At 37.5% G+C, this 72,089-nt stretch overlaps 3 protein-coding genes across 7 annotated transcripts; 2 read left to right on the top strand and 1 right to left on the bottom strand.

Annotated features, from left to right (window-relative positions):
• On the top strand, positions 12,262–15,070 carry LOC109847291 (GDSL esterase/lipase At5g33370-like; the record flags this gene model as incomplete). Its single annotated transcript, XM_020416528.1, has 5 exons — positions 12,262–12,571; positions 12,946–13,073; positions 13,160–13,402; positions 13,986–14,238; positions 14,515–15,070. Coding segments are annotated over 5 exons (1,167 nt in total), but the record flags the coding sequence as incomplete, so codon positions are not given.
• On the bottom strand, positions 15,476–24,375 carry LOC109847288 (bifunctional TH2 protein, mitochondrial-like). Its single transcript, XM_020416526.1, has 7 exons — positions 24,254–24,375; positions 20,712–20,820; positions 18,618–18,908; positions 18,080–18,482; positions 17,714–17,980; positions 15,896–16,485; positions 15,476–15,810 (listed from the first exon to the last, which is right to left on the bottom strand). The coding sequence occupies exons 1-6, from the start codon at positions 24,373–24,375 to the stop codon at positions 16,088–16,090; spliced, it is 1,590 nt and encodes a 529-aa protein (XP_020272115.1). The 3' UTR covers positions 15,476–15,810; positions 15,896–16,087.
• LOC109848022 lies at positions 41,442–62,942 on the top strand. Of its 5 annotated transcripts, none has more exons than XM_020417283.1 (8): positions 52,070–52,557; positions 55,906–56,195; positions 56,283–56,379; positions 56,596–56,651; positions 56,961–57,036; positions 57,136–57,172; positions 60,384–60,498; positions 62,597–62,942. In XM_020417283.1, the coding sequence occupies exons 5-8, from the start codon at positions 56,974–56,976 to the stop codon at positions 62,808–62,810; spliced, it is 429 nt and encodes a 142-aa protein (XP_020272872.1). In that variant the 5' UTR covers positions 52,070–52,557; positions 55,906–56,195; positions 56,283–56,379; positions 56,596–56,651; positions 56,961–56,973; the 3' UTR covers positions 62,811–62,942. The 5 variants fall into 5 exon arrangements, with proteins under 5 accessions (XP_020272871.1, XP_020272872.1, XP_020272868.1 ...); XM_020417281.1 differs by lacking the exon at positions 52,070–52,557 and adding exons at positions 54,761–55,259; positions 55,374–55,547 and having other exon boundaries at positions 56,283–56,651; XM_020417282.1 differs by lacking the exon at positions 52,070–52,557 and adding an exon at positions 41,442–41,738 and having other exon boundaries at positions 56,283–56,651.

Here is a 72,089-nt window from a genome sequence, read left to right as displayed (position 1 = left end):
ATCTTGACCCTAAGATTAGTTTATTTTGATGATAACAAATATTATATATTGTGTGTATTATGTGCTAACATTTATTTTGTAGTATCAGAGCTATATCAACAATTATATTCAAAGAGATACTCAAGACATAGATGAGTTCAAGGCAAAATGAAGTAAAAAAGAAGATATACTTTATTGTTAAAATATAATTTTACATTTTCTTTGCTTAGAAATTTGTACAAGCCTTGATCACTCACACACATATACATACATAGTGTTAGAATACACTAACATATGCTTAGTGTGTTGGTTAACAATAGAAATCTACTATGTTAGCCATTAGAGTTTATAGATATTGAGTGAGTCTTAAAATATTTTATTTATACCCCTTAGCAATTAGACTCGAGGTAGGCGCTGTGGCTTTGAGCTATTTCTAAGGACTCCTGTAGGCGGGCGACCTCCCATTGAAGCTTGACGAGCACTGCATGCTCCTACTCTAGCTGACTCTTTGCATGCATCATCGCTTGCTTCTTGGCTTCGACCTGTATCTACAGGATCAGATGTTATTGTAGATGGGTGAGTGTCGCCAGAGAAAACGGACAGAAAATATATCTCAAGTTCTCAAAAGGAATTTCAAAGAGCAATAACCGCCTTTTTCCTAGTCCTAGCCTTATATATAGACAAAATAATCTGCAGCTACTGGAATCTGAACGGCTGGATTAGAATTTGGCCAATGATCAAGATTAACTCTTGGAATCTGAAGCGGCATCTCCTAGGTTAAGGCACAACCCACCAACCTCGAACAACCCGCAATCTGGCATGCAAAGCGGGGTTGCAACAGTCAAAAAGAATGTTTGGTGACATCAGACACGTTAAATCTGAAGAGACTTTCAGTTCCCCCATTTAATGCACATCTGCTTCCGTCCAAAGCAGTTCTCATTTCACTCGGACCCGGCCCAGTCCGACTTCAAACAAAAGGGGCCAATTGTTATGGTGTTTTTAGTCGTCAAATGATGGCCCCTTGACAACAACAGGCAAATATCCCCCGTTGCACACCATTCAGTTAACTCAACACTAGGGACGACCAGAGTTCCGACCTAGCTGGCTCCCCGAGTCAACATCTCGCTAGGTCAACTCGAATGATGGTACTTGTTGGTCCTCTATCAAAGACGACTCGCTACAAGTCCACTCAATTAGCTAATTAGCTAGCATCTTGATGGGTCGACTCGAAATGTGGTACTTCTCGACACCCCTTGATACAAACCAAAAGGCGACTCTGATCTTAAACCCCTTGCTGACACTGCGTCGACATTACATTAAATGCTTTACAGGCACCATCATTTCTCCATTCGTAGCACTATTTATGACATATTGGACCATACCGGCTTCGTACGCCGCCTATCACATCTCATTAATACCGAAGTGACCGTGTCCATTCTGTGACCACTCCACGGCCAACACATGTAAAGTCGACGTTGACTCAGCCACCAGCTCAGACTCGACCAAAAAAATACTAAAATACCCCTACTGCATGACTATAAGAGGAAAAACTATTCCTAATACGAAGGTTAAACAATTTTTCTGCATATTTCCTCCATTCTATAGCACTTAAAAACTAAGACAGTTCATCTTTTCCAAAATTAAGTATCTTACTAACTTGATCGTCGGAGGAACAATAGGAGAAACAAACCCCGCCCTCTTACGAGTTGCTATTTGTGTAGTGAAGAACATCTCAACTCAAAACCAGATATTCGGAGAAGTTAGCGGTCCCTAATCAACTCAGTTCATATCAGTTTATTTGTGTGATTTAGACCATCCATAGTTCTCCATGCATAACTCCTTATATTTTTTACGCTGTAAATATTATTAACATTAGAGATTAATGTTTGTACAATATAATCAAGTAATGTTAGGCTATTATATTATAATTTTTTATTAGTTTTATTTGATTTAGTCTTTTATCAATTAGTGCTAGATATGTATTTTTGCTGCTCTAACTTATTAGTAAAACTATATGCGGTTACTTTAATCTATACATTGATGTTAATTTTTAATCTATCAAAATATTTTTCAAATTATTATACCTTAACTGGATGCTCTTAATCTATTGTTATTACTTTTTTTAATTAGCATCTACTTAGACTACTTTTAGATACTAAAAAAAGATAGTAAACCTTAAATTAGAAGTTAAATTTATATTTTAATGAAAGAATATCTAACATTACTCTTTTTTTTTGCCAAGTTTTGAAAATTTAATTGCTTTTTTGTAATTTTTAAACTTCCAATGGTGTGTTTTGCAAGCTTTGAAACTTTAAGGTGTTTTTTTTAATTTAAAATTTCAAGTTGTATGATTGTAATTTTTATGCTTTATGTGTTGGTGTTAAATTTTCAAATGCCACGAATATTTGTTACAACTTCAAAATTTTGAGAGTTTTTTTTTTGTAATTATTGAAACGTTGGGCTTTTTTTATAGAATTTAAATCTTTAGCAGTCTACTAGTAATTTTCAAATTTGATGTGTATTGGTTATAAATTTTAAAATTTCAGGGTTTTTGGTAATTTTTAACTTTTGAGAGAGTTTTTTGTAATTTTTGTAACTTTGCGTTATTTTTTTTTTCAAATTTCTAAAATTTTAACTGCCTGATAGTAATTCCTTGTAAGTCATCTATGTTTTTTCAAATTTTGAAAATTTAGGATTTTTTGTAATTTAAACTTTTGATGGTGTTTCTACAAATTTTAAAACATCGGGGTGGTAATACAAATTTCAAATTCTTAGGGCGATGCTATTAATTTCTAAATTTCATATTTATTGTAAAATTTTAAATTTTATGTTTGTCATTTTAAGTTTTGAGAAGTCAATGTGTTTTGCATAATTTTAAACTTTGAGGGTGTTCTGTGCAATTTTTAAAACATTTTGGTTTGTTTTGTAATACTTCATGTATTATGATATGTTAGCTACGTACGATTTGTTTACCTTAATAAAATAATACCATGAAACTGTTTAATGTATTTTATTAATCATTTTTTTAAAATTGTTGAGCTATAGGTAGTTCACATGTGTTTAGCATAGGATATAAATAGATTTAGGATAGGTTAAGATTTTTTTTAAATGTTGAGCTGTAGGTAGTCCACATGGGATCAATATAAGATATAATTAGGATTATGATAGATAAAGATTTAAATAAAATATTCAAAATAGTGAAGAAAATATTCACCATGAAAAACTTTTCCCAACTCGTACTTTTAATGGGAGTATGAAGTATGATTAAATATTTATAGTTGGGTGTAAATGTAACTAAATTGCCTTAAGGGATTTTGTAACTACTATATAATTATTAAATCAAGAGAAAAATATCAAATAGTATAAAAATTATATGATACTTTTGTGATGATAACTGAAAGTTCATGGTAGTTATGTGACAATAACGTGAATTTCATGATGTTACGTGAAAGGCTGAAAGTTTTGCGGAAAAATAAAATACGCGAAATTTAATTAGTGAATAGTTCTCAAAGTATCCGGGGTTTTAAAATCAATTTACCAATTTTATGATTTGTTTTCACTGGTAAAAATATTAATGATATTTTTTAATTAAACTCATAGTTGTTTTGTTTTGTGAAATTTATCCTAATTTATGTTATCCATTAAGTAGGGAGCTCGATGCGTAAGGGGGAGGTCCAATTTAGATCAAACAAGTTATATTGCTCCATAATCTAACCCCTTTTATTCAATATTTGTGCTCCATAACTTGGACAATGTTATAAAAGCACGTATAGAGTTAAATCCACGAATGAACAAAGCTTTTGGATCCAACATTTATTTTCACGAGCAAACCATTTGCGATTAAGCTATAATTTCGGTTGTTATAGGATTAACAGATGTTACCAAAATTGTGAGGTCTCTAATTGACTTCTAAGTAGTGATGATGTGACATAGTTGTAGCCTACCAATTCAATGGCTTGAAAATTAAGTTGGAGGCATTTAACTTTGAGTGCCTTAGTACTTACTAGCCTTAATATTGTGGTGGCTAGTCCATTATAATTTCATTGAGGAAACATAGTAGACTTTCAAATATGATAATAACAATAATAAAATCTATGATGATTATGTTTTTCATAGATTATATATATATATATATATCCTTTTTATTTTATCAATATATTTCATCTTAATGCTTGGTGAGGCTCTATAACAATGAGATGGTGCCTTTTCAGTATAAATTCAAATTATTTCTCATTTTTGGGCTACTCTATGCCTATGGACACATCAACCAAATTCATGCTAGAAAGTTAATTTGATGAATAACAAGTCAGCATCACGTCCCATGAGATGGCCATAGATCCATACAGCTCAAAAGCCAAAAAATATTATATATGCACCAAAGTTCATTGCTCTAGCTGTAGTAGTTGCATGTTTATTAATGCAACATCATAGACTATAAAGACTAGCTAAAATTTCATGCTTTTAGTTAATAGCCTCAGAGAAGTGCTGCGGTAGTTGGAAAATAAGTTGGCAGTGGTTGCAATTGATTAGATAAAAGTTATGGTTAGCTACGGGTTTTAACTTGGTCTCATGATTTGTTACTGCTTTATTTCAATAAACCGAGTCACCGTCTGCGATGGAGAGGATTTGATTTCTGTTAATTCGTCCCAACTGTAGGTACACGTGAAATTTTTTTTTTTACAATAACAGTGGATATAATCCTCACCATTTCATTAATAAGGTTTCAATGAAACATCATCATCTACGAAAATAAAATATCTCCAAGTTTTTACGAAAGTTATCGACAAGAAAACAATAGTTGTTGATGTGGGAGATTTTGGATACAAATATTCTCAACCTGAATAAAGCATAGATCGATATCCCCCCCCAAAAAAAGATTAATTGACAACAAACCCCTCAGTGTCACCCAAAATTGCAAAGAAATCTCTTGTAGTCTATTTGTCACAAATAAGCCTCCTATATTTCTACTTGTTGTGAATAGACCCCTTGTAATATTTGCCTAAATGTTATACATCCCCGTAGTGTAATTTTTCGACTCCTTTGAAAGTCAAAAAAAATATCAAATAACATTATTAGTTATTTTAAGAGTAAAAATAGATTTACTCGGTGGGTCTATTCACAACAAACAAGTAGAACTACAACGAGACTATTCACAACAAATAGAACTAGAAAGAATATTTTTGCAATTGAGTAATACTATGGAATGTCTATTTGTAATTAACCCAAAAAAGTCAAAATAGCCTGCGCCTAAATGAACAAAACAAAAATATTCAAGCCAATAGGCCCCAATTTTTTTTTTTAAAAAAGTAAAACACTCATCCTCTTGTGAAAACGGCGAAGGAATTGAAAAAAAAAACGTGAAGAATAAGCAAGACATGCTCCACCACACCCTAGTGGTGTCTGCCACACCATGGTGTGGTAGAATCTGTCTTGTTTTTCAGGGGTGTGGTGTGTGCCACACCAGTGTGTGACAGACACCAGTGTGTGACAGACTCGTTTTTAGAATCCAAATCTGTTTGAGATTGTGTTTTGTTATAAATAGAACCACGTTTTTGTGGAGAAGAATTGGAAAAAGCAGATTTTTGGTCATAAGTCGACTCATGCACAGGCATAAGTCGAGCATGACCAAGAAATGATCTGACATCTTTGACAGTTTTGGGAGGAGGGAGATTGGAAATGAGATCTACATTACTTTGTCCACTTCAATTCCCCTATTGGAAACTATATGTCCTAAGACAATGCCTTGTTTGACCATGAAATGACATTTCTCCCAATTGAGAGTCAGATTTTTCTCCCTACACCGTTCTAGGACCAGTTTAAGATGATGCATGTTTTGGTATAAATACCAATACGATTTGAGGGTTTTGTGAGGAGAGTTTTGGGGTTTTGGAGCACAGAAAAAGAGAGATCTTTCTGAGCTATTTGTTAGGGTTATTGGTTGAGAGATTGAGAGATTTGTTGGTGAGATTAGTTGGTTCGTTTGAGCGATTTGTAATCTCAATTTGTACTCTCCTTCTCTATTAGTGAAAACCCACCCCCTTCTTGCCCCGTGGACGTAGGCAATTTGCCGAACCACGTAAAACCTTGGTGTTTGTGTTTTGTTTGGTCTTTCTCTCGGCGTTCGTTGGTTTGGTTTCTCAAAGCATCAGTCACAACAAGTGGTATCAGAGCACGGGCAACGCTTGGGCTATTTGGAGGAGTAGATCGCTTTGGAAGTTCATCTAGGGCTTCGTTTGGTGATAAAGGTGGGATCTTTTTTTGTAAAAATCTCGTCTTTTTCAGTTTGGATCTATTTCTCGTTTGTTTCCGCATTGGTTTGGTGGTGCCTTGAGGATTATGGCCGAGAAAGAAGGAGTTGTGGGCAGTACTTCCGGCGTGAAGACCGTCCAAAGCTTGAATATCCACTCAATGAAGATTGATGTGGAAAAGTTCAATGGCACAAACAATTTTGGACTTTGGCGATGCGAAGTCATGGATGCGCTCAACGCGCAAAATTTGGAAGATACGTTGGAGTTGGACGGGAAACCGGACAACATTGATGAGAAGGTTTGGAAAAAGATGAATCGAACGGCGTGTGGTGTGATTAGGTCTTGTCTCACTCAAGATCTAAAGTATGATGTGATCAATGAGACTTCTGCAAAGAAGATTTGGGAGATCCTTGAGAGCAAGTATTTGACCAAGAGTGTGGAGAATCGCTTGCATTTGAAGAGGAGGCTTTACCGCTTCCAGTTGAAGAAAGGAACCTCCATTGGTGATCACATGAACCACTACACGAAGCTTCTTGCGGATTTGGCGAATGTGGATGTTAAGATTGAAGATGAGGACAAGGCGTTGTTGCTATTGAGTTCCTTGCCTGACGAGGAATATGAGACCTTCGTTCTTACTCTTATTAATGGGAAGGCATCTCTTTCGTATAGTGAGGTCACCGCTGCACTTGTGAATTATCAGCTTCGAAAGAAGGATAAGGAGACTTCGTTTGAGCCGGTAGCGGGGGCGTTGGTCGCAAGAGCAAAGGGTCCAAACCGTAGTGGGAGGTCGCAGTCTAGAGGGGCACATCTTGGAGTTCGTAAGAATCAATGTGCCTTTTGCAAAGAAGATGGACATTGGAAAGCCGATTGCCCAAAGTTAGTTGATCGAGCCGGGAAGAATAAGGGAAAAGCTATTCAAGCTTCAGAGGCGAATGTTGTCAAGGCTAGTGGCAACGATTCAGATTCGGATTCTTCGGGCTACTCGTTATCTGCACTGCCGTCAGTTTGTGTTGCCTACTCTACAGAGTGGATATTGGATTCGGGTGCTACATACCACATTTGCCCTAGGAGGGATTGGTTCTCCAGCTTTCAGGAGTTGGAAAGAGGGGATTTCGTGCTCATGGGGAATGATCACAAATGCTCTATTGGTGGTATTGGTACTGTTCGGATCAGGATGAGTGACGGGGTGATTCGGGAGTTGGTTGGAGTGAGGTTCGTTCCTCAGTTGAAGAAGAACATCATTTCACTTGGAGCTTTGGAGGCAGCTGGCTATAGGGTGACCTTGGCGGATGCACGCTTGAAGGTTACATTTGGGTCCATGATTGTGATGAAGGGCGTCAGAAGAAGAAATTTGTATTATTTGCACGGAAGCACGGTGATTGATAGGGAAATGACGACTTCATCAGATTCGGCTAGACTGTGGCATTGTTTGGTGCTGGGGTATATGATTGGTAATACCGTGCATTGGTTGTTGAGGAGTGCTATGACCTGCAGATTGAAGTCCTGTGAGCACATTAGGATGAGCGAGACCGTGGTGGAGTTTGGCACTTCTATCCATCGAGCGAGGGGTCTTTTTGGAGGTGTTCAGTCAGGCATTTGGGGGCCTTCCAAGGAGGCATCATTGGGAGGTAATCGTATCTTGGTTTCCACAGTTGGTGATTGTTCTAGGCATTATTGGGTCGCGACCAGTTCCCGTTGGTGTAAAGTCCTAGAAGTCAACAACAATTGGAAGAAGTGTATTGGCAGAAAGGTAACTCATTGTTTCAGCTTTGGTAGGGGTCCTTTCTTGCGTTGGTGCCGAGCTCACGGCAATAGGAGACACTTCATTGGTGTGGAGACTTTGGGGCGACGAGATGAGATGACAGTTTCGATGGGTCGTTCCTTTCTGGAGGAGGATCGGCGTTTGATGTCGAGCATTGGCATTGGTGTGCGGGCTTCGACATATTTGGGTCATCTTATGCATAGGTCGCCGACTGCTGCTTTAGGAGTTATTAGATCTGGTGGAGCTGCTTCAGATTTTGGGTCGCGTCGGATATTTGGATACCCAGCATTTGGTCACATCGTGGATGTGAGATTGGATCCGATTGCGCGTTTGGGGTTCGGAGGCTCAGTTGATTATCGTTTGGGAGCTTCTGATTTTGTTCTGAGCAGGTATGTCACTTTTGACTCTCGGCAGGTGGAGAGTGTTGATCAGGTCATTTGGATATCGCAGCAGGTGGAGAGTGATGCTACTCCACGTTGGGTGGAGATTACTCCACATACTCCAGATCATACTGCGTCATTTGGGATTCCAGCTAAGGTGACACAGGTTGGAGATCATTTGGTTTTGGATGCAGATGATGGATTGGTTTTGGATTCAGTTGCAGCTGGTAGATATAGTTTGGATATGGCCATTGGTTTACCTCAGGTGGAGGTGTTTGATTTGTCTCAATTTGGGGTCATTGGGAATACTATCAGTTGCAGATCGTTTGGTGATATTGGAGAAGAGTTGCAGACTTTTCTATTTGATTGAGGGCCTTTGGAGGCCGTTTGGGTGAACTACGTGAAGGCTTGATTCCTTGGGCAAAGGATACGTAGGCAGTCATTTTGATGCAGCCGATTTGGTGAGCGACATCGACATTTGGGGTGAGTGTTCGCACTCTCATTTGGGTCTCAGCATGTGAGGCATTTGTTTGGTTGGTGTCGGCTCAGTTTTGGGAAAACTTCGCCGAGGTGGAGAATTGTGGAGAAGAATTGGAAAAAGCAGATTTTTGGTCATAAGTCGACTCATGCACAGGCATAAGTCGACTTATGGTAAGTCGACTTATGTTGGTGCATGAGTCGACTTACGTTCTGCTCTGGATTGTTGGTTTTTTGCTCTGCCAAGTCGACTTATCAGGTCTGATAAGTCGACTTATGATCTCTTCTCCAGTTGCTGTTTTTCGCTCTGCCAAGTCGACTTATGCAGACTGATAAGTCGACTTATGACGGGTTTTTTGGAAAGTTCAGGTTCCTATTTGCAGTCTGTTTGGGTTTCTGTTTTGGTATAAATACCAATACGATTTGAGGGTTTTGAGAGGAGAGTTTTGGGGTTTTGGAGCACAGAAAAAGAGAGATCTTTCTGAGCTATTTGTTAGGGTTATTGGTTGAGAGATTGAGAGATTTGTTGGTGAGATTAGTTGGTTCGTTTGAGCGATTTGTAATCTCAATTTGTACTCTCCTTCTCTATTAGTGAAAACCCACCCCCTTCTTGCCCCGTGGACGTAGGCAATTTGCCGAACCACGTAAAACCTTGGTGTTTGTGTTTTGTTTGGTCTTTCTCTCGGCGTTCGTTGGTTTGGTTTCTCAAAGCATCAGTCACAACAGTTTTTTAGGGTTTCTTAAGGAGAGAATTAACAGTCTTTTGAGCACTTTGAGAGTGAGATATTGTGAGGGAGTTGAGAGCTTTGGTTAGAATTATATTTGAGTGATTTTGTGAGTTATAACCCGTTGTATTTCTCCTCCATATAGTGAAATCTCCTCATCCTCTCCCCGTGAACGTAGGCAATTGTTGAACCACGTAAATATCTGTGTTGGTTTGATTTATGTGGTATTTTAGTGAATTGCACTCGTATTTGGTTTGGTTTTCTTCTCTTATCGCTCACCGACTCGTTTGGTTGTCGAGCACGCTTCCGCACGGCACACAACACCTCGTATCCGTATATATTTTCTATGTCCCCATGATCATCATCGGAGATAATGTCAGAGTGTAGGAGCTACACATAATTTCTATAGAATTTTCAGTATCCTCTATAGTAGCGTCATTTTGAGCTCGGTACCCCTCAAGTTTTATAGTTGCATGTAGATCCCAAGAGAGTTCTTCATTAAAAAAAAGGCACTCAGGGGATTAAGTGCAACAAGTAAACTAAGCATGTAGTTGTTAGTCTAAGTGAGGTAGACCCAAAGCTGGAATCAAAAGAAGAAGGAAACAATTAAATCGTTGGTCGGTCGACCGAAGGAGGATATCCGGTCGACCGCGAACCCTATAGAAAACTGAGGAGAAGATGTCACTCTGGCCGGTCGACCGAAGCTTGATGTCGGTCGACCGAGAGCGGTCATCCGGTCGACCGAGAGCGGTCATCCGGTCGACCGAAGGTAATGGATCGGTCGACCGAAGGTGATGGATCGGTCGACCGAAAAGGTGCACAAGACCCTGTAGAAAATTGGCGCTCTCTCCGGTCGACCGAACACTTTGTCCGGTCGACCGAACACATTGTCCGATCGACCGAAATCGGGTTTTTCAGGTTTCCTGTTTTGTTTGGGATTCTGTTTCCACCCAGACTTCTATATATACTCCTATATGTTTTAGGGTTCTATAAGACACGAAAAATAAAGGCTTTTGACAGCTCTTTGAGATCAAATTTCTTAGAGTGAGAGAGGCCTATTGTGAGCATTGTAATCTTCTTCAATTAATCAAAGAATTGTGTGGTGTGGCTCCTGAGGACGTAGGCACGTTGCCGAACCTCGTTAAATCTGATGTGTTCTTTCTTGTTTACTTTTCTGTAAGTTTTATCTTTTATTTGTGGTGATTTTTCCTACTTTACTACTCCCAACACAGGGTCCGGAAGGGCACAGATTCGATTTGATTGTTTCGAATCCCCAACAGTAGTAAGTCCAAATTAAACGGTAGAAACTAAAAGGGGTCCGTCCACAATTTGCCTCTGGGCTACTGGAAGAATATACTTTACCTGCAAGTCTGTACTTGTGATCTCACTGCAGAGACCCTGCAGAAAAGTAAGCGAAACAAACAAGAGAAACTTGCAGATATTATTCAGACTGCACAGAGAAGGATCATTCATTTAGTAGCCTCAAAAGTGAGTTCAGAGTGATACTATTTGAGGAGGTGGTTCATTGAATCATTAATTGCATGCTCACTGCATTAAATAGAGGCCCGAATTGGATGGTCAGTGAATTAGTAGCTCCAAGATTCAAATAACCATGCTGCTCTTTCTCTCCATTATGTTAATTAAAATCCCTTACAAGTTCACGAGAAAGATTATTAGGGTATATTTTAACAAAAAAAAAGTAAGAATAATTACAATTTACAAGGTACATGGTCTTAGTTATATTTAAAAAGAATCATAATCGTTGTTGGTAACAGTGGCATATGTCGCTACGGTAGTAATTAAAAAAAAAATCTACAAGAGTGACTAGTTTTCATATTTTGGAAAAAGAAAATAAAAAATCGCATCATTGGTGACAGTATCAAGTGCACTATTGTGTCTGGACCCAAGTGCATAGATGTACTAATAACATAAAATACATCATTATCAACTTAATCGTTACTGTACTCAAAAGCAACTCCAAATACATTACCAGAATTGCGCTACACTTTCAAATACACTAAATAAATTGATTCTTCTCTTCTTCGAAGGAAATTAATGAATTTTAAATATATAGAAATCCTGTCAACATGTGTAAATGTTTAAAACAATAAAAGGCAAAATGAAAAGGTAAAAGCAATTGAATTACGGGGACCATGCTAATTTGGTATTTGTACAAAGAGTTTTCCTAAAAGACAAAATAAGAAAAGAGAAATACGATAAATTATACATTCACGTAAACAACTAAAGGATTTGCCCTAGGGGAAGTGGTGTCACGCGACAACATAGTAAAGCAACAAGGAAAAAACCATTTCCTTAATTATAACCCTCTATTATTTCTCGGTTATAATTTATCGAGAGTAAAATGTGAGCATTAACACGATTTATAAAAAAAATGCGGTACGACTTGTATTAAGAATGAATCACAATTCCTCCCCAAGCTAGGTAACAGTCAGATAATAACGGGAAGGGTGAAAGAGAGGTAGAAGTTAGATGCATCTATTTCCTCTAGAACCTCTCCCTCATTGAAATATTTCACATGTTATCAACTTCAATCTCAACCTAAAAAATCAGTACGAGTGACACACGAGAGAAAATTGCATTAAATTTGAGGCCCACGCCTTCAAAGATTCAATCACAACCTCAATATCAAAACCCAACCACATCCTTTAATTTACTCACAATGACCACTATATAAAGGATCACAATTTCTACTACTGCACACAACTTCCCTTCCATCATCATCATCAGCAGCAGCGATGGCCAACACTTCTAGTATCATCTCCATATTCTCCGTTGTGTCTCTGGTGATCCTAAGCAACATATCGACCACTTCGGCTGCACGCGCGTTCTTCGTGTTCGGCGATTCTCTCGTCGACAACGGAAACAACAATTATCTGGCCACCACGGCTCGTGCTGACTCGCCTCCTTATGGGATCGATTATCCGACGCATCGCCCAACTGGGCGGTTCTCCAACGGGCTCAACATCCCCGACGTCATCAGTTGAGTTACTACAGGGACTCAAGCCACTTAATTAGTCCGACCTTAATTTGTGTTGTTGTTCAGATGGGAGTTATATCTTTTTTTGCTATCTGTATCTCATGTCATTTCACTGCAGCTTCATTGCGTTGCACAGAGATCTCTCTCTCTCTCTTTTTGAGATCAAATACAACTCCGTTGAGTAGTCTAGGGGTGTAACTTTTTTTATAAAAAAAACCGAAGAAGTTTGGCCCATTTCCGATAACCCCCCAAGGAAATTGGAAATGTCACTCAGGCACCCAAAACTTTTGCACCCTTATGAATTTATTTTCGGATAAACCCCAACATTTGGGAATGACGCCGTTAATTAACCTTTTGAGTTTTGAACGATGGTCAGGTGAACACCTCGGCTCGGAGCCCACGTTGCCGTACCTGAGCCCCGACCTCCGCGGGCAAAAGCTGCTGGTCGGCGCCAATTTCGCCTCGGCAGGGATCGGAATCCTAAACGACACCGGCATCCAATTCGTAAACCCATTCTTTCATCCCAACTTCGTACGTACGTAGAGCTTTGTTTAGCTACTGATAAGCTGACGCGCGCTGCATGAATGCAGATAAACATCATCAGGATATCACAGCAGCTCGAGAACTTCAGGCAGTATCAGCAGAGGCTGAGTTCTTTGGTCGGAGAAGCGCAGGCGAAGCGTTTGGTGAACAAGGCTCTGGTGTTGATTACTCTCGGCGGCAATGACTTCGTCAACAACTATTACCTGGTTCCGTACTCTGCACGATCCCGTCAGTTCTCGTTGCCGGACTACGTCACCTACATCATATCCGAGTACAAGAAGATTCTCGCGGTATGTTTCTCTCACGAACTGACTAAACTAGATAGAGATCGCTCAGTGGGATGCAGCCACATCCGCTGTGAATACCGACGCAGAGAGCGATGCTTGCAATTGTTTGGCTCAGTGGGATGCAGCCACATCCGCTGTGAATACCGACGCAGAGAGCGATGCTTGCAATTGTTTGGTTCGGTTTTTTTTTGGATTTCCTCGTATATAATGTACACTCCCAAATCCATTAGGCTGTTTAAATAATAACTCTCTCATCATGAATATATATGAATATTTGGGGGTACAGTTTACAAGTATGAAGATTTGGGCGTCAAATTAAAAAAATTGGGCATAGTTTATAGGGAGCATACTGCGGTTTGTAGCGGGAGGGGTTTGTTTTTATCAGTGTTTTTTCAAGCTTCTATTGAGGATTAGTTAGTTCCAAATTAATCTGCAATATTATTAGCCCAATCTTAAAGAATCAGTGAGTTACGCAACCGCGCAGGTCATCCGCATGTACTTTTGCCACCACAATCACGACGTACTGCATTTTTGTTAGTTTAACGAAACAAATAGCCGCAACTGATCCAAAACGTTTGAATTGCAGAGGCTGTACGAGCTCGGAGCTCGCCAGGTTCTGGTGACCGGAACCGGGCCGATGGGTTGCGTGCCGGCTTCGCTGGCTGAAAAGAGCCGCGATGGGAGCTGTGATCCGGAACTACAAAGAGCTGGGGACCTGTTCAATCCTGCGCTGATTCAGATCATAAACGAACTCAATTCACAGTTTGGGTCCACAGTTTTTACCGCGGCGAACGCTAGGAAATCACATATGGACTTCATAGCAAACCCCCAAGCATACGGTAACAACTCTCATTAGCGCGTGCGCTTCTTGATTTGATCGATATTCTACCTATCCTTGCTAGTTTTTTATTCTCATGAAAAATCACGTGAAAACGTTTTTTTTTTTTTTTTTGGGTAATTAAATGTCTAACGCTGACCTGACCATCACATGATCCCACAGGAGTCTAGAAACCAGCGGAAAAGCAGTATCGCCGTAATAAGTAGCTAGCTAAACCCGCAACACCGCTAATAAAACAGTTTATGAGATGTAAACAGTACTTGTAACTTTGTTGCAGGCTTTGTGACATCAAAGGTGGCATGTTGCGGACAAGGACCATACAATGGGCTTGGACTGTGCACCGTGGCATCTAACCTTTGTCCCAACAGAGACTTGTATGCGTTTTGGGATGCATACCATCCTTCGCAGAAGGCGAACCGTATGATTGTGAGCCAGTTCATGACAGGTTCCAATGAGTACATGAACCCTGTTAACATCTCAACTCTCTTGGCCATGAGCGAAAGCACTTGATGGTCGGAGCTAGCTCGAACTTTGGCTTCAAAGATGATTATATGGTGTGTGTGTGTGTGTTTTTTAATCCGTCACGTTGTTGTTGTTGTTGTTTTTCCAAATGTTCAGTTGGGTCTTTTGTGCGCCCTGAAGGATTTGATATATGTAGTTCGCCGGTCGCTGGATGGTTTCGGCGTCGAGAGGGGATGCATCAAAGTGATGTTCGTTGATAAATAGTCAGATTGTTATTCTACGGGTTGAAAGTGTCTAATAAATGTGGAATTATACCCCAGAAAGATTTCTGTATTGCCGCTGTGATGAACTTGGTGTCTAATTTTGTCTCATATGGTTGGGTGATACATAAAACAAAGTGTTCATGGTAAAATTAATTTCAACTCCCACTACATGAATCGTACGCTTCTCTTCCCGTCAGTTCTACTAAAGGCTAACACATTCAACAAGGAAGTGACTACCATATTGTTCTAATTATTTCTGACACGTGTTATTTGACCTATATTATTGCTACACGTGTTTTTTTAAAAGAAGGGAAAAAAAAATTTGTCACAGATCAGAAAAATTTGTCACAGATCAGACAAATTATTTCTGAACAAAATGCACAAGGTTTAACGAACAATAAATTTCTCCTAACATTAGGAAGCACATCGAAATAAAGGACAATAGCCTGGGCACTTAGCACAAGAATCAACAAGAAAAATTTGTCACAGATCAGAGGGAAAAAGAAAAACAAATTCATCTCAAGAACTCAAGCTCATGACAGAATATGTATAGTAGTCACATTTACAATTGAGCATTTTTAATGATCAGGTTTGCTACTGAAGAAACAATCAAATTGAGCTACCGCATTGAGACTCTCAAGTCCAATTTATAACATCTTTACGAGTCCCCTCAGCTAGAAACTTATACATTTTCCACATTCTCTAATCCTTTCATACAATTGATTACATGACAAATTGCTCACGGGAATGCCTAGTTATGTTCAAGGGAAAAGGAAGTATAGACCAATACATGCATGAGATCAAAGCTACTGATAGTTTCTGCTCGTTGCCTACGATGTCATCAAATCCTGCAGATAATGTAAACATCAACTATTGTAAAACACGGCAAATCAGAACTGGACATAAAAGCACATTATAGTTAGTCGAAGATACCTGAACTCAGCTGGAAGACTACATATCTTTTCACTTCAAAGCAAATAGGAGGATGACACTAAGCGGCAGTTGAATTGTGGCTTCTTTTAAAATGAGCCAAAGATTAGTACCTATACCTTCTGGTATACAAGAATGCCTAATATCTTGCAAGTAAAAAACAAGGGAAGAATACTGAATGACTAAAAGAATTTTTTATGCTCCCAAAACAAAAGCCTGTATCTCTGACCAGTTTGAAGCCATATAGAGAGTGCCAGATAAACCTCTCCATCTGGAGCCTTCCCTCTGCTTAGCTACAACACCAGGGAAGAGTGGAACAAAAGTAACACCGAACTGCCTCCCAACTCTCCTTAAGCTTCCGCTTGATCCCACAACAATACCGACGTCAGCTTTTAATAGACAGAGCAAGTCGCCAACTGAGTCCCCGATGTAGACAGATAAATGTTTGTCCCCGCTGTTCTGATTCAAGACGTTAGTAAAAGCTTCGACCTTGTCGAGCGGTGACTGCATCTTTATGTCGATCTCTCCTGTTGAAATGGACCCCTCGAAGTTGAATTCGTTCGAGTGTATGGAAAGTTCATTGAGACAGCCCACTGGAGAAATAAGTAATACAACACGGTTATATACAAGAATGGCAACAAAAATAAATATGTACCGATAAGAATACCATAACCAATTAGATAAATGAAGTTGCTTTCACATGACACGACAAAAAAGTGTGATTCTCTTAATGGCATTTTTTTTCTTTTTGATAGCTGGAGGAAAGAAACAGGGAAGGTTTCCTAGGCATTCAATGTCATAAAATATGTTAAGTCAACAAGGCCACAGTTGCATTATGGTCAGGTCAAGATGTTGTATGAACTTCTGAAGGCAGCATCTAAAGTTTGCTAAATATACTACAACGCGAAAAAATCATGCAGCACCTTGTAGGCGCTAGTGACAGTTCTGTATAGGATCGGACATCACTTTATAAAGTCTTTACTTTTTAAAGTTTAACAAGCAACTAAATCAGGTGGACTACAATCTATTACTAAGCTTAGAACCTATTTAAGTAGCGGACTTTTCGTCGGCCTCCCACGGTCAACTCAACATTGAAAAGGTTGAAAGAGAGTTCAACCAATATTTTTAAAGACTTTGTTAAAAATTTGTGGCTGCGGGAGATAAGTGATGGTGTTCAGCTGTTCAAATACAGGAGGTGAATACGAGAAAGTGGCTATTAGTCTTACCTCATTTATGAGTTCCTTTTTCCCCCTCATTTTCAATCACCTATTGGAGAAAACTAGATTCTATGCATAGTGGCTTTTTCGGCCTATATGTTTAAGTTAAGAAAACCTTAAATCGACTGTAGTCGCTATCTAGGTACAGTTTATAACTAGGTTGATTTCAATTGTTTCCTAATCAGGGTAGTCAAAACTCTGACATCAGAACACATACATAAAACTCGCCATGCGCAATAAAAGGAAGAAAGCTTTAAAAATACTTACAAAAGACAGGCCTAATCTGCATGTAAAACAATACGTTGCCGAGAAACAATAATTTTCTTTATATAATTAACAAATTTTAGAAGCGCAGTTTGTAACTACATTTACAAAATGATCTTTCACTTATTAATAAATAAATTACTTAATCACCGTATAAATTTTGCTTTCTGATGGAAGATACCAAAGTAACAGATAAGTTCATGGTTTCTCTTTTCCTTTGTTGTTTTGCGCAAGCTTATTACTTTAGACGATCAAAGGACAAAAATAAGCAGCACAAGGCTATTAAGCCTATTTTATAAACAAGTAACACAATCGTGGTTGTAAAAGTACAAAATCTTACCTGATGAGAAGGCAGACCTTATAAGATCTGCACACCAACAATATGAGAGAATATGAAGATTGACTGTCAGTGTTTCCTTCTTTACAATCTTCTGAAAAAAATCTTTACACCCATCATGGAGCTTCAAATGTTCCCCTGCCCTTTTTATGTCATCTAAGTTTACCCCTCTTAGCATTCCTGAGTCAACAACCCTCGTATTCGCACGTTTTTCGAAGTTGGCAAGCTGCTCAAGACTTTTATATAGATGTTCATAATCAAATTCCTTATATAAGCAAGCTGCCTTCCCAAAGAAATCCTTTGCATCAATAAATTATCTACCAAATTCTGACAACTAACGATGTAGCATAAAAGATAAAATGTGGTTACCTTCTTCTTTTGGAAGTAAGCCCTCAATGCAAGCTTCATACTCCTCAGTATACTTACTTGAGAGTGCATCCCAAGAGCTTCTCATATCTGAAGAAATCTTTTTTGCATCAGTAACACCCTGGTCAACCTTAGCTCCAGTTAGAATTGCAATCTCTGCTAAAATCGCGGAAGAATCGACTATGGTACATGTCAAGTCAAAATCAGAAAATATGGAAAGGTGTTCTATCGGATCATTTAGTTTTGTCAACGGAACTACAGATTGTTGAGCAATTGGCTGAGCAGAAAAGAATTCGGTCTCAAGTTTCATAGCCTGAAGGTAGAGTTTTTCTATCAAGGAAAGCTCCTCTCCGGTCAGTGGAACACTCAATTTGTCTAGCAATTCCTCTATTTGGACAGCTTCTGCCTGTAACCATCCAGATTTGAGAAGAAAAGGGCATAGTATTAGCAAACACAACAATACACTCACATAAATTGTTCTATAAGTGATGCTCCTGTACGAGGAAAAAATATGGAGAAATTGCCTAACATATCAACAAACCTCAAAACTTTTGGATGAATAATACTCGATCCATTTCTTGTAGGGATGATCACTTCCATCATGAGAAAGAAACATTTGAAGCTCTTTGCCCAAGTGAGCATAGAGCCTCATGCAAGGGGTCATAGCGCCTATTGTATAAGCAGCAATTTTGGTCTTCTCAAAAGGAGTGGCAATCTGTCCAGGGCCTTTACCTCCATCAACTTTTCCTTTAGCTGTTGCAAGCACAAACTCTGTATACTTAAGTGTTGCGGGATTGGGAGTTATCTCTTTGTTTGGATCAACACCCCATTCCTGCATAATTGATTTCTTAAAAGAACTTTACAGAAACTATCTATTGTTGCTCGAAAATTTTGCAACTGTTTCTAAAGTACCCATGATTAACGTCAAAAATTGCAAGAATAAGAAGGTACTGGCTAAACATAAGTACCCTTGGTTTCAAAGAATCCAGTAAGTTCAGGCAATCCCTACAGTTAAGTCCACCCACCAAAAGAACAAGATCATGAATCATACAACAAATCTAAACGAAAGTAACTCAAGAAGACAGAACATGTACACACATGACACCGACAGAGAGAGACACTAACATCTGAAGTGCAAAAGAAAGTCATTTACTGACTCTTAATGGATGTGGAATAAAACATTCTCAACTGTGTTTGTTCAAGGCTCATGATGGTTTCACAAGACCTACCGCTACAATGTGGTAAAGGTTTCTACTTGAGAGGTTCAAAAATAGAAAGTTGTTAATTGCAGTGCACAGTTGTCGCTGACACATTTTGGGAGAAGAGTTATCATTAGCAACACTGAATACACATGGGATTCGGGACTCCTGGCATTTTTTTCTTTAATGATAAAGTGCACATTGTGCACATGTCAACACAATATAACAAAATACTCTTTGCTAAACCGATCAATTTTTAATGTAAAGTGCAGACTTCAACACAATATAACCAAATACCCCTGACTACACCGACCGATTTTTGTTGTGACCTCTAACCCATAGCTTCTCAGGTTCTAAAACCAATAGAAAGAGTTTATGCTAAGCACTGTCATGAGATATAGAACAGCTTCTTCAACATTGCTAAGCACTGTCATGAGATATAAGAACAGCTTTAGACCTTCAACATTAATGACAGGTATCTCAGCATCATCCTAGTTCTTGGTATAAGTACGGGGTGCTAGCAGATTTACATCCATGACTGTTTCTTATTTTCACATAATAAAGACCGTGGTGCTAGCAGATTTACATCTATGACTATTTCTTATTTCACATAATAAAGGCTGTACATCATACATGTAACAAAAATTGTTATTCTTACAAGTGCAGAAGGAAATCAAATTATGGTAAGTCAATACTCAATACTGAACCATACACTGAGCAATTAGACGATTACAATAACCAGGTACTATTAAAAACTAGTGATATTAGAAGCTTGAACGCAATGATAGCTTTCCAACATAAAACATGAAATGTAAATTTCATGATTCAAACAAAATCTAGAATAAAGGCAGCAATATATTATTTATTCGTTTGCAAAATACATGTATTGAATATACTGAGTCACTGACTTTTCCTTTGCATGTAAATGAACCTGAAAATCTAAAAGTGCAACAGAACAATTGTGATTAATTTCAAAAATCCTATGAATATCCTTTTGATAAATAAACATGATAACATTGTCACAGACAAAATGTTCGACAAAATATAAATATGACAATCCAATTTTTTCATACAGAAAATGATTCTAAATAATAGTATGATAGATATCATATAGCTAGAGTTAATCATGCAAATGGCTTGTAGAAACCTAGTGTTCTATAACAAACGGGTAGCTATTTTCATGTTAACAACAAGAAACCTTTTTCATACTAAAAGTCATTAACCTCTAAAGACCATATGTTAATTCAAGTCATTAAGAAAACGGTCATGCTGCATCATATAGAAGCTTCTCCTAATATTTACAGTTTTGCATTCTTTAGTGCACCTATCAGCAATATAAGCATACACAGCACAATACCCAAGATCCTTAAAATGCAGATACGAAATAAATGCTACAGAACTGAACTGCCTCTATATTGTATAAAGTTAAAACATACTTTCATAACTGAATCATGCAGTTTTAGCTCCTCCAGGGTAGCTTTTCTCAGATCAAGAATCGCCGTCTTTTCATCATCATCATCAGCATACTCAGCTGCCATCTCATATCTGGAGTTTAAGAAAAATGGAAGGAGAAAAACATCACTAGATAGAAAGAATAAATATGTAGCAAAATCTTTCATTGCGTGACTAGTTTTAAATACTTGAGAACAAAGATCCAACAAGGGATGGATGACAAAACAACATCAACCTTACCACAATCAGTATATAGATATTAGGTGTGAGATCTTTTTAAATGATGTATGAAGTAATTAGCTGATATAAAGAGGCACAACATCTCTATGATCTATCTTGTATATAATTTTGAAGGTAAGTAGATATTTAAAATACCCTAAAAAGCTGTTATGTATGGACATGTATCATAGAAAATTAAAAACTAGAAAACATATTCCTCTAGGTATACACCATCAAGAACCTGAATTTTTTTTCTATACATAAAGCAAGAAGACAGTGTATCCCTCAAAACAAAACTAGTAAATGACTGGTTTTATCTTACATATGACCAGGCACTCGAAGGCTAAAAAATAAAAGTAAAAAGTGATTACGATGCTTTCCGGGATCCCAAAGGTGTAATCAACTGAAGAACAAGTCTGAATAATAGGAACTGCATCACAAAGTAAAATTTACAAATCAATCAGAACTACAAGAGAATAGTTGCTGGCTGTGTTGTTTACTTATTGTTGCTCTTTGTTGTTGATGCTACTGCTGCTGCTGCTGCTGCTTCTTAGTGATAATCTACTCCAACTGTTTCTTCCTAATGACATATCAAATATCTACTCCTACTTCCACTCTATTTTTTGAAGTGTCCACAGTTTATATGTTGAATGTTTATCTGTATATCAATAAGTTCTTAAAAAGACTAGTATGTAACACGTGCTTTGCACGTGATGCGTATTAAGTAATGATATGAGACTAAAACATTCGAAGGCCATCTAACATTGCATTCGCCATGACTTTTTTTTAGAACAACAAAGAGAACTCAAACAGAGCCCCCAGCCACCCACTCGCCATGAATTTATTAACATTTATATTAGTTTTTCTCTCCACGGATTTGCATACTTGAATAACTAATGGATTGATGTTTTTCTGTAAATTGGAGGTGAAATTGGTCGCAGATCTCTTCGTTTCCTCCAAAGAAAATCAATACAATTTTCTCTCAATTATCGCCTGTGAAATCTCATTGACTGCGAGGTATCCTGGTTAACATAATCAGGGTCTGACTCCACTGTCAAAATTCTCACTTCCTTTACTTTTTTTCTTTTGATTATTTTAGTGCTTCCTTTTGTGCATTTGAGCATCCATATATAGCATAGTTTTATGCAACTCTTGAGAACCAGGTGGAATGTTTATGGAAGAAGATTAGTCATGAAATAATTAAAGAAGAAAATTTGCTTAGTCAGTAAGAGAATATACTTTTATGCTTTAATTATGGGTTCATTTTCTCATTAAAATTTATATTAAATGTATCATTAGTAGGTTTAGAAGGGGAGATGTCATAAATTACTTTATTAGCTAGGATTTAATTATTATATTGCAATAATTTTGTCAATGAAAAAAATTAAGACACATCCAAACTAAACTAAAAACCCAAAAGCACAGCAAAACAATTTGGATTAACCTGCTCCTTATCAGACTACAAAAGATTATGTAAAAATTATGGTGGGTCTTCGAGCAATACCACAAAATCATTAATTTCCTTAGCTCTTCGGACCAACACATGAGCCTTTATATTCCCCATTTGATAAACTACCTGAAAATCCCATTCCTCTAGTCATGTGTAACATCGCTAAATATCATCCACAGAGTGTCCAAAAATCAAGTGTTGCTTCACACATTACGGATATCTCTAATTACCGCATCCGCATCTTCTTTAAAAATTACCTTCCCACATCCATTTTCAAGAGCAAATGTAATAGCTTCTCACACCGCTTAGAATTCCGCATGCTTAGAGTTACCTTGTATCCAAATACTATGATAAATATATTGCAATAGTTAGTAATATATATTATGCTAATTTATATGCTATTTCTAGACTACACCAAGACGTTAACATATTAGTACACGAATTTTTTATACATCAGATGCACATATCAATATATTATTGTATTAGATTAGATGTTAGATGTTTAATTAAATATTAAATTATCTTAAATTATGATATTATTATCTTATATATATAAATTATATATTTATTGTATAATATATGATATTATTATCTTATATATTAAAATTGTATATTTATTGTATAATATCTAATATCTAAAGTGAAATATTTATCTTATTTAACATAAGACTAATATGGTTAAAATTTATAATATATCAATTCTTATGTTTAGTGCAAGACTAATTAGTGTAATAAACAGAACGAATTGAATAAAATTTATCATTAAAATTTACAATATATATTTAGTTTTTAGTATTAGTTCTCATGTTTATTGCAAGAATAATTATAGTGTAATAAATAGAATGAATTGAATAAATTTCAAGGCATTATTGTGAATTATCAAATTTTGGAAGGGTAAAAGAGACATTCAAAAGTTTTAACACCACAATCCTATTTTATAAGTAGTATAGATAAATAAACTATCTCGAAAATGCTTAAAACATATTTGCCCCATTTCAGTAAGGTGTCGAGCTCACCTAGCACCATCGATGCCTTAAGACACATTCTACCTCACTAACAAACTTTTTACCTCGCTAACAAGATGCTCAATTAACACTTTGCTAGCTCATGCCCTCAACCATAGCTACAACTACATCAAGAACTGAAATATGACACTTAAGACCATTAGGAACCATCACAGTATATTTTCTAAAAGAAATGCTATCTGTAGAGCATCCATCCAAATAAACTACTCATGAATAACTAGATGAGTACAGCGCAAGATCCCAACTAATACGAGATCAGTTCATGATCCTGAATCCTAGCTGCTCACTTGCACAACCAGCCACAAAAGAACACTGAAAATAAATGTAAAGACAATCAAGAATGCTATAATTAATAAAATATTCTAACAAGCTCGAATCCATAGTAAGTGCATAGTTACAGTGCAAACTACCGAAAGCTCAACCCATATTTCTAATGTTAGCTACAATTTCACTAAGAAGTCAAGACTCATCTAAATACCATCAAGAACCATCTAAGAATATTTCCCTTGCTAAAATTTCATTAAGTCGAATCTGACTCATTTAAATACCATCAAGAACACTCTCAGAATATTTATTAAGAGAAATCATCCTCCCAAATAACAATCTACTTATTAGTAACAAGATAATTACAATTCAAGATCCAGATTAACACTGATCCTAAACCCCAGCCGCAATTTCATCAAGAACTCAAAATTTAGCTGTAAAACCACAAAATAACATCAAAATAACTATCAGGAACAATGTAAGAGACAAAATATAGAGATAAATGACCAATGAGCTAAGCAGCATCGGAATCAACACAAATAACAAAATAAAGATCGGGATCACTCACGCGCTAGCGAAAGCCCTGAGAAAATGCACGTCCTGCGCAATGTACTGCCGGAAAACCTCGACCTCCAGTCTCCCGGCAGCCAAGCAAACGACGAACGGCCGTGTACCGTGGCAACACCGCATCTCTCTGCGACCGGATCCAAACCTCCTCGCCGCGATCCTCCTTCTACGCCGCCGTACCCACCACCGCCATCGATCCGTAACGCCAGAGCCTCGATCTCGGCTTCAAGCACGGATCGATTCGCCAAAGACCTCGACTCATTCAAGAAGCTGGAATCGAGATCGGAGAGTAAAGGGATGGTAATAATCTAGGTTTTAGGGCTCGGGATGAGAGAGAGACCTGAGAACTAGATCGCATAAATTCGAAATTCCAGGTTTTTTATGGTAGGACGAGTGCATGTGAGGGGGGGGGGGGGCGAAGAGGTTCGCATTTATACCGCGAGCCGGCGCCGTCGCTCTTTTCCCGTTGACGGTGAGGGATTTGTTTGTGCGAGATAGAAGAAAGGCGTCCTTATTGGGCCGGTGTCCGGCTGATAGTCGGTCTGGGGTGTGTCAGGTGTGCTCTTTGGCGCGGATAAAACAAAATGTTCCGCGGAAGTGCTTACTGCTTGTACGAAAGATCAGACAGCCGTCCATTCCTAAGGTCCTTGCCACATTGATGAAATCGGACGATATCTCGAATATTCGAAGTATACGTTCGAGTTTATTCTTTATAGACCTGTTTACTTTTCTAAGAGAAATTTTTATGCTCAACTTAAGGTGATCATCCACTCCTAATTTATATCCATTGATGATACTCTTAGCGGATCGCATACATGACAGGCTTAATATATAATATATAATATATATATATATATATATATATTAATATATATATACTATAATATATATTATACTATATAAGACAAATGGAGTGAGCTGCAGCTTCACTCGCTCCGTAGTTGAGTGTATAGCATGTCGCCCACTTACTATCACATCGCTGTTGGGCTCACATGTCGATTAACTTGCAAGCTCACTGGGAGAGGTGCAGCTGCTAGCCTTAACCTCCTATTTTCATATATATATAATCACTAATATATATATATATATCATTAACTATTATACTAAGTGCAAATAAGTTTCGTGGACAAATGACTCTTGTCCACTTTAAGTTGACATAAGTTCACCTCCTTTTCTAACGTATTTTTAATTCTATGTAAAGTTTTATCCTTTCTGATCCGGATTATTTCGGAATAAGGTGAACTTTACTAAGCTATCTTGTATTGCTCAGCACAGGGGGTTAGTCATCTAGAACTTAAAACTAGAACTGGGATAATTTGTGGGATAAATTTTTAAGGTGTTAGTCAAATAGAACTAGAAAATGGGATATTTTTTTATAGTGTTAGTCAAGTAGAACTTTTGTAGAACTAGAACTGTATTATTTTTTTGGTGCGTTAGTCAAGTAGAATTCTACTAGAATTAGAATTGGGATAATTGGTCATAATTATCCCACAAATTATACTACCTATATATATAACCATAAGTTCTCCTCTCTCAAATTATCCCACACATTGGAAAGAATACAATTGGGAAAAAAAAAGTGAAACGCCGCCTCCCTCCCTCTTGGTTAGTTTTTCTGCCTAGAAAATTTCTCTGCCATGAAGTCAATCATCCGTTCATTTTTCTGTCTTTACTTTGTTTTTTTGATGATTAGATCTTTTATTATTATCTTCAAGATGTATTACTTTATTGATAGCTTTTGACGTTAAATTACTTTATTATTGTTTGTTTGATCTAAGTTTTCTCTCCACAACAATGGTTTAGGTTAAGAATATAGTGTTGGTGGGTTAATGCTAAAGTTATGCGGGCTATTTATGTTTTTTTATAAGTTAGAAAGCAACTTTGTGATCACATTGATGATTAGATGTTGAATGGTTAATGGTGATATCTATTATTATTAAATCGGCTCAGTAAATTGATTGGGATATTTATAGTTCATCTATCGATCATCTGTTTAGCGGCCATGGATGATTCCTGTGTACATTTCATTTATTTGCTGATTTGGTTTCAGCGAACATGATGAGATTGGTCCAAAGGGTTAATGGCTGAAAAATGCTTATTTTTCTTTTTTTATGATGTTATGAGATTTGAACTTCGATATTTATGATCCTCCACTAGAAGCTCCACGAAATGTTGCTAATGCAGACGATGACTCCAATAAAGAAGACGAGTTACAGACTTAACAAGCAGCTGTAGGAGCTTGGAGAAATTCTATGACAGATGCCATGTGGGATGATAGAAGCCATGTGGGATGATGGAAGTCGAGTCACTCTAGGGATTTAGATTTTTATTTATTTGTAAATTTTTTTATTATTTGAGATGAATAGTGATGCTTTATTGCATTATATTTTATAGTTATTACTAGAATTTGCTTATCAATATTATATTATTTTTAATATACAATTATAACAATAGTAATTTATACCCTCCATTACCCCCACCAAATTATCCTACCAAATTATACAACTTCATAATATTATCCATCATTATCCCACCAAATTATCCTACCAAATTATCCCACATTACCAATTATCCATCATTGTTCCACTAAATTATCCCAGTGTCAAAAAATTATCTCACTTTACCAATTATCTCAGTTCTACTTAAAAAGTTCTAGGTGACTAACCCCCCTAAGAAAATATCACACAAGTATCAGAGCGTTATTTAGAGAAATAGGATGCACAGTGTTAGTATTTCCTTGTCTCTTTTAATAGTTCGGAACATATCACTTGTATGCAATGTGTTTTGATAGAATATGTATTGCGTTTTTTATGGTTTTATACAAAATTTTTGTACTGTCCTCTATGAGAGAGAAATACCGCAGACATTTAATTACCATAAAGCATAAACTTAAAAATAAAAAAATTTGCTTGTGAATTATTATGAACTTTTATTTATGTTTTGCAAAACTCGTGATTGTTTGGTAGAATTATAAAATCATTGTGAATTTTCATGTCACCACTAATAAATATAGTATATTTTAGTTTTACGTAAAATCTTTAGCGGTTAACGGCTGTCTCGATCAATTTGCATTTTTAAAATACACATGGTCACGAATGGGACTAAACTAGATTATCAAACTTCGTTTAACAAGAGGTGCACCGTGCATGTGTACAAAATGATTAAAGTACGTGCATCTCTTCTCAGTTTAGGATAATATAAGTATCAATGGACCCCACTCGAAGGACTAATTGTCCTTGTTAAAAGGATAATTCATAGATAATAGGTGGAGTACTTGAGTTATTATTTAGCAGTTGAAAATGACAAATAATCTGGAGCCCATTGTTAACTTTTCTTGCCCACTAGCGAGAATCCATTATTATTTAAGGATAGTATTTGAAGAAATTTTTAGAAAAGACCAAATCTAAACTTCTTTAAAAATCGACCCACTCTGGTTTTTATTATAAAAATCAACACAGTTTCTGGTCACGTCAGTATCATGGCTAGAAAGTGGGTCGATTTAAAAAAAATCGGCTTTCTACTTAGTCGGGGTTGACGACCCTGACTAAATAGAATTGTCCATCCCCACTTGGTAGATTAGGACACCTAAACAAGTCGGGGTCGTGAAACCCGACTAATTTGGTCGGGTTCCCAACCCCGACCATTTAGATTGAGTTCCTGTCCCACATAAAATGGTCAAGGTTCGCAACCCCGACCATTTGGCAGCGCATGCGGTTGCCCAAGTCTAAATGGTCGGGGTTCCCAACCCCAACCATTTAGCAGAGTCTCCCTAGCCCCGAAGATGGGGAAGCGGCTAAGTGACCAAATAGTTTAGGGTTAGGCTTTGGATGAGAGAGAGAGAGAGACGAGACAGGAATCACACATATTCGCAAATTCTAGGGTTTTTTGTGGTTAGGAGAGAGCAGTGAGAGGGGGAAGGGGGTATTTATAGGAGCCAGCGCCGACGCCCTTTTTCCCGTGAGTGGTGGAATAAGATTTGTCGGAGATAGAGAAAGCAGGTCGGTATTAGGCCGGGTCGGCCGATAGGTGGGTGGGTGGGCAGGTGTTGCTTTTGGGTGCGGTAAAATGCTCCGTGGGAGCTGTTTTTGATTGTAGGAAGTAGATCACCCGTCCATTCTTAAGAATCCTTGCACATCAATGAAATCGGACGATATCTCGCAATATTCAAGCATACGTTTCGATTTATTCTTTATAGACCTTGTAACTTTTCTAATGCATTCTTGATTCTACGCAAAGTTTTATCCTTTCTGATATGGATTATTTCAGAATAAGGTAAACTTTACTAAGCTAACGTGTATTACTCAGTACAGATTCTAAGAAAATATCACACATGTATCAGAGCGTTCTGAGTATTTTAGAGAAATTGGATGTGCAGTGCCGATATTTCATCGTCACTTTTAATAGTTTGGAACATATCACTTATATACAATGTGTTCTAGTAGAATATGTATCATGTTTTTTATGGTTTTATTCAAAATTTCCGTACTGTCCTTTATGAGAGAGAAATACTGCAGACATTTAACTAGCATAAAGCGTAAACTTAAAATATAAAAAATGAATTGCTTGTGAATTATTATGAACTTTCATTTATGTTTTGCAAAACTCGTGATTGTTGGGTCAAATTATAAAAACATTGTGAATTTTCATGTCACGACTAATAAATATAGTATATCTTAGTTTTACGTAAAATCTCTAGTGGTTAACGGCTGTCTTGATCAATTAGTTTTTTTAAAATACACATGGTTACGAATGGGACTAAGCTAGATTATCAAAGTTCGACTAAGGGTCTGTTTGGTACATTTCTAGAAAAAAAGGAAAACAGAAATATAGAAAGGAAACCATTTCTTGACATTTCATTGGGGTTTCCCAGATTTGATTTTTTTTTGTTTGTTTCACAGTGAAATCAATGGATTGAAAACAAAGTTTCTTTTTCTACATGTTTGTTTCAACACTATGAAATCAAGAAATCATTTCCCCTTTTTATATTTTTTCCAACTTCCAATATTTGTATGCACAAGAGAGAGACTGAGAAACCTTGTATAACAACACCGTGGTGAGCTTACCGCTCCCAAAGGACCACCAATCTCCCAACTGTAATATATTACCAACGGGCAGAAATTCAAAGAACGGCACAGTGAAAAATAGTTATTAATCAGTCACAGTAACCATGGGTGCTCCTATATAGTAGTGATGCCTGATGAATGCCCCTTTGCAACAAAGACACTTGCTACTCCAACCTGAGCCTCCTCAAATTGCTGCATCATTTACAAATAAATTCCCAAAGGACCTCCTTCACTTGCTGAGCTAAGCCATAGCTGCATCCCAAAGATCTCAGAACAAATCTCCCGAGATAACTTGCTTTTGTAATATACCAACACCATTGAAGCTGTGCAAAATTAGTTCGAACAAGGGCAAATACTTTTAGGGTTGTGCCAAATACCCAAATAGATCATGTAAATTCTTTAGGTGGGCCGAAGATGAGCATGAAATCAAAAAGGGTGAAGCCAAAAAAGATGAAGTCTCTCTTCAATCAGTTTCAGAATTAAAAGAGCTGGAAACAAACCATTTGCGAAGAGAATTAAAGCATGCAATTCAACAAGTTGATTACTTGAAGAAATGTGTTGTTGTCTTATGGGTATTTAGTATTTTCTTTGTTTTTGTAAACATTGTAATCTGCATTTTAAAAATATAATGCATAATTCTCTTCAAAAGTCTGGTTTGAAAATATAATGCAATTCAACAAGTTTGGTTTTTGTAAACATTGCTACTCCAATACTTCACAATCAACTAAATGTCAGTACATCCAAGCAACCCCATATAGCACATACCCCTAGTCATTGAGACGTAAAATCGAAAAACTCAAAGTCTTGTGAAGTACCAAAGAAACAATAGGCAAATATCTGAAAACATATGGAAGCCAATAATTATTATCCCATTTTGTTGATGCATGAAAATATTTTCTCAAACACTCAGTAGTGCAAGCATGATAATGTAGTTGTAAGAAGGATAAGCAAATGTGCTCAGGTATACGTCTACTTCATCATATATTCATCACCAGCAAATGATTGCCTGACAATGTTGGCTGCATACCACATATTAATAATTCTCAGCTCAACAATTGCCAATTCGAACTGCCACGCCAAATCATTGCATGTAATATTTACTGGCTTAGAATATCAGAAAAAAGACATTCATCACTGCACAAATAAGGCTGGCTTTTTCCCCACAAACCCAATAGCAGCAGCTTATATTGGTTAAGAATATCACAGGGGTATTTAATGGTTTAGCACGGCTCGCTTTTGGTTTTGGGCCAACAAACCAGAAATGTAGAATAATGGGGCTGGTCAAACCAGAAATAAACAGAACCAATCATGTGAAACGGAAGTGTTCTGAAACCTATATCCTATGTACCACTCAAAATAGTTTTCAAAGCCTCCTTTGCCTCATTATTTTGGGCAAACAAACCAGTAGACATATCATGAATTCAATTGACCCAGCATGGTAAATGAATTGAAATAATACCAAGGGGTACAAGCTTTTTTTTGAACAAAGTGAGTCAAATGAAAACACATAAAACAAAGCCAGAAATAAAATAAAGAGACACTGGAAGGTTAGAACACAGTGGGCAAACAATACATTAAGCAAACCAAGAATTCAGCAAACAAAACATGCCACCCAAGTGTGTGATAACACAATGATATAAAAGATAGAGAGATAAGAGAGGCAAATCAACATTCAAGAAAGATGTGAGATATAACCAAGAAGTATTTATTGGTTTAGAGTGGGCAAACAAACCAGTAAGCAGGTCAAGAATTCAGCTTGTAGAGCATGCTAACCAAGTGGGAGATAACATAATGATATAAATCTGTTTTAGAGCAAGGTGAGCCAAATCACGAATCTATAAAAAGGTGTTAGAAAACAAACAAGTAGTATTTGGTTTAGATTGGGTAAAGAAACCAGTAAGCAGACCAAAAATGCAGCAAGCACAACATGCCAAACAAGTGTGAGAAAAGCACATTGATATAAAACTGGTTTAGAGCAAAGTGAGCCCACTCAGCATTCTACAAAAAAGTGAACAAAAACCAGGGAGTGTATATAAGTTAGAGTGGGCAAACTAGTGTAAGCAGTTCATGAATTCAGTAATCAAAACATGTTAAACAAACTGATAAGTTAAAACATAGTCAGCTAAAACTGGTGCATGAAGCAGTGAGGCAAATGAGCATGTTAAACATAGAAAGATAAAACCCATAGCTATTGATTAGTTTAGAACAAAGTGGTCAAACAAACCAGAAAGCAACACATGTAGCTAATCAAGCACATCATCTTCAAGAAAGTGAGATAAAACAAACCAGGAAGCAGCACATGTAGCTAATCAATCTGGTTTGGAACAAAGGGTGACAAAACTGCACAAATAACAAACAGTGAGATAAAGGAAAGGAGAATATATTGTGCTCAGATATGGACCTACTTCATCATATATTCATCACCAGCAAATGATTGCAGCACAATGTTGGCTACATTCCTGATATTATTTATTCTTAGCTTAACAATTGGAGGTTAGGACTGCCTCGCCAAATCATTGCTTGAAATAATTACTAGTTTAGAATATCAGAAACATGACATTCATCACTGCACAAATGGGGCTGCTTGTTCTTCCCCAAAACCCAAAACTAGCAATCAGTCACAATGTTAGTTCAAATAAGTTCACAAATAACAAACCAATAATCATTCATGGAATTCAAAAAGTGTGACTACGTGTCAAACCAGGGAGTTTTAGCGATCAAAGAGACACCTAAATCATGGCATGGAATCCAATGTTCACCTGAAATTAGCCAAATGAGTCGTGTGCTCTAAATAATTATATAGACATACCAGATATAGAAGTTTAAACAATATAATAGCCTCATGTTTTTTGGTGTGCAAAATAAATATGACACAGCCAGCTCCAGACTGTTCCTGTAAGGTAACAAGACAGTAAGAAATCAGCAAGGTTGATATAATATTTCAGTGCAACCATAAAAGCACCCGTGTAAATGTCTACCTTCATCCCCATTCTAGCTTCCCCCACCTTGCATCTTCATGAAATTGTCCAATAAAGCCCTTTGACCAAAGTCACTCTTACCTATAAAATGTCTGGCTTTGGTTTTATTTTCAAATATGGTATCATAAAATAGCTCCAGGACTTCTATTGGGTAAGTTTTTTTGTGCCTGAAGATAGATTTGGACAATTTCTTAGTCCAGTGCAGATTAACAAGATTAAGAGATAAGGAAAAGTGTTTAACTTCATCCACCATTTGAAGCATGATGTCACGACCAAAGTCTGCCTTTCATGCATCCTTTCGCCGAAGGAATTTTCTTTTGATTGTCCTGGTTGGATGCTTTACCGTTGTTGGTTTGATATTAATTATCTTCATCTAATAAGTTAACCGTGAAATGGGACTTTTGATTCAAAGGCATGCTAACATCCTCATTGTCATCTCCAAGGTTGATAGGCTCATGACCACCAAATTTCTCCATAGAGGCCTTGACAAAGTTACCTCTTACTTGATCATCCCCACAAATGATAGCTAGGTTCTCATAATATTTCAGAGGCTTATTGATGTAATCTTTAAGCGTACTATTATTTTTATCCTACATGCATCAATAACATCATTAGTATAACGTATAGGATAATAAGTCATTCAAACAATCAACAATTTGAAGAGATGCAAGCTTCATTTACCTCATTCCAAAACTCTCGGGATCCAACATGATAGTTCATGTTTCATCATCCCAACCTGCACAACTGATATTACGATCAACCTGCATGTCTTGAAACCAAGAACGTAATGTTTTCATATGGTTAATAACACTTTTCGTAACAAATGAAGTACCAAATTGCTTGTTTACTTCAGCGGCTACTATTACAAATGCATGTTGTTTAAAGTTTTTGTCCGGCTTAAGACCAGACTTAGTTAAATTTACAAGAAAAGGTATGAGCACGTCATCATGAGCAGAGGTCCACCATCTGGTTGGGGCCACATTTGCAGCTTCAGGCTCTAGTGGTATTTTTCATTTCTTATGGACAAGAGCTTTGCCTTTCTTGGTGTACTAGCTGAAGTGGCTACTACTTCATCCCTTACTAATCGTTTATTGCTACCTGAATCGGAAATAGTACCTATAATACTAGTTGGAGAATGAAAGTGCCCGGTGGAATTGGAGCCTTGAAAAGATTGTGGCAAAGATGGTGGACTACTGAGCATGTGCATATAAGATGAAATGGGGTGAGACATAGGGAAAAAGTTACCGTCGGTATGCGAGACATTTGAAAAAACTGACAGTGATTGCACAAAGGGTGAGAATGGCTGGAATATAGGGTTGAAAGTGTGATTGAACCCACTGTTTGTCGGAAACGTAGGAGAGGGTGGTCGGCCCCTAGATGTTGGGGAGTGAGTAGTAGTCCTCACGTTGGCCAAATCATTCCCTTCGGAGGATGCATTATCAGTCATTTCCTATATTCCAACAAGTCATATGTAAGTAAAAAAATAGGACAAAGTGGGTATTGTAAAATGACAGCAATGGAATAGATTAACAAATGTTGTACATGACAGTAAAGCATCATACAATGGCTGAAAACAAATGTAATAGATGACATTAAAGCGTTTTGCAAGATAGCTATCACAGACCATACCCTCAAGTGGTTGATTTATTACCCTTTTCATTATTGAAAAGCAATGTAATACCAAGAACATTATAAAATTAGAAATTTTTGACAAACAGAATGTAGCAAGTATATGCAATAGTGGAGATTGATGCCCCCAAGAAGAAAAAACTCACACAAATAGATATAACCAACACATGTTAATGTAGCAACAAGAACTAAGTCACAAATAAGTAGGAAAAGTCACACAGGCACTTCATAGTGAACAACATCAATGTATTAAGTTGTAATAACAACAAACATAACAAACTACTAAAAAATAAAGGTAATAGTATTAAATCACAAGGCAGACTCAGTCGTGCCACCATGCCGGAATTTACTATAATAGTCAATCCACATGTCCAATGCGATTTGATCTCTGCGAGATCTCCACTCATCCATTGAGGCACCTTGTTCTCTTACTATTTAGGACCACGTGAAATCCATAACGTTGGTTTCTTCATTAATTGCCTCTTTAGCACCATCCTCTTCAATGTCGATAGTCTCATTGGGTAAGTCATCGTCTAGGTCCATTGTTGCAATGTAGTTATGGAGAACCATGCATGCCAAGACAATGTCGACTTGGGCGGGGAAGAGATAGTGGGGTTTTGCTGTGAGAATCTTGAAACGATTCTTCAATATACCAAAGGTAGCTTCAATCCTTGACCTCAAAGAGGAATGTCTAAGATTGAATAACTTCCTCTTATTTTGAGGTGTTCTCTACGTGAATTCCTTTAGATGATAACGAACACCACGATACGGGGATATAAAACTCGGCTAGGTTGTGTATTCCGCATCGCACAAGTAATATTTACCTACATAATGCAAAGCAGTTTAATAAGATATGACCATGTAATTATTAGTGCAGAATATTAGACAAAGGAGTAATTACTTTTGAGTTTACGAGATTGTTACCAATGTACACTCATAAGCCATATGGTCGTGGTCTAGATAGAGCATCTTGGAGGATTCTATAGTCGTTAGTCGACCCCTCCTACCCAGCTAATACGTAGGTAAACAGTTTGTTTGGTGTGCAAGCTGTAAGAATATTTTGTGTGACACCTTTACGCCCACTGAAACGCGCAACAAGTGTAGCAGGTAGCATAGCATCCACATGTGTCCCATCTATCATACCTATGCAATCCTATAGAGTAAAATTTACTATGTTAATGTAATTATAGATTTGTTAAGAGAATTATTTGCGCTAGTTGGTAGAGTGGTTGATATACCTTGAAAAAATGGGTAAAATGTTAGATTGCTTAGGATCTCTTGAGGTACTTCATTCGGTGCTTATTTCATATATCGGTCTTGTATGCACGAAATTGCTTGCAATACTCTGTTGAAGTATCTACTAACTGTCTCCCCTAATCTTATAAATTGCGTTCTCATCATACGATTTTTGGATTTATGGCCCAATATATTCAACGTTATAGCAAGCTGCTCCTCTATTGTTATATGTCTTGAGTCCTTTAAGAGATGTTTTTTTCCTTATTATCTTTGCTAGTTTAATAAAAGCACCTGAGCGCATTCTAACAAAGTTTTGACAGCTATCACTATAACCGTGATATATATGACTCATCAACTCTTACCTAGTTTTTTCATGCCTTAGTCTTTCTTCACTTGGTCCAGATCGTATTGATCTACAGCGACACTTTATTCTCCTCAAAAATATGATTACTAGAATCATGACAGAAAATGTAGCCCCAACACACATTCTTATAACGATCTCTTCATCATCGTAATCACCATCCATCTACGATTTTTGCTTATTAGTTAAAACTATACATTAAAAAACAAAACAGATACGTATTAAACCCATACAAGAAATACTTATTGTAGGGCCGTGGACTTGTTAATACCCATTAAAGTTAACAAAACAAGCAATCTAGGATTGGCAACTGCCATTGTACCTAGCTACATAATAAGCAGCTGATATGTATTACATAAACAAAATTAGCAGCTGAGCAATGAGTAAATAATGTGCTTCACATATTTTTACATGGAACAAAGTATATATTTTAAAATGCCAATGAAATTTAGGAATCTGTTTTGGTGTTAGGAATCTATTTTAGTGTTAGGCAACAGATAATTTTTCTATGCAACCCATTTAAACTCAGCTGGAACTATCCATCAAATAAATTTATTGTTACAATGCATTAAATTCCAAGCCATAAAAAATGACAACAACTTAACTAAAGAATGGAAATCTGCTGTCGAACAAATTTGATTACACAACAGAGATGGAAAATAACTTGCTAATATGGGAAATATATGCGCGTCTGTTGGGGTTGGGAAATAAGAGCACAAAAAGACAAGGTGCATGTTCTCAAAAAGGACTCTAAAACATCAAAAAGCACGACATTTAGAAAAATGCAAATCTATTCTCATAGCTTTGAACCCCCAAATTTCAGATAATTTTTTTTAAAAAATAAATAGATCACAAATGCATGAAGCAGTTCTTATGAACGCATAAAAATCACAAATCTCTTGCTGATATATATCCTTAAAAACTCCAAAACTCAGATCAATCGTGATTTAGAAATGGGGACATTTATAAAATAAATCATGAATCTGGTTAATTTATTGCCTGCTGCAGTTGCTAAGAATGCATAAAACCCCAAACCTCAAATTAATAGTCGAAGTTAGATACTCAAAATCAGATGCATGCTGAAAATTTATAACTAAATTACTTTTTCAACAAGGGATAACTAAGCAAAATCAAGATTGAACCTCTAGCGGATTGTGGTGAGGGAAACCCCGATAATAGTAAAAAATCAGGCTTGAAAGGGTGCAGATCTGCCTACACCACAAACAAGTAGAAGAGGAGAAAAATCATAGATCCCCCTAAAAACTAGGACTTTTTGCTAGATCTAGAGAAGCAACCCCGACAAAAACGCCTAAAGTTCGTCGAGGCATTCTATGCGCAGGACATCATCAACCGTAAGTTTTGTCAGGTAAAAAAAATGACAAAACAAAGGATCAGAGCAATGGCCAAACAAAGGCAAGAGTCGGAAGGGGAAAGGAGGAAGTGGCGGTGAATGGAACCCTAAAGATGGAAACCCCTTTTCACGCTTGCCACCTCGATCAGCGAACCCTTCAAATTTTTTAATCAGCGACGTAACATATCCGCCCGTTATCTACGTCTATTCTTAAATTATGTGAGGGATTCTACTTCTTGGGAATATATTTTAACAGTTGATGGTGTTGCATATAAGTCCTATAAGGAACCTGCACAAAAACGAGGATTACTAGAATTTGATGATAGTATTTCTGATTGTTTAGTTGAGGTCATGGCTTTCCAAATACCTTATGCACTACGAAGATCATATGCCAAATGAGTATTCATTATGACCCTTTTTATAACACTATAACGTTTATTTATGTCATCAATTAACAAAAGTCATATATCTTTTCTGAGGACAAGCATAAATTGCTGATTAAAGGTTATTCAATCAAACCTAATATATATTATCTATAACATCGTTCAAATATACATCACATACAAAAAAAATTATCAATGCAATATAAACTCAAGGGCTACCTACAAAGGTCAAAGTGGTTACACGTGTATCGCACGTGCACCATACTAGTAACCTAAAAATTGGGTTACATAATAATAACTTCAATGATTTGATGGACTAATTTTTAAGGGACTAATACAAAAAATATTTTAATCAATCAATTATTTTTAATAAATTAATTAGTTTTATAATTTGGTATAAATCAATTGGTTAATATTTACGCGTGCAATGCATATTATATTTACAATGCTTATGCCATTTAAGCTTCTTTTTTACTCTTTACTAGTCAACTAATTCTAATTAGATCAATTTTATATTAACTAGCTCTGAATGGAGAGAGAATTAATTAGTAAGTTTAATTTTGACTTAATTGCTTTAGTTAGTATTTAATTATAATAACAATAAACGTGTTAATATTGAAAAGCATTTGAGGTCAAACTGACTAATAAAAGTTTTTCCAAACTTTCACTCTTAGGGCTGTTTAGTCGCTCCATTTTTTATGGAAAACGAAGGAAAACTAAAAAACCGATGTCCACATAATCTTTTCTCACATAAATTTCTTTTTCTTTATTTGATTCACTTATTGAAACCAAGAAGCACCAAGAAAAGAGATATGTGGCAATTTCTCATTGATGTGACCCCTAAGTAAGCATACCCATTTTGTGAGTTTTGGGGAGGAAATTGGAGGAAACCATACTTTGATGATTTCCACCCATATTTTTCTTTTCTTTTGTTTCCAAAAAAACAACCGAACATACCCTTAAAGGGAATATGATATAAATTATGGCTTATTTGGAAGCTCAAATTTCATTTCAAATTCCATAATTGGGCGAAATTCACTGTTTGGATAACAAAAAATTAAAATTTTGGAATTGGCCTAATTTCTCTCCCGAACAAAACTCTACGCTAGGCCTAGAATCTTAACACCTTATTTGAATGGAGGTTAATGGATAGAATTTAAAGTGAAATTTCAATTTCACCTTGTTTGATAGTTTTTTTTTGAGGGGTTAGAGGATGGAATGAAAGGTTAAATTTTCTTTCATTGTCCACCCCTCCAATTTGGGATAGAGGATGAAATAGAAACCAATATAAAATTTTACAATATGATAAGACAATTATATCCTTATGATATCAAAATCAATGGCTAAAATATGCTCTCATCCAATATATAAGGGCATTTATGTAATTTTATACATATTCACTCCACTATCTGAAAAATAAATTTATTTCCGTTTTCCTTGCTAAACTCTCAAATAAAATTTTATCCTTTTCACTTCTACTAGTATTTAGACCCGTGCAAAGCACGGTTCCTAAAAGATTTTTCTGCAAATATTGAACATGTTTTAAAAATAAAGTATTCTGCTTTAGATATGAAGTATAGTGGTGGAAGTGAACCAAATAATTAATAAACAGTTTGGTTAGTATTTGTCCAGATATTTGATCAAGTTCGATTCAATAACTACTTCATTAACCATATTTCTAAAAATCAAATAACTACTCAAAACTGAAATCGAAATAGCACATTAAAGGTCAATTTTTTTAGCGCATAAATGTGTGAAAATATTTATCTAAAATTTAAATATAAAAAGTAAAATAAAGTTACTGTTTCATAAATGTGATGAACCGAGTTGACACTCCGATTCGATCCATCCATCATCATCTCTGACATAACCAATCTCCAATCCCTAACCCACGAACAAACAAAACTCATTCAAACTTAGCAACCAAATCTTCATTAAAAAAAGCAAAAAAAAAAATTTAACTAAATCAAATTTAAACATAAGGGTTAGCATCTTTAGAATTATGCACTATTAAGATTAACTAAATCAAATTTAATCATTATAAATAGAAATTAGCATCTTCACCATCCTAAAAGATAAAGGAGACCTGAAATAAGGATTTAGAAAACATTAACCGGGGAGAATTACTAAGCAATATATTATTTGAACATCTATTCTAGAAAATATTAACCGAGGAGAATTACTAATTATTTGGCTTTCAAGGTGTTTTTGCTGTTGTGTTTTTCTAAAAAACACAATTGGTGTTTTGTTGAATGTAAAAACACCGTTGTGCAGGAACAACAACCAACTACTGAAAATTACTACCAAAACAATTCATAAATTCAGAAAAAAAGGAAAAATTAACCTGGAGGCGACGACGAAGGGATCTAGGCGACGGCGACGAGTTTTGGGGGAGAACTCAGCAGGGAAGGGCTTTGGAAGGCGGCGACGGTGACGGCGCTTGGGGGAACTGGAGGCGACGGCGACAGCGACAACGACGACGACGAGTTTTGGGGGAGAACTCAGCAGCGAAGGGCTTTGGAAGGCGGCGACGGTGACCGCGCTTGGGGGAACTGGAGGCGAGGCGTCGGTGTTAGGGTTGAGGGAGAGAAAAGGCGATCGGGTTTTGGGGGAAAAAATAAGACACGGGGAACTCAAAACACCTTTTTGGTGTTTTGAGAAAACCGTGGATGTTTTGGCTTTTGTAAAGGGACAGCTCAAAAAAACGCTACAGTTCCCAAACAAATTTAAATTGTTTTTTTAAAAAAAAAGCAATGGAAACGAAAAAAAATACTCTGATTCCCAAACGCTCTCGCTCAAGCAAGTGATTTCAATACCATACTGCTGAGAAAAAGCAAACTCTTCCTCATGCTCATTTTTCCAAGAGAATACATGTCCTCCATACAAATACACCTACAGACCACATGTGAATATATATTATTATTCTCAAGTGACAACCATCTATAATAGAAGTTAACTATGCAAAAATATATGTATACTACTTGAATAAGATTTTCCCCCCATGATTTTACACCATCTCCATGCCAAAAATATATAGATAATGGAGAAAAAAATTACTAAGCGAATAGGGAACTTCAAAATTGGTAGGCTACAATGAAAACTATGCATCTAATGAGTTCAAATGATAGTAAAAAACCATAACAGTAATAATGTATGCAACTAACAAAAGAGTGAATCGAGACGGAAAACAAAATACCGACCAATTAAAAGTCTAAAATTTTTTTGATGGCAAGGGAAACTTGGTCACCCCAGCTCAGTTTAACTCCTTCGGAGCCCCGCCAGCGGCCCTGGTTCGATTCCCCTTGTTCCCTTCACATCTACAAGGAGCTACCCTTAATACTAGGGGCTCATCCCCACGGGCAGAGCGCGGGCGAGCAGCGTGGGGACCACTGGGACGCGAACTGGTGAGCATACAACGGGCTGAGCTGGATTTGGTGACCAATAAAACCCCGGGTTTCCGTCCCCACCCTTAAACCAAGGGAAACTAGGTGAATGCGGCTACGAGGATTCGAACTCCTGACCAACAACGGGCAATAGCCTGGAGAGATACACTCCCCCATGGAGAGCTGCTGACCATGAGTCCCACCCGCGGATGGTATTAAAAGTCTAAAATTGACTGTGGTATATGGTGAATTTTTCAATATTCTTCCATACCTTATGTTCTCCATATGATTAATACAAAAACACCCCAAATCAATGACCTTTTTCTTTACTATCTTGGTGAATTGATATGTATAATATAAAATCATTCATTCCGTCGAGCCAATAATAGTGATGCACTCAAAAACGCTAAAACATCTAGAATCTCTCGATTCAAGTGTTTGGTAGCCAGGGTGTTTGTGATGTTTCTGCGTTTGGTAGCCAGGGTGTTTGTGATGTTTCTGTTGTGTTTTGTAAAAAAACAAAACAAAACAAAACGTGTTTGAGAACCGAGTTGTTTTTTGGTTCAAAACCACAACAATCCAGAATTTAAACAGCTTTCACAAAACAACAAAAGGCTGTTTTAAGTCCCGTGTTTTCATTTCCCCCAAATCATCGACCCAACTTACCCCAGCTTCGTCCTCACCTCAGATCGTTGGCCCGCCATCGCCCGTCATCGTGTCCCACTTAGCCGCCGCGCCCCGCCGATCGCCATTTTCGTGTCCCGCCTAGCGCGCCCGCCGTCGTCGTCGTCTTCTTCTCCTCCTTTAGATCCCGTCGCCGTCGCCGCCTTCAAATCGCGTCGTCGTCGCCACCTCAGATCTCGTCGCCGCCTTTAGATGGCGTCGCTGTCGCCGCCGCCGCCTTTGGATCCCGTCACCGTTGCCGCCTTCAGATCTCGTCGCTGCCTCCTCCAAATCCACTTCCTCAAAACCCGAACCCGTTATCTTCCATGCTCTGAAACCAGCGTCATCCGACGACAAAGATCCGAACTCTCTGCGAGCTCGTTTCGTGATTCTCTACACTTGATCAGGTCCAAAGTTGAGGCGAACTAGGAGAGCCGAGGTAGGGGAAATTTTAGGGTTTTGTGATTACCTCGTCTTCTTAGAATTATTTGTTGTTAATTGAGAGCGTTTCGAGTGAATTTTCATTTACATAAAATATTTGGTTACAATTTGGAGAATATGTGAATATAATGCAAGAAATCCTATATCATAATTTATTCATGTAGCTCATAATATCATCATGTAGCTGACATTATCACGGTAATTTGTATAAAAAAAACTTTTTGGAGTAAGAATCAGAAAATTCCTATTAACTGGTACATGGTGCCGGCATCGATCGTCGGCACCGGGTGGTTTTGCCAGTGGTGATGTTGATGATGGTGGTGGCGGGAATGACAGTGGATATGTTCATAAGGATTGCATCCAGTGGTTTGGGATAAAAACACTTTTAAAAAATCACAATGGTGTTTTCAAAACATTTAAGGAGAAAAAACAAAACACCAATGTGTTTTTCTAGAAAAACACAACAATAAAAACACCTTGGTAAAAAATTAACAACTGATGCAAAATCAACACTAAACCCCAATACGAAGATTTCATACCTCCACCTGGCATGAAAATTCATAGAAATATATAAAATCCCTAAATCAAGAAACTGAGAAATAGATCCAGGTCTATCACTGCACTAGCAAAGCATCCATACACCATTATAATCGATAAATTAATCATCATAGAAACTAATTATCCAAAATCTTATTGGATATTTTCTTCATGAAAAGGCAATTTTGTCTTTGTGAATAGTCCCACATTGGGAAATGGAAGGAACTCCAAGAGGTTTATATTGGTTCACATTTTATTGGGCCTTGAATAGTGTTATGGGCTTTGCATAACTCACACGCGCGCGCGCCCCTCGCCACGCCGCCGCCCGCACACGCCACGCCGCACACTTACACTTACATTTTTTTGGATCTCGGTATTTTCATTTTTTTCGTTTTCATTCTGCATGACTCGTTCGTAACGAATGCGGAATTGGCGTGGGGAGTTACGCGGATCCTGTGTAACGTATGCGGATTCGGAGCAACGGCTCTTTGGCCTCCAGCTCCTAGATATATCGGGGTTCTCCTCCTCGGAAGACATAGTGAAAAGCAACATCCTCTCTTCTTCTGCAAACGATTCTTTCTCTATTTCTTTCTCAAAGTTTTGTTATTGTGTTCATTATTTTTCTGGGTAACCATCTTCGTCTGAGTAGAAGCTCTGCTACTCTCGCCCGAGTACAGAGCCCGGTCGTTTTCTGGGAGCTTTTATCGCTAGGGAGAGAGGATCGACTGCGCCAGGGTGATAGACGGGTCATCTATCTTCTAGGGCAGTGAAATCACGACTGCACCCGTTTAGGCTTGGTGTTCTAACTTTTTAATTTCGGATTTATACTAATTATTTTCTTTTTGACAGCAATCTAGAAGATAGAGTTTTTTTTGCTGTTAATTTAGATCTGAAATTAATTGCTTTTAATTATTACATAATTTTTTGGTATTTCTGTATTAAATTCGATTTAAAAAAAAAAATTTACTGTTCATCGGGTTTACTGTTCACCCGAATTCATCTTGCTTCTGCTCATCGGTATTTTGTTTATAATTTTAAAAAAATTATTTTCTGTTACTGTTCATCAGAGAGTATTACTGTTTATATATATATAGATAGATTAATGAGTATCCTTGTCATAGGAGGGGATTTCCTCCTTGACGCCTCTAAAATCACATGATTGAGCGACATTGTGGATGATCCGCTCTGTTAAACTTGATCTACATATTCTAAAACCCCAACACACCAAGTTTGGGGTGAATCCGTCGTCGTTTGACCTTCCATCGAGCCATGTGAAAAGTTCTATTCATTCAAAACCGTTAAAATTGATACGAGTGGATGAAGGGTCAAACGACGACGGGTTCACCCCAAACTTGGTGTGTTGGGGTTTTAGATATATATATATAATTTTAAATTTCCTACTGATAAATTATTGTTAATTAATTACCTTTAATTGCTTTATTTGTTTATATATTAATTAATTGCTTTAATTAGTTTATGTGGGGAAAATGGTTACTGTTCAACCGATATTTTTTACTCTTCATGGGAAAAAATTTCTTTACTATTCATTAGATTAATTAGTTAATTAATTTGTTGTTGTTTAAACTCGGAAAACCAGTTTTATTAAATAAAAAAACGTTTTTGTTCCTTTTTATTGGAAAACATAACTGTTCTTTTTAAACAAGTTTTTTGTTACTGTTCCTTATTAAAAATAAATAAATTTTGCCATGCTGTATTAATTTTAAAAAATTATTTATTGCAATCATTATTTTATTGCTAGTTTACATATCTAGTTCATATCCTAAGTCATAATCCTCTAAGTTACTAGTTGAGTGGCATTGGCAAAATATTTATTCTATCAGATACCAAATGCCTAGACTAGTAAACTCAAAGTGGACTTATGGCTAATCCTGATCATTCCAAGAGTGTCAAACCTGAGAAGTTCACCAGTGTTAACTACAAACAGTGGGCTAATCAAATGAGATACTAGCTCACAACCCTAGGTCTCCTTTCAGCCATTGACACTCCTGATTCTTCATCCAGTGGATCTCAACCCACCAATTCTCCTGTATATGGTCCACAACCTGAACCATTTCCTTCCACTTCTGGTTCTGATGCTAGCTCCTTTTCTAGCTCTATAAAACCAGAAGAAATCAATTATCATTATTATCATAGGATTCTTAGTGCACTTGCGGACAACCTCTATGACATTTATTATGAGTTCAAAAGTGCTAATGACCTATGGAATGCTCTTGAAGCAGAATATGACTATGATGATGCCAGAATTCTGCGCTTCACTTCCTCTTCCTTCCATAAGTTCATGATGGTTGATGACAAGCCCATTAATAAACAAATTCATGAATTTCAAAATTTCCTCTGTCACCTCCAATCAAAAGGAAACACCTTTACTGATGACTATAAAGTTTCATGTCTGATTGATAAACTCCCTCCATCCTGGTCTAGATTTGCTAGAGATCTCCAGCACAAGCAAGGAGATCTAACCTTAACTGAAGTCCTCAAGGCTATTCGTATTGAAGAATAGCAAAAACAAAATTCCAAAACTAAGTCTGAATCAAAAGCTAAAGTGAACTTGGTAGAGGATAAGCCTAAATGTAGGAAATTTAAACTGAAAGGAAAGAAATTCAAGAAAAACCATCAATCCTTCAACAAATCATCTTCCAAATCCAATTACAACTCTTCCAGCCATAAGTCTGATGGAAAGCTCTGTTATGTCTGTGGTAGAACCAACCACCTGGCTCCCAACTGTTTCTTTCGGAAGAAGAAATCGGCTAAACCTACTCCTAAAGAAAATGGATCCAACAAAGTTAATATGATTAAAGAGAATCCAACTTCCTTCAGGTTAGCATTTTCATCCTATCTTGTGAATTTCCTTACTTCTTCCACTGACTAGTACTTAGATTCCGGAGCTAATATTCATGTTTGTAATGATCGCTCTTGGTTTTCAACTTATCTAGAATCATGTGGAGGAAGCATACGCTTAGCAGATGACTCTATCAAACAAATAATTAGAAGTGGATGTATAGAGCTCATCATGACCTCTGGGAAAGTTATAAATCTGCAAGGCGTCCATCATGTTCCTTCTCTCCGTCGCAATTTGATCAGTGAATCTCTTCTCCTTAGAGCTGGCTTTAGGATTGTAAATGAATCAAATAAATTTGTGATTACCAAAAATAATGTATTCATTGGAAAATGTTTTATCTGTAATGGAAAATAATGTATTCATTGGAAAAGGTTTTATCTGTAATGGTCTTTTCAAACTCAATGTAAACAATTCCAGTTCTAATAAAATTTCTGAGTCTTCTATTGCATAAATTGTTGAGTCTTGTGATGTCTGACATGGACAACTAGGACATGTCAATTTCCAAACCTTGCAAAGAATGATCAAATTAAATCTTATTCCTAAATCCTCTCATGATCTCTCATCTAAGTGTGAGATATGTGTTCAAGGGGAACACACTAAAAAAACCCTTCAAGTCTATAACTAGAAACTTCGAACCTCTCGAATTAATTCATAGTGACGTGTGTGACTCAAACCGAGTTCTCACTCGAGGGGGTAGGAGATATTTTGTGACATTTATAGACGATCACTCCAGATATTGTTACACCTATCTTCTCAGAAGTAAATATGAAGTCTTAGATATGTTTAATGTATATAAAGCTGAATCTGAGAACCAACTTGACAGAAAAATCAAGATTCTAAGATCTGATCGGGTAGGGAGGAGTATACCTCAAATGATATGACTGAATATTGCCAAGAACACTGTATTATTCATGAGGTTACTACTCCCTTTACACCACAGTCTAATGGGGTAGCTGAACGAAAGAACAGAACCCTAATATACATGGTAAACTGTATGTTACTCAGTTCAGGAATACCTGAAAATCTCTGGAGTGAAGCTCTTCTTTATGCTTGCTTCATTCTCAATAGGATTCCCCAGAAATATTCTGATATAACTTCTTATGAATATTGGAAGGGGAGATCTCCTAGGTTGAACTTCTTCCGGGTTTGGGGTTGCTTGGCTAAGGTAGCTATTCCCGAACTTAAGAAGAGAAAATTTGGTTCTAAGACTGTAGATATTGCTTTTATTGGATATGCACTAGATAACAATGTTAACAGATTTTTGGTCATTAACTCTAAAATCAGTGACATATCCAACAACATTATCATTGAAGCAAGAGATGCAGTCTTCTTTAAAAATATCTTTCCTTTCAAATCCAAAATCTCAAAAAATCCTAGAACATATATTCCTTCTGATCTACCATCATCTAGTTCTTCTCAGCCTTTTGACATTGAACCTCGAAGAAGTAAAAGAGGTAGAATTTAAAAGAATTTTGGAGAAGACTTCTTTACCTTTCTTGTTGAAGGTGATCCAAGCTCATTCCAAGAAGCAATGGATTCACCTGAATCTCCTTTCTGGAAAGAAGCCATTGATAATGAGATTAAATCTATCATGAAAAACCATACTTGGATATGTTAGACCCCAAGGTCGCTATGAAAGAACCCTAGAGAGGGGGGGGTGAATATGGTTTATGTTAATCTAATCTGATTTAAATGCCAATTAAAACTTACTAGCAAATATATTATAGTAAGTATGATATGCTACAAGATATGTGCAAGGATATACAATATAAACAAGAGTAAACAATATGATCATGCAACAATGACGATATAACAATATGCAAGAATAAATACACCAATGCCAAACCCAAATACAAGGAAATGATCACAGAGTTCGGACCTTCCATCCTAATTCTCCGCTCCCCACTCCCGGGGAGAATCCACTACACAACCCGGTTTGGAAGCCGGAACTTCTCTACCACTCGGTTTTCTAGCTAACCGAAAACTCTACACACTCGGTTATCAAGTCAACCGACAACTCTCACAAATCCTTACAAAGTACATACACAAGCTACAACCTCAAGTGTTGATCCTCACGTATCGACCCCCTCAAGTGCTCGGAATTATCATCTCTCACTAGGCCACCGACGCCACTCCTCTCGATATCGACTCCGTCCTCACCACACACTCCTCTCGGTGTATGAATGGCAGTTCCTCCAAGCCGCCAACGAGCGAATGGGTCCGGGTCAAACGGAATCGTTCGACGCTTAAGGAGCGCATTCGCAAGCGCCGCGCAATGTTAGTGCAGGCACGAGCTCAAGTCCAAGAGGTGGCCAAGAAGCCGCCATCAACCCGTAAAACTTGGAGACCGTCGATATCGACTCCGTCCTCACCACACACTCCTCTCGGTGTACAAGTGTATTACAAAGTGAACTTCACAGATTAAACACAACAAATGATTGTTCTCTAAACAATGTGAGAACTCAATTAGGCACAACTCTAAGTCACAAACCCCACAACCCAAAATATACTATGAATGTAAATACTATAAGCTCAATAGGTTATGTATGAACAAAGAGATTCAATAAAAACAATTTAACTAAACTCAATATAAATCTAGCTTATGGAAATTAGAAACAAAATAATAAATAACTAGAATGAGTTTGGGAAAACTTCTCTAGATGATAACAAGAGAGAGGGAGAAGAGTGACTGCTCAAACACCAAATGATGATCTCCACTTGCTCTTGTGAAATTCTCTTCACAAACTGAAACTAGAAAAATGCTTAAAAGCTTTTTAAACAAACTTAAACCAAACTTTAAACCCTTGTTAATCTTTCTTAAAACATTCTCTTGATTAACTGAAAAATGAGAGCAATGCGGTATTTATAGGAACCCAAAACTTCAGCAAAAACCCCCAAAAAAGACCAAAACCCCCCCCAGAAAACACTGCTAGAAACTAGCTGTTACTATACAATGGCTCTTTCATAAGTCGACTTATGAGTCGGCTTATATGAGTCGACTCAGCAGAAAAAAAATCACAACTCCGCTGCACTTCGTGAGTCGACTTATGAGTCGACTAATGAGTCGGGTTATATGAGTCGACTCAGCAAAAGAAAAATCACAACTGCGCTACACTTCGTGAGTTAACTCATGAGTCGACTAATGAGTCGACTAAACATGCACAGACTTGAAGTGCACAGAAAAACTCAACTTTAAACTGGGTTTAAAAATATCAAATAAATTCTAAAAAATATAAAACTTTGAGAAATGATTGTAAGCATGATAATAACCATGTTACAAAAACTGGTTTTCAAAAAAGACTTCCCAAATGAGAAATATCATTATTTTGCAAAATAGTCCAAAACATAAAAATGTGAACACATGAATTTTGACATTTTGGCTAAACCATATTTTGAAACTTTACAAAATGATTTTGTAGACTTAATAAGAGATGTATATGATTATTGTTAAGTCTATAAACCAAGAAAATAATATTTTCACAAAAATACTTGTTTTGCAAACTTTCAAAACAATAAACATGATTTCATTGAACTAAATAAAATTGATATTGATGAAATCATATGTAAGCATATAAACATGAAACAAAAATATATTTTCCAATTATATTCAATTGTTTCATATTTAAATAAACCTAAACTAATGTTACCCAAGCTATCTTGATCTTTAATAAGCTTGACTTGGTACACATTACGGATGAAGCTAGAACTTGGATCTTCAACTTGAATTGCATAGGCTTCACCCACTATTCCGCTAACCTCCATTGGATATGATCGTTGAAGTGCAATTTCATCCATCCTCTAATTTATTGTTTGTCTACAATAAATAACAAAACACAAACACTAGACAAACAATATTAGATGTAAATTGTTTGTTAAATCATTATCAAAACAAGAAGGCCAACAGGATACTCACCGACTTACCTCCAAACTCTAAACCTGTTGGTTGTAAATGGATATTCAAGAAGAAACTTAGAGCTGATGGTTCCATAGATAAATTTAAAGCTAGATTAGTAGCTAAATGCTATACTCAGCAAAAGTACATTGATTATTTTGATACCTATTCTCCTGTAGCCCAAATCTTTACTATCCGAGTATTACTAGCCTTTGCTGCTATCCATAAGCTGATCATACATCAGATGGATGTCAAGACTACTTTCCTAAATGGTGATTTAGATGAAGAGATCTATATGCACCAACATGAAGGATTTATTGCTAAGGGTCAGGAAAACAAAGTCTGTAAACTTGTTAAATCTTTGTATAATCTTAAACAAGCTCCTAAACAATGGCACAAAAAATTTGACAAAGTCATTACGCAATATGGTTTCACTGTGAATAAACACGACAAGTGTGTTTACACTAAAGTAATAAACAATAACTATGTCATCCTCTGTCTCTATGTTGATGATATCCTCATCTTTGGAACAACTCTTGAATTAATCTTAAAGGTTAAGAATTATCTATCCAAGAACTTTGATATGAAAGACTTAGGTCTTGCTGATATGATACTTGGAATGAAAATCACTAGAGACACTAGATGAATATCTTTGAGTCTTTCTCACAATATTAAGAAAATGCTGATTAAATTCAACTTTCATAACTCTAAACCTGTTTCCACATCTTATGGTTCTTCAATATCCTTGAAGAAGAATGAAGGTGAACCTGTCTCCCAGCTAAAGTATTCTCAGCTTATTGGATCTTTCCTATACATATCCAACTCGACCAGACCCGATATAGCTTATACTGTAGGGAGACTGAGCCGGTATACTAGCAACCCTAGCCAAGACCACTGGTCTGCCTTAGAAAGAGTATTCAAATACCTGAAAGGCACAGTTGACTATTACTTGACTTGCACTGATTACCCTGATGTTATAGAAGGGTACAATGACACCAATTGGGTCACAGATTCTAACAGTGTAAAGTCAACATCTGGATATGTATTTCTTTTTTGTGGTACAGCTGTATCCTGAAAATCCTGTAAGCAAACAGTGATTGCCAAGAGCACCATGGAGTCTGAATTGATTGCTCTTTATATCACTTGCACAGAAGCAGAATGGTTAAAAGATCTTCTCTCTGAACTTCCTTTGGTCCCTAAACCCTCTCCTCCTATTTCCATTCACTATGATTCTAGATCCACCATAGAGCTTCTAAAGCAAGTGCATGTAAATAAAAAACTTAACAGACATATTCAAATAAAGATATAAATCTGTACAACGCCTATTAGGCAAAGTTATGATCTTGGACTTTGTAAAGTTTGAGAAGAATCTTGCTGACCCTTTGACTAAGGAATTATCCAGGAGTGTGGTTCTGGATTCATCGAGGGAGATGAGGTTAAGCCCATAGATGAGGTCACTGACAGCAGTAACCCAACCTTTATTTGGAAACATAGTCCCAATTGGTTCAATGTGGTAGAAACAAGCTGGACAAGTGACACTCGTGTGGAGCATCAACCTAGATATATTTATATATCATTATGTAGCATTTACTCCTATCCTTCTCTATGATGACGATGCTCTTATGATACAGTTGGTTAAGCTGAGTTTTACTCTTAATAAGTCCAACGCGTGTATTACGGAGGGTATTATATCCAGCTGTAGTACCCTTGGAGGACTTACCTACGTGAGAGGAACCGTGATGGCCGCGGTTGGGGGGCCTGGGCTAACCCCTAAAAACTCTCATGAGTCGGTTATTGTTAGCATGACCTTTAACGCTCAACCAGCTTTGCTCAATAGATGAAGATGTATTGTATGTATTTTCGTCAATACTTGGTTCAAGTGGCCTAATTCAAGGCCTAGTCCATTATGTCCCTCAGGTGGCGATGAACTCATAAGGAAAAGTTCAAAGCCAAAAGCTACATCTCCCGAATTTACGATATGAAAGGTTGCCCAACCTATATCCTTTTTATAATTTATTGATATATTTATTGATTTTGAGTTTTCAGTCAATATTGCCTTTTGGGGGGGGGACTGTTGGATATTTTGTTCATGAAAAGGCAAATTTGCGTTTGTGAATAGTCCAACATTGGAAAATGGAAGGAACTTCAAGAGGTTTATATTGGTTCACATTTTATTGAGCATTGAATAGTGTTTTGGGCTTTGTGGGCTTTGCATAACTCACACGCGCGCGCACGCGCGCCCCTCGCCACGCCGTCGCCGCCGCTCGCACGCGCCACGCCACACACTTACACTTACACTTTTTTGGATCTCAGTATTTTCATTTTTCCATTTTCATTCTGCGTGACTTGTTCGTAACGAATGCGGAATTGGCGTGAGGAGTTACGCGGATCCTGCGTAATGTATGTGGATTCGGAACAACGGCTCTTTGGCCTCCAGCTCCTATATATATCGGGGTTCTCCTCCTCGGAAGACATAGTGAAAAGCAACATCCTCTCTTCTTCTACAAACGATTCTTTCTCCATTTCTTTCTCAAAGTTTTGTTACCGTGCTCATTATTTTTCCGGGCAACCATTTTCGTCTGAGCAGAAGCTCTGCTACTCTCGCCCGAGTACAGAGCCCGGTCGTTTTCCAGGGGTTTTTACCGCTAGGGGGAGAGGATCGATTACGTCAGGGCGATAGGCGGGTCCTCTATCTTCTAGGATAGTGAAATCACGACTGCACCTGTTCAGACATGATGTTCTAACTTTTTAATTTCGGATTTATACTAATTATTTTCTTTTTTGACAGCAAATCCTACAAAAAAAATTCCCAACATTGAGGGCTTGTTTGGGTTGAGGGGAATAAGGGTGAAGGGAAGTTAGGGGAACCATTTACCTCCATTTACCTTGTTGGGAACATTTAGAAAATGAAGTTATTCACCCTAGTTCCCCTTGATTCACCCCCTAATAGTATAAAATTTATTACCCCAAATTGGGTGTAACCAAAGAGAAGGGAACTTGTTCCCTTCCATTCTCTCACCTACTTTCCCTTTTAACTTCCCTTCACCCCTACAAATCCAAACAGGCTCTGAGGTGATTTAAGAGACTGTCACCGACCTCAACAGAGCTCCCCCTCACTTCTCGAAGCACAACCTTGTCGAGGCCATTGACGCCCTTCACAATCTCAACTTGAGGCTTCTCACCCGCCATCGCTCAATTCCCATAACCATTTACTTTCCGTTTTCCTTTCCTTTATTTAACTTTCCATAAATGACAGCTACCTGCGTCATTTCGAAATCCTGTTCTTAGATCGTGATCCGCTCCCAATCCTTCTCTCGATCGCGATTGCTCCCGATCAGCCCCGCTCTCTCGCCCCCGGTCTCTAGAAACCCTAACCCTAGATCGATTGCGGGATTTCTATCTTTTGCCCCCCGATCTCTCTCTCCCCTCTCTCCACTTTCGTAGAAATCCTAACCCTAGATCAATTGCGGATTTATTTAGCAAGCCCTATCATCCTTCTGGTAGTGGCAATGGCGATCCAAGGCCAAAGTGAGTCCTTTACTACTCACTTTCTCGTTGTAGTTTCATTGCATTTTCTTATTCACTTATTTCGTTTTTCTCAACTCACGATCACTGAACTGGGTCAAAAAGTACAGCAAGCAAGGATCTTTGTTGTTAATTTCTTGTTTTTACTCTTAATTACCGTCCAGGCGTAACATAGAGAGACTAATGAATTTGATTATTTCAGAGAGAAATAAGTAACAAACCATGTCAAATTATGATTAAAAAATAGCCTGACTGGTGATGTAGCTGATTTTTTATGTAATTAAGGTAGAAACCAGTTGAATCATTGGGTTAAAATTTTGTTAGCTCTTGCACTTTCATATTTTACTAGAAGCATCTATATAATTAATGAGTGATTGCTGTGTTATGTCTGCAATTACTTGAATTCATTTGCAAGAAAGGATATTTTTTTTAGTATATATTGCATTCTGTAATTTGGAAATCATCACATACTGATGGAGTGATCACAATTACGCTCCATTATTGTCATTTTCATCGGAGCTCATGGTGGTCATGTAAAAACAAAAAGATAGCTTTGTATTTACCAAATAAACGTATGGTGTTCGTTGCAAAAAAGCTGCTAGAGATTTTGTAACTTCAGATATGTCTTTGGCATAGATACACCAAGAAATTATGTGTCTTAGGTTATTTTTATAAAGTCACAGCTGCTACAAATAGTCATCCTGTATTGTATGTTGAATTTTGCACTAACTGGTACATGGGTAATGCACATGAGCTCTCATTGTAAATACTACATTTTTGAAGTTTATGTATGTGCATTTGTAGTAAATACTTTCTCCTGAAAATCATATGACTAATGGGACTGCACACACATGCAAATTTCATGATCATTCGCGTGAAAGTTTCTTATAATTGCAGCAAAAATGTGATTATATATTGGAAGCACGTTGAGTAGGGTTGCACACTTCAGAAAGATTTTTGCCTTTTTATTCTTTCATATATTTGGCCCCTAGATTAGTGGATCTGTGCAAAAGAGTAAGGTAGCTTCTCATTTGAATTTTCTTTGATGACTTTTGTCTCATTCTTTCTCCCAGTACATGTTTAGGCTTCTCTTAAAAAACTCCGAAGCCAAAAATAGTCTCCTTCATTGCCACTCTTGGAACTGACACCACTTCATATGCTAGTTTTAAACATTGAAAATGTCATTTGATATGTCTGTTATAATGCATACTTTTTCAAGTTACGTTTATTCACCTACATGATAGTTTTAAATGTATATATTGGCTCCTAATTCAACCTCCATACTGCAATCTTAGCCCAATCTTAAGGTACATTAACTTTTTAGTGATGTTAATTCCAACAATGGAGCATATGTAGGGGTGGGTGTGGGCTGGGTTGGGTCTTGATCCAAGGTGAGCTGGCCCAGTTTGACTAGCAGTTCGGGCTGGCCCACGCCTACCCCTAAGCATATGCTGATGGTTATTAGGTTGTTCCTTGTAATTAGGTTCCTCTATCATGTAATTCCATTTTTATTAATATTTTTTTGACTTTTCTGTTCTCTTTTTGTTGTTTCTATTTTAGACCAACTGGAGTCTCAATATCATTTGCCTACTCACTTATTTTTGAGAATTACATATTTTGCCGGTCTTAACTTTTGAGTGGCAAATTGCTTTGGTATTGCTTTATATGCATGCATAAGGAGTCATAGCCATAGGTCATCAATCGTTAGAAACACTCTGGTCATGTAAGTGTTAATAGATTTCCTATTGACCTTGTTTAAATGCCCCTTCATTTAGTTTTGCACGATTAAAAATATTTAACAATCTTATGTCAAACCTACCCAACATGAGCTTGCATAATAACTTATAGCTAGCAGGAGAAATAGCACAATTCCCCTTTTTTTGTTGACTCACTTATGCTAAAGACTTTTTTGCAAGAATAGCTTGATTTGTGCATATATTTATATTTAAGTAGATGTCGAGATTACTTAAGAATGTGTTTGTATTGGAAGAAATGTAAGTGCGATCTACCTTTAATCTCCAGTAAGGATTACATAGTGGAAGTATATATATGGACAAGTTTTTATGGACTGAAGATAAAAAAACTCTGTGAAGCATTTATCATGATAAGCCATATGGCTTTTCTTTAATTTATGACATCTAGCAATGCTCTTTTTTCCCCTTTTGCCTACATATTATGATCAAGTTATAATCTTTATTACTACTTTAGAGTAAGAGAATTTATTTTGAATTAAATGTGGGTTTTTACATATTTTTTTAGGTTTGTCTTGTCCACTAGTTTAGTGAATTGAAATTCTAAAAGTTCTCAAAAAGTTAATCGAGAATTCTAGAACTGAATTGCTTCCCAAACACTGAATTTAGAATTGATAATTCCAGATTTGAAATTACAGTAATTACCAAACAACGAAATAAGAATTGAAATTATAAAATTTAAATTCTAGAATTTGAAATCAAATCCTCGAATCCAAAGGCAACCTAACTACTTAATAAATGTAATACCATTTGAAGCACAACCCAACTACGGCCCAGCGCCAATGCTAGTGAAAATGACAGTCCAACCCAAAGCCCAGCATCACTCTGCTCTCTCTCTCTCTCCCTCTCTCTCTCTCTCTCTCTCTCTCTCTCTCTCTCTCTCTCTCGCGCGTCGATTCCCTCTTTCATCCTAGAGTCTCGTCGGCATGGGGAATTTGCAGATCTGAGATCTCTGTAAGTTTTTCTTTCTCTTTCTCTATTTCTTATTTCCCAAGCCATTTGCTGATTGTTTTTTTCTTGTTTGTTTCACCCAAAAGTGTCGAATTCTTTACAAATTCTTATTTGCAGAAATTATCATCAATACTTCAATTTTAGCACGTGTTCATGCAATTTAGACTTCCATTTTTGCTGGAGAGAAGGGGAGCTTGGCTGATATCTTTTTGATTTTCCCCTTCATGATGAAATACATGACGTTTTGTTGATTTTGAGGGAGATCTGTCGGGTTTGGATGAAATCCTTAAAGTAAGGGAAAAAAATACATGACCTCGTTACTATTCATCAAGTGAATTATGCAGTTATTTTGATGTATAGGTTTGGAAATGAATTCTGCAACCATTTTGATGTTTGATAAATTAGCAGTCTGTATAGATTTGGTATCAAGCATTTATGCCAAGTCACAATGAAAAGTTCGTTCATTTTCATTAGTTGGTGTTGTTTCCTTGTTTAATTCTCTCCTCACTAGCAAAAGTTACTTCATTCCGTTGATTTTGTATGGGATACTGATAAACCCACACAATGAAGAAACCGATAAATCATTCATTTCTTCATGTCAAGTGAATTTTTTTTGTATTGTGACATTTGACAGTCATTAATTTTATAGGTTATAATGGATGAAGTTGTAGTGGCAGTCGAGAGTGTGAGAAAGGAGTGGGATCAAACATTTGTTCAGACTCAAGAACATGTGAGAGCAATTGAGAGTTGCGGGAAATCCGGAAGAGGGACAGAGGAAGCGAATTCGCTTCCTAGATTGAATGGTGCTGCACAAGACGGAATGGCGGTGCTCAGGTCATTGCAGGTTAAGCTCGACCTTCTAGCCCATCAACTTCCCACAGAAGAGGAGGTGCAGTCTGCGAATGCAATGTGGAAGTCTTGGAAGGAGCAGTATCAGAGGTATAATACTATTTTTTAGTTGAACATGTATTTTGTTATGTGTTGATTTTTTAATGTTGTCTTTAACTTTTTTTTCCTCCTTCCCAGTTTTTGCATATGAGCTTGAGGGATGCTAATTTGCAAGTAAAATCCAATATCCAAAAGGCGGCACAGGAAGAAGCCAGTTGCCTCTTATGCTTCATTAGTTTTTTTCTCTATCCTTACTTTGCACTTTGTTTTTTGTACTAATAGCCCCAATTAATGCACGATAACTTTGCTTCATCTGACTTTTAGGTGTTCTTGTCCAATTAATCAATCTAGTTGACCACTCTTAATTGTTCCTAATGGAAACTTTGTGCAACTGTCTTGTCTCTTTTATTTTCGGTATAATAGAACTGATGTTGGATGCTTTTGTTTGCAGAGAGAGCTGCTTTTAGGAGGTGGAGAAGAGTCTACAATTCGTAGACGTAATCTACAGTGAGCACTATTCTTTTAGCGAAACATTTGTTTATCACCGAGATAGAATGAATGTTGTAACGACTATTTGTTGCGTATTGAATGCTTTTCTAATAACTAGCTTTAACGCATGTGTGCACTTGGGTAGTGTAAATCTCATATTAATAATAAACATTACCTACCCTGAAATATGCCAGAAAGTTCATATGAAGGTTTTACACATACTGAAATTTTACTTAACTTTGCTATTACCATAGCATGGCTATCTTTCTTTCAATTTTTGGTAGCAAAGTTAGTTTAAAGAGCTTAATCATTATTCATAATTTCTAGGACAAAGGCTGGAATGACATCTGCTGCAGAAAGCATTACTGAAAGCCTTCGACGTACTTGTCAATTGATGGTTCAGGTGGGTCTAGAAGGTTTTTAGTCTTGCTAAATTTTCTCTATGTTTAGCTTATTGATGGGTTAATGTAACTGATTGTTTGATCATTGATGATTTTTACAGGAGGTTGAAAGAAGCACAAGTACATTGGGAACTTTTGGTATGTTATTTGAAGTCTTGTTGTGGAAGTGATAGCAAGTGGTATTCTTTTACATATTTGCTGTATCTTGCTAATGGCCTTTCAGTCTTTAAGTTATCTCTTTATTTGTTAAATTATTTGTTGTACTCATCCAATTATGGTTTTACCCCATAGAACACCCTTCTTTTCTGATGTTTCTTTTGTAATGTTAAATCCTATTGGAGCATCTGCGGTTTTACTCTAATTATATGTCTTAAATTTCTGAAGAACCAAGCTGGAAGTGCTTTAATCTTCTTGATAAAGTTATCTGATTTGGACTCCATAGTTGCAGTCTCAACATTTGTGATCAAGGTTTTAAACGTCGGATGTCGGGTTCATATCGGACGGTTAAGATTCATGCAGGATAGCGGAAATCGGGGATATATTGGGGGACATGAAAAAAATATCGGATTGCCATATCAGATGGTGTGTATATATGTAATATAAATATCATAAATGAAATCTTAACATACTTAATAAATTTTATTGTCTAACCATATAAAAAAAATAACTTATGATGCTTAGGGTTAGACTTTGAAGGAAAGAGACGAGAAAAGAGGAGTCCGATGTTGGTAGTTAAGGAGAGAAGATCACCCAATATTGATGTGGAAGGAACAGCTCGGAGAAGAGACCAATGAGATGTCAAAGGAGAGAGAAGAGAAGCGACGGAAATGACTTCGGATTGTTTTTTTATTTCCCCTAACTGATCTAGTTTTATCTTTGGAAGCAACATTAAGACAAACAAGAATGTAAATACAAACCTGATTAGACAAACATAACCAAAAAATCAACCAATTTTTCAAACTAAAAAATCTGCCGACATACCTGACATATCCCCCAATATATCTGCCCGACATATCCAACATGTCTCTCGATATATCTGGCATGAACTTTGAAAACGCAATACGTAGGCCGACATGTCCGACATGGCGGCCAACATTTAAAACACTGTTTGTGATTGCATAAATATAGTTCTTTTATGTCAAGAAGTAATATCTGTGAGTCACGTCAGGATAATAACAACTTCTCACTGGTTTTTACACAGATATGGAGTACATAGCAAACAGAGATGATCATTGCTATCACTGACAGGGGCACATAATGGATAATCTACAAACACTCTAATATGTTAGGCTTCCCTAGTCAATGGTTGATTTCTTTACTCTCTTAAGTGTCTGACTTCCCCTAATCAACGGTTAATTTCTTTACTCTCATAATTGTTTGCACACACTAGATTGACAGGAAAAGCATGATGTGCTCTAATATTCTCTTGTTTGAGGATACATATGTGTTGCCATTTACCATCATCCGTCATCCCTGAATGATTTTCTCAGGCAGGACCTTGATTTTAGGAGTTAGCTAAAAAAACAAATACAACAAACCTTTTAATTGTCAACTGTGTTATTAGGGCCTATTTCTGCTCCTCATTACTCCATTCACTAAACCTAAGCTAGCTGATGCAATTATTGACCTCCATTGCACATGCCCAAACTATCTTGATTAATTTTCTCTCATTCAACTCATTTCTATTCCTGGTAGGAATTACCTCTAACCTCTCAGCCTTTTTTTTCTTTTTCTATCTCAGTGTTGTTATATGTCAATATCAGCATTCTCAATACTTCTGTACTCATTTTTGGAGAATTTGTACTCTTTGGTTTTGGCTAGCCTGTTACGGCTTTAAGCTTTTCAGGATGGGGTTATGAAATGTGTTTAGTTTCCAGAAATATATAACTTATTACATAAATAGTGTATGGCTGATCAATCAGGTACAATAAAAACGCTTCATGGATAAATGGGTGTACTGTCAAAGAAATTCTCTGACTTCTTTCATTAAATTTCGGTTCGTGGATTTTTGGTCTTTACAATATCCTGCACATGAGATAGTTTTACATTCAACCGCCTGTTCCACTGTTATCTATTTCACTATTTAGATATCAACTATATTGAGAAAGAAAACTAAATAAAAGAGAACTTTGGTTGTGGCTGCTATAGAGAAACTTAAAGTATGGCTGGTTACATTCTGCCAGACTTCATGGAAGACGCTTAGGCCACGCGAGCTTTGTGGTAATTTGAATACATCTAGAAATTAGAAAATTCAAGCATCGCATGTTTGTCATAGTTTTCGGTGGTGGTGGTTGGTGATGATGGTGGTAGTGGTTTTGAGGGTCTTAAGAACTCTAAACTAGTACAAATGTAGATAGCAAGGGAAGTTTGGGTTTTTGTTACTGTCTTAAGAATTTTAAACTAGTACCAATATTGATTTGGTGCTGAGAAATTATTAGTTAACTTCCTTAAACGAGGACATGTATGAAACATATTAATACACTAATCAATGTGCAGCCGCTGGTTATGAAATTGGTTTCAAGTTAAAGGACAAATATGATGCACAGTTTCTACTTGGGTTCCTTGGAACATAGAGAACGCGACTAGGGATCAGCTTGTGCCTCCTGGATGACTATTTATGATCTCAAGGATAGGGGATTGGTTTAATCGCTTGAGAGCTTCTATACATGGTGCTGAGATATTATTACCTTCTCTAAATTTGGGACATGTATCAAGAGAGCGATCAACTTATAAATGCAGTTTTGAAATTGGTTTGAAGCGGATAGGCTACTACATATTCTATCAAGATTACTTGGAATATAGAGGAGTTGATTAGAGATTAGCTTAAGGCAATATATTTGCAAAGAATGTAGCATCATATCTGAATAGAGCCACAATATCGATGTTGGGACATCTGTATATTTGGTATTGGGTGACTGGAAACTGCATGTGTGACATTAGAGGATCTCTTGCTGATTGGCTCATCATTTCAAAGATAAAAGAGATGTCGCAGTTGATTTTTCCGCAACTTTCAATACTGGAGCAATTATCATCAACAAACTTGAAAACTAAAAACGTCATTGACAAATATTTCTGAGCTCCATTTAAAGCATCACAACATGCCCTAAATGACCAGTGTGGCATGATTTTCTTTCAAAATAATCGTAGCAAATAATACTTATTATAAAGGTCCAAGTAGCTCATGGATTAGTTCCATTTTCCAGATCAGAGAATGTATGAAACTCATTATCTTCTGGACCATAGAATCTTTTGAGATGCATAAGTTGCCACAGAATTCTTCTTATATATTAGTTGTTTATACCTCGGCTTGTTTTCCTTCTAACTTATGGATATATTATTTGTCAAACAGAGGGATCAACTAGTTTCTTAAAAAAGGCTGAGAGTGAGTACAAAGGCCATCGCTCTTTACTGATGCGTACTAGGAGATTGCTATCCACAATGCGTCATCAGGATGTCTTGGACAGGTAAAACATCTCTACTTTGTTAGTGACAAGTAAAGCAATTTATTTTAACTGAATATTGTATAGTTTTGAACTAAAGTTGTTAACTTTGAGTTGGACCGTATTATCACACAGACACACACACACACACATAAAAAGTTTGAGTTGGACTGTATCAATAACAAAATGAGTGTAACTCTCTTTATATACCATTGTTGTTAATGCTTCTTCTAGTTGATCCTCTTAAATTAACTCCCTCTAACCATGACACCAAAACTTCGAAGTTGTGATAGAGGGTTGAGGATTATATTCTCATATTCTAACATGCTGCTGCAGGTTGAGTTCCCCTTTTTTATGGTCTGATACCTTGAATTACGCAGCGGTGTCAATTTTTTAGAAAATACACTTTAAATTCATGGTCGGTGAGATTTGAACTTGGGTTGCCCTGATATCACCTTAAATTAACTCCCTTTAATCATTACACCAAAACTGCGAAGTTGTGGTGAGGGTTTAGGATTATATTTTTATATTGTAACAGATCCCTTGTTCCTTGCCATAAAAATTTAACTAGAAAGCTCTGGCTGTCCATAATCGAAGTTTCTTTCTATGCCTTTTGCTTTTCCCTGTTAGTGCCAACTTCATTGCCATCAAACTTTAACTTAATTTGTTATAGGAATGAATTTTGTGCAGCTTGTGCTATGCCGTAGCAAGGTGTATGATATAATATACTTGTAAGTTTTTGAGACGAGGTGATCCAGGTGTGTGAATTGGGCACGCTGTTTAAGCTCATGGATAATCCCACAAAGTTCATTTTCCCTAACGAAAAGTTTCCGGATGAACGAGAGGATATGACAGAAAGATTGTATTCATCTATATGACACTATATAAGGAAACAACTGGATCTTGTTCATATTGTTTTTTTCTTTAAAAGACGGGTCATATTCTGGGTTTGAACCTGAGAATTTTTTATAATTCAATATACCTGAGAACTTTTCTGTTAGCACTGGACCCTCTGATGGTCAACCAAAGTTATTATACGGGGTGCATGTTCAACACCTATAAGAGAATCACAACACATTGACGTCACGTGATACCCACGCGACAGGTGTAGATAAATAGAGATAACTCTGCTTGTACACAAGGGGATCTAAGTGATAGTTAGAAAGTTTACTTTTTTTCAAAGATACACCCAAGTCAAGGAAAAATTCTTGCCTACTCAATGAATACCAACTTGGCCTACTCTAGCTCAATTAAAACGTGAGACGTGTCACTCACTCACTTTAATTATTCAATTCCATTTTAATCCCTTTAACCGACGCCAAAACAACCCTAATTGAAAACAACCATCTTTTATCCACTGGCACCTTTAGACCCTCGAATCATCCAAAGTCACCAAGCCCATCTCATCCTCATCTCATAAAGTCACAGTTGAATTGCCGCCTGAAGGGAGATGGAGCTCATTTTATGAAATTTACCCCAAAAAGAGGGAAATTTGGGCTGTTTATTTGGACTACAATATGTCTATGAACGGTTTTGAGTTCAAATTAGGGAGATTTTGTGTGATTTTGGGGAGGAAGGTAGGGTGGTTGTGTTTGCAAGGGAGAAAGTTGAGGATGGGATAAAGGGCAGGTTTTTGAAGGGTTTTATATGATAAGGAGGTTTATAGAGACGGATTCGTCAGTGTTTTCACGTAGGGTTCCAGCCACTAGGTTTGTTGATGGTGAGAAAATGTGGAAGGTGATGTTTCGTTGATTCGAGGTTTGAAGGGTTGGGTTCTCAATTGATTCGAAGAGGAGAAACAAAAACAATGATAAAGAGAAGAGAAAAGTACAATGGAGGGGGTGAGAGAGATGGAATGAATAATTAAAATTAGTGACTGACGTGTCAGTTTCTGATTGAGCTCAATTATACAAGCTGGTTCTCATTGAGCAGGTAAGAATTTTTCCAGAGTCGAATATATGGGGCAGAACAAAAGTTAACTTTCATATATCTGTAACTACTTGTGGTTGCTCATATTAAGCATGCGATCGTAACAGGCAACTAGAAATTAAGTGTGTCCTTCAGTATATTTCTGTGGTATGTTTCTTGATTAGCTGCACTCTTTATTGACTCTTTACAACAGGGTGATTATTGTGATTGGGTTTCTCGTATTCATGTCCGCGGTGCTTTATGTTGTGTCGAAACAGGTTGGCTTACTGAGATTGCGGAGGACGATTACTGCTGCCATTAAGTCGGGATCAATAGGCCGTGAGGGTTTGGATGGCCTAAATAGTATACAAGCTAGTAATGCCGAGGTTGTTCATCATCTAAATGATGAGATCTCTGAATCATTTTAATTGCTGCAGTCTCAACTTGTATTGTTGTATAGCCTCGTTTATGTTTGGTTGGTTCTTTCGCTGAGAATGAAGAGTTTATGCTGGTTTTACTGGAAGAGTGCTCAATTTGCATGAACTTACTTTCTTTTTCACCCCTTTATTTTTTATATCTGTTTTTGCTTATGTATCAAATTAGCAGTCTCTACTTTCCATCTTCTCCAAAGTGTAGCTGTCTCATATTCAAGCAAACAGATCAGTTGACACAATGTCAGCCTGAGGATCTATATCTAAGACTTGGTGGCTTAGAGCAAGTGCATCAAGCTCCCAGTTGGGAGTCTTAGTCAGCAAGCTCTCAAGAGCTCTCAAGCATTTTAGAATAAAAAAATTAAAAAATTAAGCCTTGGGAGGCACTCCTTTTATGGAGCTCCAACAAGTTCCTAGCTAGGAGCTCTAACAATATAAAAAAAACCCCTCTTCTATTTTAATATTTTACCCATTACTTTTAATTATATTTAAACATCTTGTATTTTATTTCTAACCGTTGGATACGGCCTTCGAGAGAGCGCACACGGTCTTTGAGGTAACCTACAGCCTTCGAGGGAGCGCACACGGTCTTTGAGGTAACCCGCGGTTTTCGAGGGAACGCACACGGTCTTCGAGGTAACCCGTGGTCTTCGAGGTTGGGCATGAAGTTTGAGGTATCGCAAACTTTGACTGTCAAACGACTGATTCTTATAAAATTCGATGGCTTCTCTCCTCAACCCATCATCTCCCAGAACAAAATGTCTAGCCTATCTAGCTCTAGCGATGATGAAATGATAAAGACGTTCTTTCTTATGGGAGCTGATGTCGTTGAGGAAGAAGAACAAGAGAAATGTTCAACTTCAGTTCAACACAAAAGACGTATTGTGCTTCATCGAAATCGACTGGAAGGTCACAATCGGTTGTTCCAAGATTATTTTGCTGACGCACCAACTTATCCTCTTCATTATTTTCGTCAAAGATTCAGAATGACACGTTCGTTATTCCTTCGAATCCACGACGCAGTCGTCGAACATGACAAGTACTTCGTCCAAAAGAGGAATGGTACTGGACAGTTAGGACTATCTAGTCTTCAAAAGATTACTGTAGCTATGCGGATGCTCGCATATGGAGCATCCGCTGACTCCGTTGACGATTACGTTCGGATCGGTAAAAGTACGTCGCTTGAGAGCGTGAAGAGGTTCGTTCGATCGATTATCAACATCTTTGGAGAGGAATACCTTCGTTCATCGACTAATGAAGACGTTGCACGCCTGCTCGAGGAAGGTTCACAACGAGGTTTTCCTGGTATGCTTGGGAGCATCGACTGCATGCACTGGACATGGAAGAACTGTCCAACTGCCTAGCAAGGTATGTATATTGGATATTTTCATGAACCTATAATTATTTTGGAGGCCGTAGCTAGCAAAGATCTTTGGATATAGCATGCCTTCTTTGGACTGTCGGGATCTCACAATGACCATAATGTTCTACATCGTTCACCGGTTTTCGCACAACTTGCGGAGGGAAGAGCTTCACCGTGCAACTATACTGTCAATGGCCACGAGTATAATATGGGATACTATCTCGCCGACGGGATTTACCTAGAGTGGTCCACATTAGTGAAGACTATTCCAGTACCTCGAGGAAACAAGCATAAGTACTTTGCTCAACAACAAGAAAGCGCAAGAAAAGACGTTGAGCGAGCTTTTGGCGTGTTGCAAGCCCGATTTGCGATTGTTCGTGGACCAGGACGTTTCTAGCAACCTTGTGTGCTGAAAGATATCATGACAGCTTGTATCATAATGTATAACATGATCGTTGAAGATGAACGTGATTGTCAATTGGACAACAACTTCGACTTTACTGATTCGGTACCAGTCGTTGAACCTTCTCATGTGCAGACGGTGCCTCTAACTGAGTTCATCCAAAATCATCATCGGATCAGGAACACGCAAACACACAAATCACTAAAAAATGATTTGATCGAGCATCTGTGGCAGCTCAAGGGATCCATCGACGAGGATTAAGTTTCTTTATGTCTAATGTAATTTCAGAAAATGAGTTCAAGTTGTTGTACTACGCCAATTTTATTTTCAATAAAGTAGTTGTTTTCATTCAATGCCAAAATTTTCAACTTCAAGTACAATCATAAATCTAATACAAGATAATATTTGATAATTAGGAAGAACTAATGAGGATGCGATGCGAGTACAATATATGATAATTAGGAAGAACCCTTGGACATCCACTTCTCCAATATCTCTGCCTGACACATTTTAAAGTATTGTCGTTGAACTGAATTGAGTGTTGAGAGATCCATCTTCATGATATCGTCATCTTGTTTCTTTTGTTTTAGCTCTATTTTTTGATTGGTGGTTTGCTTCATCCACGCGAAAGCCTCTCCCATGATGGACGTAGCGGATCCAAAGTTTTTCACATTTTGTTTCCTCTTGAGCTTTGCCGCTTTCCTCCCTTCAAGCCTTACTAACACATCATCCGAGTCAGTGTTCAACTCGATGGGGGTCGCTGGCATGGAATTGTTTGGTGAGGAATCAGAGTTCGTGGTTCTTCTCGGCTGTGATCGAATCTTATTGTAAGTTTCCATTTGTTGGATCCACTTTTGATGATGACGCAACTCAACCCAGCAATGGTCAAACACGAATGGTTTACCATAAAGAGATTGATATAATTCTTTTACTTCTGCAGTCTACACAAGAGTTAAATTTAGAATAATCAAACATAATTAAACATATATATTCCTCTCTTCAATGCTTTGTTGTTTACATAAAAACATATAAGTTAAAATATTTACCTGGTCAATAATTCTCATACCAGATCTTTGTCTTCCTTTAATCTGAGCAACACACCCGCAGAACTTGTTGACGGACAGTTGAATCGTTGACCAACGATGCATCATTTGGTTTGGTGTGCGGCTCGTTGGATCGGCGGAGTATTGGATAAAGTAGTCGTTAGCTCTGTGCCAAAACTTATCTTTGTGTTGTCCCGTACCTTGGATGGCGTCTTGGCTCGTGTTCAGCCAAGCAGACACAAGAAGCTTATCCTCGTGGACAGTCCAATTTTTGGACCGCGTGTAAGCATTCTTCTTCTTCGTGGTCGGTGTTTCTTGGGATGTCACTTGTTGTGTTGCGGATTGCGATAACTCGATGGGATGACCTTCTTCTACGACTTCTGTATAGAACGGCGAGTATAAGGTCGATCCTTCACCGGTAAGGAGTTGCGAATAGTAGTTGTTTTGGGAGGGATCCATGAGATTTGTAATTTGATATGAAAATATAGAGTTTTTTTTATGAGAGAGTTGTGTGGAATGATTTGTGTAGTGAATTGTGAATTTATAGATTTTTTCTTACTGTTCAACGGTCATTTTTAACGGCATTTTTTCACTCAACGGCATTATTTTTCACTCAACGGTCATTTTTAACGGGCATTTTTCTTACTGTTCATCTGCATCATTTTCAACTCTGGTGGCTCATTTATTTCATTTATGGAATCTTGTGCAGCCAATTAAAAAAAAATTTACATAAAAACTCTTCATTATCTCCGTCGCCCCAAATCATCTTCCCTTCTCCGTTTCCCCAAATCTTCATCTCCGTCATCGCCCTGGCTCGAATCCAGTCCTCAAATCTTCGTTTTCCCAAATCTTCGAATCCAGTCCAGGCCTCTTCATCTCCCCAACCGATCGCCCCAATCAAGGGTTCCCCAACCGAGCCCCCGTCGAATCAAACCCTCTCCCGCAACCTCCGCCGCCGCCGATCGGAGAGGATCTAACTGCGAAGGTGAAGTTCGCACCGCACACAAAAGGTTGGATTTTTGGCTTCAATTTTGGGCAGATTTCACTATTTTTTTCAGCTCTGCAATTGTGTACTTGGTGGGGGGGGGGGGGGGGATTCTTTCTCAGTTGGGAGCTCCCAAGCGCTCTACAAATTTGTGGAGAGCTTGGGAGCTCCGAAGCTCTCCACCGCCACGTCGGTCTAAGGAGAGGGGCTGTTAGAGGGGTGGCTGCTGTTTTCCACGGCCACGTCAGCCTTGAGAGCTCTCTTCAGAGCTTGCTGCCCTTGCTCTTAGGGTAAGTTTGAATAGCTTTTTTAGGAGTGAAGGGGAGGAATTGGAAAGGTTATAATGTTAATCACTCTAAAATTGTGTTTGTTTATGTATTTTTAGTGAGTGACAGGAAGGATTAGGAGGGTTAAAAAAAAGGTAAATTTCCTTACTTTCCTAATCCTTCAAAAGTGGAAGGGCTGGGAGGGGAATGGTCGAGTTCTTAGTGGTCTTTACTTCAAATTTTAAATTTATTCCTAGACTTAAATTTATATTTGTCATGTAGTTTTCCTCCATTCCTTTTCCTTTCTTTAAACAAACACAAATCATAATACACGCCTCTCTTCTCCTAGTTGTCTATTCAAAGTTCAAACACAATTAAGTTCGGCTAAATGACTAAATTAATATCTAAAGTAGATCTTCTTTACCAATAAGGTATTGAAAAAAAACCTCCGGTCACATTTTATTTGGACTCAGTTTAACAATAAGAGCCACTTTCTCAAAACTCTAGTTGGAAAATTTTATTCCAACTCCCTTACCGTCTAAAATTATTAAATATACACTCAAAATTAACCTCTTTTGCATTTTCACTCCCGACCCTTTCATCTATCAAATATAAAATAATTTTCTCCACCCTCCAAACCATACAACCAAACTTAAAATATTGAATGCCATGGAAATGTACGCGGATATGAGCGTGTTAGTGAACAAACCGGGTCATGGCCATGAGCTAACAACGAAGCTTTATGCCCACTTGAGCTCAACTTCAACTGAATTGTGCAATTCTTTAGTACAAGAGATAATTGCGTATCTTGAGAAAACTATGTCCATAACCAAACATGTAACGATTTTTAGAACTCGCAAAACCTCGAAAACTCTCAACATAGAAGGAAAAACAAAGAGAACCACACACAAGATTTAACGTGAAAAACCCACAACAGAGAAAAACCACGTGTGATAGCCTGCAAATAACTAAGTGTTAATCTTTTTTGACTTATCGACACGAGTCCCACTCCACGCTAGATCATACATGATCAAAGCCCAGATGAATCGAACCGCTACTTCGACCGACTCCATAAGCTGACAACTTACATAGCTGGCTCAAAAGGTGGTACTTGCCGACCTACCTATCAGATAGAGCCCATAAGCATCCACACTCGGTTCACTATCTCAGCCGATAACTCTCGAAGCTGACTAAAAAGGCGGTGTTAGTCAATCTTGCACTAGACGGATGAAGAGGAGGTACTTCTCGCCCTTCTCGCAAGGAGTTGTCTCTTCTCGACAGGCAGCCCGACTCGTCTCTTCTTGCCAGGCCGAGTCATCTATTCTCACCTGGCCGAGTCAAAAAGTGGTCTTCCTCGAGCCCCCCCGTCAATAGCCAGTCACCATCACATTAAAATGCATGGTCAAAAATCATCATTACTCCAGCCCTAAAAGTTTTCATAACACGTCAGGCTCCGTCAGCACCAAGCAGCTGCTGGCGATTTGCATTAACCACCAGGATGACCCATGCCACCCACAGTTGACACTTGTCAGCTATTTGCCGAGTTAGGTAGCTGTCTGGACTCGGCCACGGTTACATATTTACCCCTCTCAGCTGGGTATATATAGAGGGGATCATTGCATACTAGCAAAGAGGACTGGGGGGAACCCCACGGGGGCCACATGTATGCAACTTCTGCATACTTAGAATTATTTTTAGTTCATTGATATCCTCTCCACTCAAGCTCAAATACTGACTTGACTGTCGCAGGAACCACCGGAGAACCTAACTCCATTCCTCCAATGAGTATTATTGAACAACTCTCTTATACAGACGGGATTGGTCTTCAAAAAAAGTTGAGGGAACCCACATCACTCATATCGACCTTAAGTCCCCTTTTTAAACTCGGGATTACCCGTTAATCTCATTGTTGGGTCTCAGGACATCAACACCACGGGGTTGAAAATACTCCACCATCACCACTAAATTAGTCTTTTGCACGTACAAAGGCTGTGAAATCCTCTATCTTACAATACCATTGAACCCAGTTACACCCTCTGCAAACCCTGATTACAAGGATATTGTCTCTCTCTTCTTTTCTGCTAAAAGTCTAGAATATGATGTCTTATTTATAGACACACATGAATTGCCTACCAAATCAACCCGGCCTCCATAAAAACTACTTCAATCGGACCTAGTCTCCAAATTCGGATCCAACTTAGAGTTTGAGTCGGCACTCAACATGTCCCCCCTCGACGAAAATTCTCTAAGTATCTCAACGGCTTAAGAAAAACTCACACCCTTCTTCTTATTCTTCACTCTTCCTTTGTAGACAAGAGTCTGAAAAGAGTCACATATACCATTAACAAAATGCTCATATAAATAGTAAATGTGATTGCTATTCTTCCTCCCTCGCAAAATCAAATCACCATCTCTATACACTTTTGCACCACTCTCCTTTATCCACATATTTGTACACAGGTGATGTCATCTCATCAAATAAAATTAAATTAGCACTATATGACACATATCGCACATGATGAAAAATTATGACCTTCCCAGTGCAAAGCTTGAGGCGAACACTCCCAGCGCTTTCAACCTTCATCTTCTCGTTGTTTCTAATGCTCATGTCACCAAATTCTTCATCCATCTTCAGTGTGTCAAAATACTCTTTGTTGTTGCAAAAGCGCATAGAGGTTACATGTAGCTAACACCCAAGTATTACTCGCATTGGTACTGGTACTCTCCATTATCAACACCACGTCTTCATCACACACAACTGCTAAGGAGCCCCCCCCCTCCTTTTTTCTTAAGCTTCAACTATCTAATGCTCTTCAAATTCTCTAACATTTGGGAACATCTGAACTGAATGTGACCATTCTCTCCGTAATAATAGCACTCCCTTTTGCTTTCATCTCAGGCCCGAGATTTTGACGTTCCTCGATAACTGCCACATCTCCTCTTACTTCTTCCTCGATTAGAACCTTTGCACTCTCACCACCATTAGATGCGCTCTCCTTCCCCCCATCATTCTTTCATTCTCTCGTAGGATTACTGTCACATCATTAATTTTTAAAGTTTATTTTCCTGTAACTATCGTTTGAACCAACGGCTTATACGATTTTAGGAGGGAAGACAGTAGGAGTAGCACATGCTCTTCTTCTTTGATCTCTTCATCAATATTCATAAGTTGACAAACTAGCTGAATAAAGGCGCATTGATGTAGTCTTGAATAGCAATACCTTCTTTTATCGTTAATGAATAAAGCTCCATCCTCAAACGCAATCTATTAGTCATCGACTTTGATGCATAAATTCACTCGAGCTTGTTTCACAACCCTTTGGTGGTATCCTGCATAACGTTGTGCTTGATCTCGGGGGCGAGTGCTAAATGAACTGTGTTGACTGCTTTCTTTTGCATGGAAATTTATTCACCATCCTTCACTCTTTCAGACTTCTTCTCCTCCAAAGTTTGATCAACACCTTGTTACACAAAATGCCATGTTGAAATTTTTTTTGTCATTGAATAGTAGAATATCGAACTTTGGATCCGAAGATGTCATCACACTCCGCAAATCACACTACCTCGAACCTTCACAAATTATGGAACTCCATTCTGATACCACTTGTTTTGATTTTTAGATCTCGCAAAATCCCGAAAATCACCAAACACGACAAAGAGAATCGTACACAAGATTTAACGTGGAAATACTCAACAAAGAAAAACTACGGACAAAAACTTGAAAACCCTCTCTCTCACAATACACTTAAACTTAGTTACACCCTCTATTAAACCCTAATTATAAGAATATTGTCTCTCTTCTTCTCTGCTAAGAAACCCTAGAATAGAATGTCTTATTTATAGAGATCCATGACTTGCCCATCAAATCAACCTGGCCTCCAAGAAAAGTATTAGAATTGGGCATAACCTTCAAATTCGGATCCAATTTGGAGTTTAAGTTGGCACCAACAAAAACAAGTGCTTTTATGGACTCTCCTCAGTCATTCACGAGCGAGGATCCGAAGAGGCCATTCAAAGCTGAGCCCCAGGAGATACCCAAGAAGTGGTACGGTCATTTTAGGAGATGAAGTAGATGGATGCATCTTTTATAGCCTCTGTGCAAATTTGAAGGAATTATCTCTTCGTAGATTTTGATCAAGCTAATTTGCCTTTGTTTTGTTTTATAAGTAAGTGATAAGAATACAAACCTTAGGTGTTTAGCTCTAGGATCTCTTTCTGTTCGTAATCTCTCCAGCTACAGTGATTCTGTAATGGCCCTTCCGCCACTTGGCCTGATCCCAATTTCACTTGACTTGTTGTCCATTTCGATTGTGTTCTCATGCAAGAGCACAAAATGGCCATTTAAAAAAAAAAGGCAACGCTCAAGGCTGCATAGCAATGAAGCAGGTCTAGAGATATTGTTAGATATATTGAAAATATCTTCCCTTTCTTATTGTCTTACAATGAGATTACATGTCTATATATACATACATCAACCAGCTATAAAGGAAAGAAATAAAAAGGAAGAAAATCAATGGGAAATCAATGGGCAATCCCAAATATATTGCACAATCAATGGGGAATCAATGGGCAATCCCAAATATATTGGGAAATCAATGGGCAATCCCAAATATACGTTAACACCCCCCCTCAAACTCAAGATGGGCTAGTGGAGGCCAGCTTGAGTTTGTTAAGTAAATGACAGAATCGGCCAGGAAGATGAGCTTTAGTGAAAATGTCTGCAGGCTGATCTATTGAGGATATAGGAAGAAGTTGCAAGGTGCCATGCTGAAGATGATGACGAACAAAATGACAATCATTCTCAATGTGTTTGGTGCGTTCGTGGAAAACATCATTATGAGCAATTTGAATTGCACTTCGATTGTCACAATGGAGAATGGTAGCAGAGGATTGTGGAACTCCCATATCCTCAAGTAACCAACGGAGCCAAAGTAATTCAGAAGTAGTATCAGCTAGGGCCCGATATTCAGATTCAGTACTTGATCGAGATGTGACAGTTTGCTTTTTACTTCTCCATGAAATGAGCGAGTCACCCAAGAAGAAGCAGTAACCAGTTGTGGAGCGACGATCAGTAGGATCACCAGCCCAATCAGCATCAGAATAGCCAGTTAAAATTAAGGACGAATGAGCAGAAAAATGAAGTCCATGAAGAAGAGTGCCTTTGACATATCTTAGAATACGAAGAACAGCAGTAAAGTGAATAGACCGAGGAGCAG

The sequence above is a fragment of the Asparagus officinalis genome, chromosome 7, assembly GCF_001876935.1.
Source record: "Asparagus officinalis chromosome 7, Aspof.V1, whole genome shotgun sequence".
NCBI lineage: Eukaryota > Viridiplantae > Streptophyta > Magnoliopsida > Asparagales > Asparagaceae > Asparagus > Asparagus officinalis.
Note: the sequence above shows the minus strand (reverse complement) of the source record. Positions and strands in the feature narration are given on the sequence as shown.

Bases quoted from the DNA above. Each gene is read 5' to 3' on its own strand.
- LOC109848022 (XM_020417282.1), top strand. From the start codon at position 56,974: ATGACATCTGCTGCAGAAAGCATTACTGAAAGCCTTCGACGTACTTGT. The intron at 57,037-57,135 runs GTGGGTCTAGAA...TGATTTTTACAG, and splicing joins CTTGTCAATTGATGGTTCAG to GAGGTTGAAAGAAGCACAAG. The intron at 57,173-60,383 runs GTATGTTATTTG...TTTGTCAAACAG, and splicing joins AAGTACATTGGGAACTTTTG to AGGGATCAACTAGTTTCTTA.
- LOC109847288 (XM_020416526.1), bottom strand. From the start codon at position 24,375: ATGCGGTGTTGCCACGGTACACGGCCGTTCGTCGTTTGCTTGGCTGCC. The intron at 17,981-18,079 runs GTAACCACATTT...CAGCTTGCTTAT, and splicing joins CTTACTTCCAAAAGAAGAAG to ATAAGGAATTTGATTATGAA. The intron at 16,486-17,713 runs GTAAGATTTTGT...TTATTTCTCCAG, and splicing joins AAGGTCTGCCTTCTCATCAG to TGGGCTGTCTCAATGAACTT.